Raw genomic sequence first — 72,089 nt, 5'->3', positions numbered from 1 at the left:
TAGGTCCATCTTGGAGCTCCTTGGCATTGGCTTCACTGGACATAGAACAAGCTTCTAACAGCTTCTCACAGAAGCCAACCCTATAGTCTTCCCACTTCCAAAATCTTGCCATGGAAACCCACTACAAAGACTTAAGAAAGCTATTCAGTTATCTTGTAATTTAACATTTTGCAATGCTGCTTAACATTCAACTACAGTAAGTGAAAGCCAGCACTGGCTACTGTGCTGTACTTCTTATTAAAGTTAACAGAGCAGTACAGAGGAAGATTTATGGTTACTAGCAGGGAGGGAGGGAATTTTTCCAACAAGAGGGAAAAGAAAATCATTCACAGGGCAAATACTACTTTCATTTAGTTTGTGTATACTGTGTTATTTATCTATGGTCCCAAACTCAAAATACATGATTCTGAATAAAAAGAAGCCTTTCATTAATGAAATGTACTTTCATGTAGTCAAATTAATGACACTCATTACAAATGAAGTTTTATACAACTGTCTCAAGATTGAAGACATATCCATAGATTTAAACACTAAAAGACAAAAACTGCCCTAATTACACAGATTAATTTCAATGCACTTGGTGAAGTTGCTTAGTGTTCACATCTGTATGTGGCAGATCTTTTGTTCCTATTAAATATCTATGTATGCTGTTGCGCTCTTTTGACTATTATATGATAGTCTGCTTAATTTTGGAATAAAGCACAAGGACACACAGGTTTATTTAATAATGATATTTCTTCAAGACTTTATCAAAAAGGCATAAGCACATTTATAGCATCTTTTAAGTTCCCCAGACTAAGTGTGTTGTTGGAGTGCTGCAAAAGAAATTATTTTGCTTTTGCATGACAGTAGATACAGAGGGACAATTCTTGGGTTTGTGAGCTGGAGGAAGCAAGTTGATAACGATTCCAGCCACTGTTTAGCTGGAATCTCTCCTGATTCTTCACCCTTCTGTGCCAACACAGGCTTTTGAATCCCTCTCCTTTAAAAACAGTGAGAACTGGTATATGCCTTCCACACTGAAGCAAAGATAAATAAAGTTTAATAAGATATAAGCTTTCTTTTTATGCCTCCACCTATTTATTTGCCATCAATTTCCCATTTGGTAGAGGTGATTTTCCCACATCATCTGTGTTTGGACTTGGCTTTGAAACCTGAAGAGGCGTGAAAGAAATCTGCTGTAAAAAGGCAGACTATTTCTAGTGTTTATGCATTTCAATACTGGTAGTAAGAAAGAACCTCTGAGAACAGTGACAATGAGCATTTGGGATAAGGCTGAAGAAGAATTAAGTTGTGCCATGTTCCAGAATAGGCTTGAAAATATTCTTTTAGTAACTTTTCTACTATGCTCAAAGATTTATCTTGTTGCTTTTTGACTCAAGTGCTTAGCCAGTATTCAGAGTTGTGCTCAATTAGTCTGCTGGTGAGTGAAATTGATTTTTACAATAAGGTATTTTGTTAGAAAAATTCAGTTTATTTACAAAGGAATCTACACAGTGTCCTGCTTATGTGGACTTACTAAGACCAAATATGCAGTTCACTTCCTCACATTTTCCAAGCTGTCTTTTCCAGTGACTTTCACCTTGGGAGCTGAGCATTCTCCTTCCCCACACAACTGCAGACATGGGTCTTTGGGGTGATGACTCTGCCCTCCTGTCCTTCTCTATAGCCTTGGATAAAAGATGCACATATCTGCTATCAGTCCATCTGCTGGTCCATAAGGCTTAGCTATGCTTTGGCCCTGCCATCCTGCCATCTGGCCCTGTGAATATTTGTTTCATTTTGTGCATATTATGACTAGCACCTGCAGAAACTATAAGAAAAGTATGATACTGCATGTTCCAGTAGTTTTGTTTATGGGATTTCTTCGTATATGTTCATGCTCACATTACGCTAGGCATCCCTTCAAAATGAATAGGGAGACCCTTTTCATATGTGAATTTAGAAAGGAATATGAATACCATGTTTGGGAAGAAATATGCATGTCCCAGTGTTACAGATGAAGTTTTGGTATGGACCATCACTGCTAACAGTTCCCCAGCATTCAAAATATACCAGTGTGGACTGTTTAATTTTATGCAAAAGCATTATAGATCCAGATTTTTTAAAAACACATTTAGATCACTTAAGAGAAAATATTGAAGAGTTTAAAGCAAAGGTGAATGTGAAATTTTTAGGGAAGCAAAGAGACTTCTGCTAGTCAGTATATGGGAAAACTTGAACAAGAGAATTGAAGTAAATATCTTGCTTGCTAATAACATTGATGACCTATAGTTACAAAAAAATTCTTTTATTAAGTGGTGGCATCTAACGTTTTACTGTTTATAGAAAGAAGTTAAAGAATTTAAGTTAAAATCCTAACTGTGGTATTACTTTGATGCTGTTTTAATTCTGAGGCTGTTGTCATTATGTGCATTTATAATGAATAGAAGTTTTTATAATTTGAAGAGCTATCCAAAGAAACCCAGACCTTATTTCACAACTAAAGTATCAATATTTAGTAGTAGTCAAAAGACTGAGTTATAGTTTTGATACTGAAGTTATTTATTATTTTAATATAGTAACTAAGATTTAACTGTAGCTGCCAGTTTTTTAAAATGCTGACTTTTAAAATACAGTGTATGACTGGAGGGGAGGAGATAACTCCAATAGCTCCTTTACATCTAAAATTTTCATGATGTGACTTTCCCTGCTTTCCCACACGTAAGGACACTGTTGTTTACATATTGCTGAACTTGTTTTTTTCTGCAGGGAGTGCATGACACACGAGCTGAATGTTTTCATAATTGTAACAACAAAATATGATGGTTTAATTTTCTTGCTTTTGTAATGGGACTTTTTTGATTGTTCAGCCTTGAATTCTTTTATAAAATGTTGCCTGTTACACTGGAAAAAATCACATCTGTTTTATTTGTTTTCAGATCAAGGAAGAACAGTATTTGAGGAAATGCTACATCAGATGTATAATCAGTACTCTTCAAATAAAATAGAAGATGATTGATCTGTTATTTGGGTGTTCCCTAGAGTTAGCAATATAATCTCTAAGTGCACTATTTGAACTCAATATTAATTAGAAACATGTAATTTCAGACATTGTCATTTGGATAGCATTAAACTCAAATTAAGAAATGGGCATTTTATTTTATTTTTTTATTTCCATAATTTTGTATCATCTGGTTATTGAAATTCTATCTTCTGCATTCCACCAGTGACCAACTACAGCAGCATTTCAGGTTTCTTGTTTTGTTTAGTTTTTTCCTTAATTAAGAATTATGACAGTAGATCAAATGCTAAATGGGTTATCTAACAGATGTTTTACATTTTTCAATTGACCAGTCTTTGATGATGTTTTGTTTCAAACAGTATCTTTCTGATTGAGATGCTCTGTATGATCCCTTTGTATCCTGCAGCAGTTGACTTGACTTCTTTAATTTGTCAATAATCACTCTTAAAGGACTGTTTGCTGAGCAAGCTAAATAAATGTAGATAGTATTCCACCTCCACCTTGAGGTCCTGCATGATAATCAGTATAAGCTACTCTTCTGAATTAAAAATGTACAAAGACGAAGATTCTTGGAAGTTAAGATACTTTGGACAGGATGAAATATAGGTCAGACAATTCAGCAGAAGAAAGACTGGCAGTGTAATGCCATGAAAGTGAAATGTCATTGCAAATTCCCTTACCCCTGCAGCTCCTCATTGCTAGCACTGTTCAGACCTTGGTAAAGAGCCATACAGCCAGGCTGGTGAGGGGATGTACGGACGTGGCCTTAGACCTTCAGCCTGGCAGCCTCCTGGCACCAAAGACCTCCTTTCAGTGGCCAAATCCATGTGGTAGCCACAGAGCATATGTGCCTGATATTTCATCTCCTTCATCCACATTCACTGCAGTTTTCTCATATTTGCACTGGAGTAACCTAGCAGGTTCTGTCCATTTCACCTCTGAGAAAAGCCCACCACCCAGCACACCTTCACTTCTGCCCCAAGGGAGCAGCTGAGTGGAAGATCAATTGCAGTCATCACCCTAATGCCTGCAAAATACTCAGAGACCATGGCAATAAATGGAGCATAAAAACTTTATGTTGAATTAAATAGTACAAAATATTGTCTGCCTTCCACAGGAGTTCATGAGTCTTTTGTTATTGACTTAAATTCATGTAGAATTCCACGCCTGTTTTTTAAAGCTAACTGGAAAGTTTTCTTGAAAATTTCTGTCAAATTTGGAATAAAATATTTTTTCTTTTTTTTTTTTAATGAAGGCTTTCTCTGTATTTAACTAGGTTCAGCTTGTTAGAGTATGGTGCTAGTAACAGCAAGGTTGTAGGTTCAATCCTCTTATGAGCCATTTAGTCAAGAGTTGGACTTGATCCTTGTGCGTCCCTTCCAACTCAGAATATTCCGTGAATCTGTGATCTCAAACTCATCTTGCTTTTGACTATGGAATTTCTCCTCTTTCCATAATTCCTCGAGTCCTGTCAAATTTTTCAGTTGTATCTAATAGTCTAATGAAATCCAGAACATTAATGTGCCTGTATCTTTGCATCTGTATCCTTTGAATTGTTATTAGTCCTCACTGGTGTAGATACTTATAGATGTTCTTATTTATGATCTTAATTGAATTTATGATAGTTCAAGGTATGTTCAGCAAATTGTAATTACAACTGTTTCTTTATATATAACAAAAAAAATTAGTCAGTCTATCTTTTAATTTCCAATCCCTTAGATATAATTTTTGTTCTCCTTTAACTTACAAAAATACAATTACAAGACATAGAGTAATTTTATTAGTGAATACCCTGTAGACTACAGAATGCATATCTTCTTGACTGGCTCATCCTTATATATTCTGTTTCTTCATGTATTCCCTTACCTGCCAAATCACCAGATATAGTGGCATAATCTTCATTACTTAATTATAATTATTAGTCAAGGGGTTTCTACCCCAGACATGTAGCTTTTGAGCAGTCTGTTGAACAGATTAGCAACAGGTTTAAAAATAAACCATCTGATGATGGGAATATCATCTGCTGGCCACCTAAGAACAATAGGAGAATAAATACTCCTTTAATGTTTGGAGAGTCCTATATAACAAGCAAGTACAATTACAAAATAAAGGCTGTTTGTACATCCATTGATGAAATTTATTCACTTTTGAATGCACTGCAGTTTAAGTACTTTTTCATGTAACCTATGAATTATGCATGTATATATATACATATATCAAAAATGTTTGTATATTCCTTATGTGGGCTAGGGCATTTCTTGGAGGAATTAAAATAAGTGAGAAGGGCCACTTGATATTCCAGTGAAAACTAATTCACAAGCAATTTGTAACTATAAATTTCACTCAAGAGATTTCCACATGTTTGGTTCACATCTACACACAGGAAGAATTTCCCAATAAATGAACCTTAACAGCTGCAGTAAAATGGATCAGAGGCTTTATCTTTGCATCTCTACTCTCTGTGAATTTCTACTTTTTGGATCTATCTTTTGCTTTTGTACTGTCCTTGTTCTTTTTAAAAGAAGGCAGATGAATAGGCTTTTTACTAATGAGTTATACTAAGAGGCTGCTGGATTTCCAGACATACATCATGAATTATAGTTATATTTTACAAAGACAGTTTTTCAATTCATTTTCCTAAACACACTAAAGCATGCTTAAAATCACAATCCTTGAATTATGGGCACTGTACATTTTTGCAGTGAGATATCCACCATCAAAATCTTCCCAGTGGGTAAAAAAGTATTTACCTCATTCTTTGCCTTGGAAACTCAGAAAAATCTTGGTTTTCACAAGGTCAGTGAGGATAACTGGAGCAGAGACAAGAAGTTATCTCTTGATTTAGTGCCAGTTTGTGCCAGCTTCCATAGATGTCCTGTCAGCAGCACTCCAATCTTCTATTACTCTTGGCCTTCCTTTTTTCTTTTCTGGCAAAGCCTAAATGTCACAAGTTGTCACAGAGCTAAGTAGATTTTACAGGTAGTCTGGATTATCCTATGCAGACCTGTCTGTACTGAAAGTGATACTTTAGTCTAGGTCTGTTTAATCGGCAGCTGAAGGGGTCAGCAAACTGAAATATGAAATTTCCACTTCTCTGCACTCTTCTCTTAGAGGAGCAAGAAATGAGCAACTGAGAGTCTAAAGGAAAGTTCCAGCAATATGTGGAACTTCCAGTGATTTTTCCTTTGTCAAGAACACTTCAATCCTTAGAGCAACAAGTGCCATGTATGTACTGGGCCTGGTCAGGAGAAGCCAGAATGTTGCCTACAAACAGCCCAACAGCAGCTGAATGGGAGGTTGTCTTGATAACTTTCTTGATGCCTCAGGTTGCTGGAATGAAGTTTTATGGTTCTGTCCCTCTTTTCATCAGATTTTATCTCCTCCTACTGGAAGACATTTCCAGGATTTGTTCCTTCATTTGATGTCCACATTCAGGCTACTTAAGCTAAAGTCTTCCAAGGAAGCAACCAAGGGAGTTTTATCTTCTCCTTGGTGTATACTGTAGCTTCTCTGGAAAGCTGTATCTGTTCAGGGCACTTAGAGATTAACAGCATGGCCAGAGTGTATACTGTCTCTGGACACACAAATTTATTGTGAGGAAATACTGATTTCCCCTCAATTTTTATCCTTCCAGGTCTAGATCAGTGATGAATAAGGAGGGGGAGAAGGGCACACAGGGGAGTAAAATGAGAGATGGGCGCAGCAGTGTCAGCTAGCTGGCTTTCTGTGGCACAGGCCAGTCATCAAGGACAGTGATAGAGGGTTTAGTGCTGACAGAGCCTGTGTCTTTAACCTTTGGCCCCAGACAGTCATGAATAAACAAATAATTGTGAAAAATAACAAAATGCCTTTCTGAATTTTAAGAGCCTCATGTGCTACTTCTCATGAAAACGATCCCTACTGCCAGCATTTCCAGGAGTCCCAGATATCTCCTTCAATGCAATTATGCAGGCTCAGTAGTAAACTGTTCTGCACATTTGGAGCTAAAAGACCATGTAACAAATTACTGCAGTGCACTACATTGAATGTTGCATCAAATTGCATCTTTATCCACTACTGGTGGGTTTTCTGGTGTTGAAAATCTGCCCTTCAGGATCTCGTTGTCCTCTTATTTGTCTGCTTACATCCTCCTTGATACTGCAATACCAGTGTGAGTCCGAGGTAGATTAGGAGCAGCTGTTCTGTAGCAAACAAACAAAACCCTTTGTCTATTAACCACTATCACTTTTTTCCAGTGGGGGAAAAAAGCCAGATGTCTGTTTGCAGACAAGTGAAACTTCATCAAACGCTTGATCTTTTCACAAACAGAAAATCTGCAGCTTGATCCAAGAGTGATTTCAGGCAAATCTGGTATTAGTGGAGTTTCATTCACTTTGAGGAGCAATGCTAATTCCTGCAGTTCATGATACAGCCTCTAACTCAAAAGTCTCTGAATATCGCCATGAAAATATTTCAGTGTTATTGTGGTACTGCTCACTTGGAGTGTGTCAAAGGCCTAACAGGAATATATTTTAAAAATCATGTCAATAAATAAGCAGCATAACAAAGCCAGATTGCCTGGCACAGTGTTTTACATTTACTAAAATGTAAAACAACTGAGTCTAGTCCTAAATGTATTTTTGGTATATTGAAATACTCCTCCAAATCATCATTCTAATTGTAACTCACTGATATCTGTAGCTACAGGGAAACAGGGAATATGAGGACATCTCTTATGCTGTGAATCTTCCACTGTCACTCATGGGAAATGCACTGAAAGATGCAAATGGAATTTAGACACTCAGGCTTTAATTGACTCCTGTAGCTCTAATGACTAGATGTAAAATGTACTGTTGATATGTTCTCTGAAAAATGGGTGACAGAATGTGAATGTCATAATTTTAATCTTCCTTTCACATTTTCTTGTATTTTAGTGAAAAGATGGAGAAATGCTAAAACAAAAGTGTAATGCATCTTTCTTCACCACAGGGTATCACCCCACCAGAAGGTCCAATTAAAATACTGAATGATTAAATTTAGGACATTTTATTTTAATTTATATTACTTGAATATACTAAGGTGCATCTTCAGGAATATGCACAAAGTCCTGAAAATCACTTACTCTGTCCTATGAGTGGTTTACAAGTTTGCTTTTACAAATAAGGAGAAGTTCATGCATGGGATTGCAAATTAAGGTTTTTTCCAGAGTAGACTAGAATGGTGTCCTGGTTTGAAAGACGGGTATTTGCTAAAGAAACAAATGGTCTACAAATACCTTTGTAAATGGAAACAAACTACAAAACTAAATTTGCTTGATTTCTAATTTACATGCATATTTTGTACATACTTCAGAACTAAAAAGTTTGTGTTCATCTTGGGGACATCCAGAGCTTTGTAAATCCCTGGCAGTCTTAACATATTAGCATATGGTTTATGTCTTAGTTTTACTGCATGGCCAAGTTTTGTGAGTCAAGTCATATGTAAAGTCTTATTGAGAGCCTTACAATTTTTTAATAACCATGTAATTTGGGGCATGGGAAGGTGAGAACTAGAATGACTCCTAGGATTTTTTTAAATAGGTACTATTAACATTAAACTACCTAAGTAAGAATGGAAGGTGTAACGGTGTATTTTAATGTAATACATATATATGTATATACACACACACAGAGAGGTATGTATGTGTCTGCTATAAATTTGGACTTTTGCCAGAATAACTGTCAGGTTCAAAAGTTTAGGCAGAAAAGTTTGGTACTCCTTGGAATGCTTTTGCTCAAGCCAGTAGCTGTCAATTGCTCCATCTGTATTTAACAGTTTGAGAGCAGCTCTTAGAAGACCCTCTCATCTAACCCCGGCTATCCTGTTGCTTATTTTACTGTAGTTAGATTATGTGACTCATAGTTCTCATGAACCTAAGAGCTACCATTGCTTTTGGATTTAAGAATTGTAGTTCCTCTTGCCAAATCCAAATCCAGTTCAGTCATGCATTAAGACCCAAATTATGACTTTGAAGGATAGTTTCCACTGGTTGGAACAATGGAAAGGTTGAATAAGACTGAAGTAATGTAATCCCACTCTGAACATCTGGCTCCTCCAAGGATTCCTCTCTTTGAAGTTCGCAGTTATCCTACAGAGTGCTCATAACCACCTCTACAACTTTCGACCCCATGGTTTTCTCCAAATCACAAATCACATCAATGAAAGGGCATTAGATATGGCTGAGTCAAACAAAATGTGGTAAGGATTTTAAATCAGCATCATTTCAACTGCCATCATGCAAGAAAAACAAACCACTTCATTCTTGGTCCTGGAGAATTGTAGACATAAGTTCTGGCATCCGCTAAGGAAGGAGACTGGATTAAGTCCCTGAACCATCCAACTCAGTTGGGTTGGGTTAGAAGAAACCTGAACGATCATCAAGTCCCAAGCCCCCTGCCATAGGCGAGGACATCTTCCACCAGCTTGCTCAATGGACCATCCAATCTGGCCTTGAACAAGGCCTTGGCCTTGAATGGGCCTCTGTCCCATTTCCAAGGATGGGACAGCTATAACTTCTTTGGGCAAATGGTTCCAAGTACCTCACCATCTTCACAGTAAAGAATTTCTAATACTTAATCTAAACCTGCCCTCTTTCAGTTTAAATAAATTCTATCCACCTATGTAAAAAGGCTGTCTCCTGCTTTTTTATAAGTCCCCTTATGCTACTGAAAGGTTACTCTAAGGTCTCCCTGGACCCTTCTCTTTTCCAGGCTGAACACCCTTAGTTCTGTCAGCCTGTCTTCATAGGAGAAGTGCTCCAGCCCTTGTTCATCCTCTGGACTCACTCTAACAGGTACACAGCTTTCTTTTGCTGAGGACTTCTGTGTCTGGGATCCTTCCCTCTGACTCAAAGTCTTCCACTTGGAAGTTATGGGTACACAGCAGAAACAGATGATCTGGAACTGTGACTAAATAACAGCTGCACTCAACAAGATTAAAAAATCTATTTAGGCAAAATATTAACATATTATGCTTGTTGCCTTTTCTTCCACATCTATCAACATGCAGAACATGATTACCACTATAAAACAACTTACTGTGCTTCTTCAAAATTTAATAAATTCAGTAAACTTTAAACTGCTGTACTTTAGAAGTAGTTCACTACTTCAGACTTTGTGCTGTTTATGCTTTAATGACCAGTGGAGACATAATGTGCATGTGCAGGCCAGATAAAGGAGGTTCTAATTTAACCTAATTAAAAATCAAGAATATTACCACTGTCAGTATGGAGCTTGAAAAGATAATTGCTTCAAGAATTGTATGTAAGAAAAAATAAATTTAATTTAGAAAATGAGAAAATCCACCAAAAAAAAACCAACCCCGAAACTGTATGCTTTTTAATAGTTCTTTCCACACTAACTAATTAGCCTCTTAGGTTTTGAAAAGTGTTCATGAAATGTTCTGTTAGTATTGAAGAGATTTTTTGGAGTTTTTTTGCAATCATGATGTCTTTTGTCTTGGTGGTTTGTTTTGGGTTGTTTTTTTTTGTTGTTGTTGTTTTTTTGTGGGTTTTTTTCATATTCAGGATTTTTTGCCTTTTTCTTCTCTTTTGTCTTTGGGCTTGCTCTAAAATTGAAATAATAATTTACTTCTTAATTTTATTCATGAATCAGCTGAACAGTTGTGCTCTTTATGTGATTGGATAATTGTTAAAAGATATTTGAAAGCTTTATACAAATATTTTCAGCTATAAATACATCGTTTTAACTAGACTTTAAACTCAGGCCTTCCTTATGGGTTTATTATGTGTTCTACAGTAACGTGTAAAGATCAGAGATTTCAGTGATAGAAGTTTCTTCCAGGTATCAACAAGCAGATCTGGTTCCTTAATCCTGAGAAGATAAATCCAAAGGTAAGAGAATGGCTGCAAAGAGCAGCCATAGTTCTCAAATAACTGAAGTGAAAGACTAAATCTTTTCTGGGATGCAAAGTAACTATAGATTCTGATTATCTCCTGTCTTCTGATACTATTCAACCACTTGAGATAACCACTGCCGTTTATCTAATGCACTAGAAATTTTATAGTAAAATAATGCTAATATAATGGTTCTTAAACCACTTCTGGAGCTGTTATTAAGGAAGCAGGCAAAAGAACGAAGATATCACCACACTTGTTGATCTTTGCCTGTCATCTAGGTCCACAGTAGGAGTTAAGCTGCTTTACTTAACAGTAAGGAATGAACAAAAGCAGTTTTAATACTGGTGGTGTTACCACATTGTACTTATCTAAGCAATAAGTTATGCGGTGTATTTGCAGCCTGAATTAGGTCATACTTTGTCACATGGCTTATAGCAAATTGATGTTACGTCTGTTTGATTGTCCTTTCAGGAGCAGTGAATTACTTCAATAAACGAATAAACTTCGCCAACATTTCCAGAACTGTTTAAAACTACAAAATTAGGCAATTGCTATTCATGCAGCATATGACAGAAGTGCTATTACTGTCAAAGAAACTACAGAGCTTATGACCACAACTCATGATTTATTCTGCAGTCAGTTGAACATAAACCAGTTGTAAAAATATTTAAAGCATATCTGATACATGTAAGAGAGACAGTCCAGATTTGGATGACAAGCAAAGGAAACCCCAACTACTATCAGGTTAGGGACATGAAGTACTTTTAAATGAAGCAAGAAATTTTGTAGACTGTTCTTAAAACTTGTTTGTACACAAATCCCTTTCTCCCAAGGGGGATAATACGGTTACTTTGTTTAGATTCTAGGCAAAGAGTTTACAAACTGTCTACAAATAGGTTCTCAGTCCAGAAAGCATGGAAAAAGAGCAGTGACTTACTCCAAATGCTCTGCAGTGGTTTCAAGAAATGAACATGAATCCCAGAAGCAGCTAGTGGAGCATAATGCTTAAACTAATGTGCCCTACAAAACTAGTTTGGGTGGGTGCAAGCTACAAGGATGTGGCTACACTGTCACCGTCTCTAGGCACACTTCATTTGCCGTTAGCTGAATTATATTTGGACTATTTTCACTGCGAAATGTACATCATGTCCTATGTTTGTACAGTCCTTAGCAAAATGAGACCCTGCTCTTGACTGACCTCTAGACTGCATGATGATGCTAATAATAAATACCAGGGAAATAAATGATGACTTAACACATTTGATATACTTTCTCCAGTATGGAAGAGAAATATGAATATGTACACCAGCACACTGTAAGCAGATTGTGATGTATGCTATATATTTTTAGCACAATGGCCTTGATCCAGACATTTCTGACAACATCTTCTACTGCCTTTCATCATTTTGCAGTGTAGTTATGTAGGGTACTCTAGATTCAAGGTAGCTGTGGTCTAGTGTTAAAATTAATGTTGTATAAAAATGTAGTTTAGTAGCACCCTTTAGACAACTGCTTTACAAACAACCATTCGTTAGAAAAACATGAATGACTGAATAGATGGCACAAATAATTTTTGTCCCAGTGTTCATATGTTGTGCTGCAAAATAAACATAAGTCTAGAAGAGAAATTCACTTCCTCTGCTGCCTAATTGCTCTGCTGTACTGTTTATAAATAATTGGTTTTAAAAAAAACTAATAAGAATATTTGAATTTCATTGGTGTCCCTCTTATGATAAACTTCTTCAAGAAACAGCTCAAGTAAATTCAGATGTCGTAGAGGGCTCACCAAAAAGTTAAATAATGGTAGTGATTATAGCAATATTTATTACTTAAATGGAAGTTATGGGACAGAAAATAATGAGATTGGTAAAGGAAGAATACTATTACTTTATATAGCTGAGATCTTAGCCAACATCTTAAATTTTCCTCATTCTCACTGTGTATTAATATGGTGCTGATTCTTTCCAACCAGGACTTGGCATTAGAGAGATACTAATGAGAGGTAACTAATACTAACTAGAGAGATACTAATGAGATACGTGGAGAGGGGAGGGGAGGGGAGAGGAGGGGAGGGGAGGGGAGGGGAGGGGAGGAGAGGAGAGGAGAGGAGAGGAGAGGAGAGGAGAGGAGAGGAGAGGAGAGGAGAGGAGAGGAGAGGAGAGGAGAGGAGAGGAGAGGAGAGGAGAGGAGAGGAGAGGAGAGGAGAGGAGAGGAGAGGAGAGGAGAGGAGAGGAGAGGAGAGGAGAGGAGAGGAGAGGAGAGGAGAGGAGAGGAGAGGAGAGGAGAGGAGAGGAGAGGAGAGGAGAGGAAAAAAAAAAAGAAAAGAAGACAAAAGGGAAGTGCATTTAGCAGGAAGTGAAGTGAAACTGAAGTGACTATACTCAACTGATCATTAAAAACATAACAGTGTTGCAAAGAAAAGTACAGGAGGAAAAAAAATCATATGCTGATATTGTCAGTGAGTGGCTGATAATTCTTGCTGAAGCTACGTTGGTAGGTTCATGTGCCAACCGAAAGCATCAGACAGAAGAATAACTGCCTGTAACAGCAATCTTGATTTGGTTCAAGGTGAAGCATGTGTGCTTTGAGGATGTTTTATCTTCACCTGCCTTCAAATACAAAAGAAAGATGTCAACATCTGTACCAGTGTAAAATTATTCCTAGTAATAAACTTCTATTAGTCATCTTCAGAAAAGAGTACAGAAAACAAAATCCAAACAAATAATGCAGTCATGATTGGAATTTCTTGTACATAAAGTTATGACTGTGATTTACAACATACTTCTCAGGCATAGGAGTAAAGATATTCTCCCAAAACATCAAAGAGATTAAGAAAGTTCTCAGCAGAGACCAAAAATAGTAGCAGAAAAAAATGCCAAAAAAATGAATAAGACTTTTTACTCAGGCAATTTGGCTAGGAAAGAAGTTTGTAGATCTGGTGGACTTGCTGAGGGTGTTATGTGAGTAGATATTGCTTGACATCCTGAGTGTTTTATCTGGACTGCTAACATTTTCTTCCCTGGACTTACAAGATCTGGCTCATCTCATATGCAGGCAAACTGCTCCTGCTTTTTTTTTTTTAACTTTAGATCATCACTTTGGTATCTCACCTTTAGTTTGCCAAGCTCATTTAGTACTGAGGCAAGACTCTTTTGCATATCAATCTTCACTCTGCATCTTTAAGAAGGATGTTGGAAAAAAAACCCTGATACCAGGGGTTGATGCTCTGCTCTCTGTCATGAATTATGAACCTGGGTACAAGGGTAGCCACTTGTTTGTGCAGTAGGTTGAAAGTAGTTTTAACAATAGAGATATTTGAGTTGTTTGGAATTGCATTTAATTTTAGAAGATAATTAGTGTTGTCTTTTGTTATACAACAAAAATCTATGGAAAGAGAATCATATCACACCTCTCAGTTTCAGCTGTAATTACTGTGGGAGGGTTAGAAGTCACTGTGTGTTCATAGGCTTTGTATGGTGTGTGTTCATTAAAGCTGTAATGCCTCTCTCAGTAGCTACAGACCAGACTTCCTGAGCATTCGTTCAGTGCCCTATTGTTAATAATTAAAAAAAAAAAAAGCGATAAAGTGCATGAAAAAAGGCAACCTGAGGTTTCACTAAATCAGTTAGATGTGACTAGAAAGAAATCGAAAAGACTGTTGGCCAAGCTGCTGTGAATGCTTTACTTATTTGTATAAAACTCTAGGCTGTGTATTCTTCCATGGAATGTTAATTTTGTGTGCAACCTCATGGCTTTGGAGAGATGAACACTTACAGGTTCAAATTGTGACTGGACAAATATACTGAAGACAAATCCATTGAGTACTGTTAAACTTAATGATGCCATCTCAGGGTGTTTCTGGACCACAACTCCCAGACTTGGAAAGCATTCATGCTTGGTTGGTTTACCTTCCCTCTTCCATGACAATTATTAATGCTGAATCTTCATCCTGATGGTCATCCTTAAATAAGCATCTCCTCCCTTTCAAATGGGACATTCAATATATTTCTCTTCCTTCCCAAATAGATGGGGATTTGGAAACAAATGCAGGAGAAATCACAGAACAATAAATGAAAGGAGGCAACATCAAATTGTGACAGAAAAAGCTATTGGATATTAGGAAACATTACTTCACAGAAAGGATTGTCAAGCATTTTAACAGGTAAGTAGTTGACTCACCATTCCTGGAGGTATTTAAAGGATGTGTAGATGTGGCATATGTGGACATGATTTAGTAGTGGACTTGGCAATGCTGTATTTACAGTTGGACTCAATGACTTTCAGGGTGTTTTACAACCAAAATGAGTTAATGATTCTATTAAAAAAAATGTGATGAGAAGAAATAGCATAGAATACTCTCTATAGCCATGACCATTTGTGGAGAAAGAGCTCTGATCTGTTTAAACATGTCTGCTTTCAAGGTGTAGCTACAAAGCTTTACCAACAGAATTAAACTTTTGCTTTTCTTGGGAATGATAATACTTTGTTATTCCAAACAAATTATAGTTCTAGTCAAACACTACTCAATAAACACTTCTCATGGTCTGAAACAGGCACCGAAAAATTAAAGCTGAATGTAAAACTTGCACCGTAAATCGCGCTTGCTCTTGGCAACAGATAACTGTGCTGCAGGAAAATGGGCAACCCTAATCGAACAGCAAGTGTCACAAGGAATTTCTATGGGGTCCATAATTTTGCCTCTACAGCAGTTGCGCTTTTTGTGCTCCCACGGTAATTTTTCGGTCTCACTGTTGAAATGCAGATTTGGAGGTCAGAAGCACAGCAGCCACCAGCTGCCAGAGCAGCCCCGTGCTTTATAGACCGGGTTTGGATTCGGGCAGTTTTACTCAGGGCGGAGAGCCAGGGCACTCAAACACCCACTGCGTTATCCTGTGTGGGCCGGGGATTTGGACTACTCGGCAGCCGGGACTTTCACGCTCCCTCCTCCGGCTACGGCCTCTGCGGCCACGGGTGGCTGCGGCCGCCTCCGCGGGACGGGGCGGGCCGAGACCCGGCGGCTGCAGCGGCGACGGAGTGGGAGGGGAGGGAGCAGGTGACGAAGGAGGAGCCGGAGGAGGAGCCGGAGGAGCCGGCGGGGCGGTGCAGCGCCGAGCGCGGCGGCCCGGGCCCGCCCCCGCCGTCTGGGAGCCACCGCTCCGCTCCGCCCCGCCCCGCCCCGCCCCGCTCCGCTCCGCCCCGCTCGCCGCCCGGCCCGCGGCTGCCGGGAGCGGCTCCATGCGCTCGTGCCGGCAGTGCGCAGCCGCGGCGGAGCCCAGCCGGGAGGAGGAAGCGGCGCGCGGGGAGGGAGGCCGAGGCCGGCGGCGGTGGCGGCTCATGGCTCGGCGGGCGGGCGGGCGGCCGAGGCGTGCGGGCCGCTAGCGCACCCCGAGGCGGCGGCTCCGGCGGGCGGGGGGCGAGGAGCCCGCCGGCCCCTCCTGCGGCGGCAGCTCCGGCTCCGGCTCCGTGTCGGGGGCGCGGCGGTGGCAGCTCCGGCTCCGCGCCGCCTCCCCGCGGGCGGGTGTTATGGCCCCTTGGGGGAGCGCAGAGGGCTCCCCGGCTTGGAGGTCAGCGCAACTCCTGCTCCTCGTCGTCTCCTGCTGCGGTAGGTACCGGGCAGTGACGCCGCCGGGAGGCGGCCCCGGGGAGGGGGAACAAAGCGGCCTTTCTCCCGGCCGGCCTCGGCGGGGTCCCTGGAGCCTCCCGGGATCGCCGCTAGGCCCGGCTGGTGTCCCCGTACTTCTCTGCCTCCAGCCCGGTCTCCTCCTTCGAGCTCGACTGCTCTAGAATTCGCTCCGGGGTTTTTTGTTTGTTTGTTTTGATTGGGGTTTTTATGGGTTGCTACGTTATTTATTTATTTATTTACTACTTGTGGGGGTGGACGGAAGTCTCCTCTGGGAAGTCCTTAAAACTGCGGCCGGGATTCTGGGATTTGGCCCGGCTGCCCTGGGCTTGCTCTCCCGCAGATGTGCGTTGCCGGGAACTCCGGAGTTGGCGCGGGGCCGCACAAACAAGCCAGCCCCAAATCCTCTGAGTCACGAGTAATCGCTGCCTGTGGATAATAGGGATGGATGCTTGGGAGATGTTCACGTCCGGTCGGGACGAACGAGGCCTGGTGTCGGGGCCGCGGGGTCGGGGGCTGGCACTGGTGAGGAGTTGGTGACACATCAGCACGGGCCTGGAGGACCTTCCGGGGACCTTTGCTTCTGCTCAGCCTGTCTGCAGTTCATACCCGAATAAATTTCATCGCTGGGTATAAACCCATCTTTAGAAGAGAACTGCTGATGAAAAATATTTGTGTAAATGTACTGAGGTTGGTTTTTACGGTAAAAAGGTGGCCCAGTAACTCAGGACAGATGAAAACAGATACTTGACAAAGAGAGTCGTATTATGTTTTCTCATAGAGTTGTGTTTGCTTTATGAAGTCGAGCATAGGTTGTGTCCGTGGGCCTCAAGCAGGAGAAGCAGCCTTTGGCACAGGGCTGGGCATGTGTTTGCCCTGACCAGGACAGCGACAGGGGCCCTGCTTCAGCCGTTTCTGAAGTAGGTGCCTTTGCTCTAAGCACGCAGTTGAACATAAGAAATTAGAATCTCTTTCACTGCTAAAAAAGCAAGCTTGTGTCTGGAACATCAAGATATTTCAGATTTTCCTTTGCAAAGTGTTTTGTCCAGCACGTGCCTGTGCCACAACAATCAGTCCCAACTCTAAAAACGTAGATGTACTACATAAACTTGTAGGAGCATTTCCCATGTCATATTTACATGAATAGAAAAGTAAGGATGGCCTCTTCAAAAAGAGCTACAATTATGCCAGTACCCATAACCAAATAGTTAACACTGGTAAAGTTTAATTTTTGGGTGTGTGTATTTGCATGAACAAAGTGGGACACTGACCAGTCTTTTAAATGCATATTATGTAAAGCACAGTTGCAACTGAAAAGGAGTTAGCTAATGGTGGAGCAGGAAGTGGTAGCAAAAATCTGAAGTTTGGCTATATTAAGCTGTTCTTCTGTTTGCATGCTTATGTTTTGCATACTTAATGTACTTAAAAAATTAATTTCTGTGAGAAAGTTTTTTAACTCAGTGTGCTTGTTTTATTGTACTCGTCACAGAATTGAAATTAAAAGTCAAGATTATTATTGTGATATTCCTCATTGACCTAAGTAAAACATTTTGAATCGTGATACTGTAACTTTGGTGTTACTGTCAACCTTACAAAAGCTGAAATCACAAGCATAATCTATGGTTAGAGAAAAAACAACCAAATTAAATTACTTCTGAATAACATTTTCCATAGACCTTTAATCAAGACTTCTGAAAGTTCAGCCAAGAAGGCTTCCTAAGTTTCTTCTGCCTTGCTGAGAAACACATCACCATCCGTTAGTGCCACTGCCAGGAAGGAGAAGGTGCTTCTGATTTTGATCAGCATGCTGTGTCACTTCATCCTCGTGAGGAATTAGTTTCTCTTAACAGTTTTTATTGAAAATGTCTGAAGTTCTGACCAGTTTCACTGCTTAAAGGAAAGGAAAATCCTCCCCAGTCTGTAGTATCCAAAACAAAAGCAAGCATTTACTGTGTAGTTTAGCTCTTTCTCTAGCTTTCACTTTGATTTCTCACATTTTATTTTGGGGGAAGAAAGTGAGACTGGGAACCATGTCCTGTTAAAGCATTTTACTTTCCTATACAACTGCTTTTAGCTCTTCCAAACGAAACTGATTTAGTATTGACATGAATTTGATCAGGACACTGCTGTCAGCATAGCTCTGGACTGTAATGTTGATCCTGAGCAGAGCCTTGCAGATATCATTATGTTAAGGCTTTGAATGCAGTAGGCAATACCCACGGTAAATGCATGCTTGGAAAAGCGATGGCGGATCACTTCAGTTGCCTTCCAGTGTGCATTGCACAGCTAAAATGTCTAGAATTTTCTGCTAATTAAAATACTAAATTCACCAAGGTTGTTATGTGGGCATTGAGCTCCCCAGAGAATGTTTCTCTGTTTCCCTGTAGTTGGTGAATTTTTCAAACCTTCTTTCTGATGATGACTATAATTATAAACATTTGAGAAGGAGGAATACTGATGAGTGGAATATTGGAATAGCACTGACTAACAAGAATTACAGCTTGGTAGGGCATTGGGCAACAGTATTTTTTGGTTTATATTTCCAGCCTTCCTGTTGGCTAGGAGTTTTATATCCAAGAAATAATTGGTTTTATGTGTCTCTATATATAATCCTGGCCTAGCTTTTACTGGGACAAATATTAAGACATTTCTGCTTATCTCAAAGGCCATAACAGTTATCTGAGTTTAAAACAGAACCATATGTTGTATAAGTAATTTTCTTAGGGGAAAAACTGTTGATGAGAAATCAGTCCTGTTCTTGAGGGAAGTATTTTTCAAACCAAAGGTCTGTGATTGATTATCTGGAAATTAAGTAAATCTTGGAATCACAGAATTGTCTAGGTTGGAAAAGATCTTCAAGGTCATAGAGTCCAACTGCAAGTCCAGCACTGCCAAGTCCATCATTAAGCCATGTCCCTGAATGACACATCTACACATGTTTAAAGTACCTCCAGGGATGCTGATCTTACTTCTTTTCCTGCTAAAACATGAGCTTCGGTTAGAGAACTGAATTTCTCATGTTACTGTTTTGTTTGATTTTTATTAAACTCTTGACAAGGATGATGGTTTAAATCTAATTGGTACTGTGCTGGAGCACTTTCAGGAACACTTTGTGAGGGTGTTCAGAGCAGAGGCTGAGTTATGAAAAGTCTCTAAGGTGGTATAATGCAGAAACTAGACTATATATAGACTATAACTAGAAAAACATAGTACACTTATATATGCTTTAAAACATTTAATTTTGAATTAGAACCATTCCAGGTTTCTGTAGTATAGATGCTGCTTGAAGTTATAACAGTACTGTATATATAACTAATTCACTTGGTTCTAAGGGAAGACAAGTAAAATTGTCATAAAAGTTCAGTTGTCAGGACCCGAACTTTACTCACATGTCAGTTTGTTAATGATGGTATGAGATGAGGAAGAATAAATAGTTCTTTGGCTTCATTCACGTTGTTTGAAATAATAGCCTGAATCATGTAAGCAAATAAAGTCTGCCAGCCAGTTTGTTCAATTTTCTAAAAAAGTTGGACTCTAAAGCCAGAACAGACTGTCCTAAAGGAATTGCTCGACTTAATAAATTATTGTATCTTAAACTCTTGAATGTCAGTCTTTAGTGATACTTGTGATATACTGAACAGATATATTTTGCTAAACTGTAAATAATATTATTGGCAAAACCATTGTAATTAGTTTATTGGAACAGTTTTGTAGTCCTTTAAGAGAACATGTCCTAATTTTAACACCATAGAAATGTATGTTATCTAATAAGTTAATCGTATGTCAGCTTGTCCAAGTATGTGCACATTCAGCTGACTGTTCAGCTGAATATTGCATCTATAGTCAAAATGTCTGTGAGGTCATGTGGACAATATTTAAAGCAACATTCATTCAGGGGGAGAAGAAAAAACCCCATATCCTAAACAACCTCATAGCAAAAAGTTTGAAAATTGAATATAAGGTAGTTGGTCTGATTTATTAAGCACTAAATGAGAATACTGTCAGCCAGAGAAAGAGCAGAGGAGTAGTTATAACCAGAGTCATGACTGAAGCCATCTGACTCCATTCCTGTCATCAGAGCAAAGCGTGTAATTAGCATGGCTTTTTCATCTGTTCTGTTATTGCTAGGAGAGGAAGAGCACTACTGTGTTAGTGTTGGAAGGACCCTGCAGGTGAATATGTTTGATTCCTTTACTTCAGTCACTCCTGTTTTAATATCTAGTAGATGTAAACTGTATGAGTATTGTTTTCACTTAAGCACTCAATATTTATTGTTTTGTACTTGGTCTGGCTAAAACTTAAAATCATCAGACTTGTGAACAGATCTCAAAATTTTAAACTTTGTGCCTTTGGTGTGTTAGGTACATTCCTTCTCACATTATGTACCTGTTACCAGATGCCTCAAATTTCCATGGTGTTATTTCCATACTTATTAAGTAGAATTAACTAATTTCCGTACAGGTTTTTTAAAAATTCATGAGTACTGTTTGAACTGTGTAAATAGTGTGGTTTTGTTTTCTTAGATGTCTCTGCATTTTCTAGCTTTAGTGTTCCATTTCTACTGTCCCAGATAGTTAATGTTTATGTTAAAATACCGGAACAGCTGAGATATCTAGCTAGGCAGTAATTGAGAGAGTGTGATTTGTTGACAGCCTGGGATGTTTTTAGCTTGTATGCATTACGGAATTACTAGCTGTGGTGTTTTTGCAGTACCAGTTATTACTTGAGGTGTGTGTTGGTTGGCACAGTTGACCTTCCATAGTTTACATGGTTTTAAAGAATACTGGGTACCAGTGCACTGGATACTAAAAATTTGGTTGTAGATTTGAGTTCCTGTGTTTATGCTCTCAGTAGAAATAAGTGCTCAGAGTGGTTTATAGCAGGCTGTGTGATACCATACTCTGAAGAGCTGTGTTGTTCTGACTATCTTTTTTGTTGTCTACACTTGATTTTTTGCTGCAGTTGTTACTTCACTGATGATTCATTATGCCAAGCTTTATCATTGCTTTGAAATGTATATATTGATTCTTGTATCTAAGTTAAAACTACAAAATTCAGCATAACTGACAGGTCAATGCAAACACTCCAGAAAAGCCCTAATCTAAGTTGTGATTCAGATTTGTTTCTCTGAACAGATGCTTTGAATTTAGATATACTGTAACATTTGATACATTGTTATCGAGACAGTGGTGTCTTCTTATCAAGGTTAGCATATTTAATAGCTATGTACGAGATTCCCCCCCCCCCGCTATTCTGTTAGACAATAAATTTTAGTTTATGAGGGAATTTCTGTATATCTTTCTCAGCTATTTTGTGAGGAATAATTCTTTGGAACTAGTCAGGAATTTAGCAAGCAAAAATAAGAGCCTCCCCAAAATTAAGAAAGCTTACAAGCAGAGCATGCTTTGAAAGGGGGAAGGGAGTCACACAAAACACCATTTTGTTTAGTAACCTGAGTCAAGGTGGTCTATCACTTAAGCATCTTGGTAGTTTTAGTACTTGTAGGACTTTTCCAGATACATTTATTTGGTTGTGGAATTTTTTGTTGTACAAGAAAGCTCAACATGCTCAACTTAGTAAATGATAAATTCTGCAAAGCAATGAAAGTGAAGTAGTTGTGTTTCTCTGTGAGGGGAAAGTATATTTGAACTATATATTGGATGGGAACTGCGTGTTTCACCTATCTGATTGTGTGTAATTCATGACTACCCTTTGTTTAACCTTGGAGATGTTTCCTCTGCTAAGTGGAAGCCCCTGGGACTGGCTGTGGGTAAGTAGAGCAGACATTCAAAGTCAGTTGTAGCCGTAAAACAGAGTGATCCTCTAACAAGCAGTGTGAGCACACTCTGGCATGTGGTGAAAGTCTGTAATAAAGTTGCTTGTATTTAAAAGTTAAGAAAAAATTAGTCTATTAGGGGGTCCTGTAACTCTGTTTTAGTACTCCAGCTTCGTATGCACCTATTGGGAGATACAGATAAGTCTCTCTGTAAATATAAAAGGACAGTGAATAGTTATTTTGTGGAAAAAATACGATTTTCTTCTAATTTATATCTAGTGTTACTAGAAATAAGTTTGTTCTAGTCAATGATGTCTCTTTAAAATTTAATGATTCTACACATTTAAGGAGCTGCTCCTTTAGAAAGAACTTTTCAATAACTGTAGGTAAGCAGTTTAGAATAGAAAAATGAAGTCTTGTTTGCTGTACCTTGTTGTGGGAAGGCACACACATTCACATGCTCTGACTTCTAGATTTTAGTTGTATATGAATTTTCGTAAGACTTTTCTTAATGCCTTTTTTCCTATGCTTCACAAAGGGTATTATAATACAATGAATTAAAACACCCTACCAGGGTATACTCTTTCTAAGAAACTGTATGCAGTAGCTCAAGTAAAAGCTTCTGTTAGGGATATTGTAGTAACTGGGGCTGGAATAATGAATATATCACATGTGGTAAACAAATCTATGCATATGTGCTTCTCTTATCACATAGATTAAAGTGCAGACTTTAACCTTCCGTTTCTTCATTTCCTACACAAAGTTCAGCAGAGTAATTTTCAGAGATTCATTCTAGAGTCCTAATAAAGGTGGTTTTTTTTTGTTTATAATACTGTTGTATTTACTTCAGCCTGCTCTTCATTTTACTAAAAAATTACATTTTTCTATTTGCTCTCTTCTAAAGATGTGCTCAGGGAGAGTGCACAGGGATTTAACTCAAAAACATGTGTTTTAACCACATTGAAATATTTGTAACTGGACTTGAGAGAATATATATTTCATTTTTTCCAGTTTGTAATTTTTTAAAAGTATGGAGAAAGAACATATGTCTTTTCCATGATGTAGACATCAGTTAAAATAATTTGAGATGTCTGCTCTTAAGTCAGGAAGATCAATGACATCAGACACATGACTCTTGATCACAGCAACTTGCAGCTGGAAGCACTGACTGGGATGGATTTGGGTGATTGTGTAATTAGTGGAAATAGCTTCCCATGTCAGGGCACCTCCCATTTGTTCTGTTTCCTGTCTAAAGGACTGCTACTGAAAGAGTAGTCAGTTCCATGGCTAAAGTTCAGCTGGTGTCTGGTTGGAGAGATTCATGAAGAGAGGAGAGCTGGGATGGCAAGGGAGGGAAAGATTGGGATATCTTGTTAAGGCACATTCACAGCTAAAGGTGGCAGAACTGTTCTTCAGAGTGGAATAGAAGACCAAGATGTCTGCAAGAAGAGCTGTTTTTTAAGAGGTTGGGCAAATAGAAGGGAGGAAAGCAGCTAGCCTTTTATTTTGAGGATGTTGTGGTGGCTGAGTGAGCATGTAATCAGTCTAAGAGGTTACTCTTACAGGCAAGCAAAAAAAAAAAAAAGGTTTGAATGCAGGAAGAGCTTGGAAATTGCTTGAGGTCTTGATCTCTGGCCTTCCAAGTATTCTCAGGCAGAGGCGTGTTACAGGAACATTAGATTCCTGCATTTGACCTGTACTTTAGCAAGTAAGTGAATAAACAAGTAGAGATCTTTGAACATTTTGTAGTTCAGTGAATGGCTTTTGCCAATATTTTTAAGCATCCTTTTTGGCGATCCCCTTTGTGGCTGATACTGGCATTTGGCAGTATTTCTGCACTCCAGCAGCTTTGCTGCAGGATGTGCCTGGGACCTGCATGTTTATAGAGTCCAGTTACTAATGACCTACTTCCCTGTTGTTGGTGATCCAGCTTATACTGTTTCCAGTACCTGTTTCCTAGGTGCTGTCTGGTTTGTCTCACTTCAATTCCAGTTTTTAAATTGTGTGTTGAGTCTGTCATCTATGCACGCTGTAATAAAGACTCAGTAATATCACAGTTCTCATGTAAATGACAATCCAATATACCACAGCTGAGTGATAATGTTACTAACCTCTTTTTAGGTCCACAAAGCTTTCCAGTTTTCTTCATCCATTGTGGAAATGTGGGACAGTACACAGGCCTTTTGCCTCTACACTGTAGATGACTGATTGATGATTAAAATAAAGCTGAATTTAAATTTTTGATCTGAGGTCTTGCTTCCTGACCGTACTGCATATTTGGGAGCCAATAAAATGCTTAAAGCACCTAATTTGAAATAAGCACTCAGTTTCTCAGGCGTGTTGCTCAACTAAAACAATCACATCAAATCAGTTTGTTTGAGGGAGATGAGTTACTGTGATTGCAAAGAGGTCTGAACTAGCTTTAAACTTGAATTGTTGAATGTGGTGTATAAAATACTGCTGTGAACATAAGGATCATGGTGTTAGATTTTTACTAAGCAACTCCTTCATGCCTGTATTGAAATACATTGTACTTTGATGTATTTTTGATGTGTGTTGATGATACTTTAATTTGTTTAGATAGGTAATCAGAGTTTAGTTTATGGGGTTCCATTGTCCTGGGAGTGCTTTTCTCCCTATACCTGGAAATCTGCTCTTAAACAGGAAGGGTATGTACTTAAATTAGCAATATACTTCATTATATAAAGGCAGATAAATAGGAATTTGAGCATGTAGGCATTATGTCTGACATTGATCTTGTACTTATCACCATATTGTGTCACATTTTTTGCTATTTTAAAATTCTGTGCCTCCCTTTAAAAAGGCTGTAGGAGCAAGTGCTGAATTTTGTTATCAGGTTGGCTTTTAATAGAGTGAAATGTATGTAAAATGAAAGTATTTTTTACCCTTTATTTTAGAGCTGAATTAATGTGTTGAAACCTAATATACCTGATTTCCTCTTCCAGCTACATTTCCTAAAAAGGAAAGCCATAGCAGTTGGAGCCTTGGAACCTTTTAGAATCTGAATAAAGTATCACTTGTAGCATGATCCATGATTATTTAAAAAACCCAAAACACTCATTTGTGACACCTGTGCTGTGGTGAGGACAAAGGCTGACAGAAATGCCATCTGTGTGGTTGCCTTTAGCCACAGCAAGCCTAACCAGTTACCTTCTGAACCAGCTAAAGTACTTACAGTGGATACATGAATGTCTTGAGAAATCACGTTGTCTTGGTGCCTTAACACTGATAGTGGCAGATTCCATCTAAAAGTTGTCATGTAATGTCAGTGCTGAGCTTCTGAGTAATTCTGCAGATGATCCAGAAAGGAAAAGCAAGTAAATAGTCGAGTGGATAACAAATCAGTGTGAAGTATAAACAGTGTAAGAATTTGCAAGTATGCTGTCTTCGCAGTATCTGCTTTATCACAAATAAGCCTTGCTCTTCAGTTTTGTAATCTCTATCAACTTGAAAATTCCCCCTAAGTTTAGAAAGTTGTATATATATTTACCCTCAATAAGCGATGAGGAATGAAAAACTCTGATACAATGAAATATTCCAGGCTTCCTTTATACTTCTTTCCCAGAACTGAACCTCTTCTAAAGATACCCTTTTCATTTCTCAAAGAGCCAACACAGCAAAGCCAATGCCCTTAAACTGTGATTTACTGTTATTATTCATTAGATAAAGTTACTGGTAAGGGATTGTAAGGGATTTAATCTGCTTTCATCAATACAAAAGTGTAACACTGCTTTTCATGTGTGTTGAAAAGAAGCTACACCCAAAGGAATACAACTACTGGTCAAGTTTGGTGAATGGTATTAACATAAGAAAGTAATGTATTTTTCACTTAGCTCTTTTTACAAGGCATTTTTAATCTCTTTCTTAAAAAAAAAAATTTTTTTTTTTTTGAGTGTCCCAACAAATGGCTGTTATTTCTTTCCCTAATTGGCTGTTAAGTTCACATGTCATGTCTCTTTATAAAAGAGCATGTATATACCTAGTGGTGACTTGCTGGTATTGGGCTTTCTTTTTAAAAATCTGCTTACTCCAAAAGTGTTTTATAAACCTGACTTGCATCTTAATTTACTGTGCTCCATGATGTGACATGGTTGGTAACAAACCTTCAATAAATGTTCTTGTTTTAATATATTCTTTGCATAGTCTCCTTAAAGCTCTTTATTATATGAGGTTTAATTATTAAGTTAGACTAATACTGACAGTATTCCTGTAAAGTATGTTGAGCAAGGTAGAAGCTGAAGCACAGAAAGTAAGTAACTGTTTCATGGTTGTGCATGCCTAGAGTTTGTTACTCCACATTTCTGATGCTGTACTGATTATGTGTGAGTGAAGTGGGAAGTCTTGGTTTGGTGTCATTTCAGGCAGTCTGTGTGGGAAAAGGGAGGCATATTAAAGGAATTTGAGGCAGCAGGAGCGTAACTTAATGATCTGAACTCCTCTTCAGAGAAGTCTCAGTTCTCAGTGTAGGCAGATTAGTCTGGCCTTCAGAGGGAAGATAGAGAATGAGGAGTCGTCCTAAATTATTCAAATGCCAACAGCATCCTTCTGGGAAATACCCAGTTGCTGAGTTTTTGTTGTGGAACAGGAAGTAGGCTACTTTCAGAGCAGTGTCTTCTTCTTTATTTAAAACTCCAGCTCCTCTCCTTGTCTAGTTTTACAGATGTTAGTACCAACTGATTACCTCTCATCTGCTCCTTAGAAACACAGTCTATTGTATATTTCAGCTGTGTTTAAGTGAGTGGATGCACAGTGCTTTAAGAGGTTTAGTGATGATCTGCTGCTGCCACTAAAGAGCTCCTTCAGTCAGACCAGAACATTCTTTAACATGGATTACTGTGTTCTGTGTGGAATCTGTTACACTTCATAACAAATCTACAATGAAACCTCTATGTTGGAGTACATATAGAAATGTAAGGGGTTTTTTTTCTTTAAATTTTTATTAACTGGATTTTTGGTACTGTTACTCTTTTGCCAGATGCAAAAATAGTCCAAAGCATTTGGAAGTTGTGGGGAGTGTGCAGATGTGCACAACTGTGTGATCCACAGGAAGTGAAGCTGCATCGATTGTTACATTGTTGGGTAACAGTGAATATGCTCAAGTTAAACAACCTGAGTGGCTTTTGTAGGATGAGGTTGAACTGGATGGACAAAGGAGAGGGCATCAGTCATCTGATGTTAATCAAAATTATTCTTGTCAGGATTTTCCACAGAGAAAGGAATTTTTATATATATATATATTATATGTTTTAATAAATATTTTTAGGAAGCTGGATTGCAGAAAGAAAAAGTTGTTTAAAAATATCCTTAGGAACTTAATGCTTTGTGTAAACAAGTAGTGAAGATCAGAAGAGCTTGTGTTAAAGAAATGAGATGTACTAGGGATAGCATACTGGAAGGTAATTACAAGTATGAATGTAAGGGTTTACAGTGATAAGGATTTTGGAAATACCTGTTAGATGGCATTCTCTTCTCCAAGGTGTTCATTTGTCTTACTATGTTTAAACCTCTCTTCTTGTTAGTGCTTTTGTCATTTGGAAGCCTGTCCTAGATCAAGTGTGTGTGTGTCTATGTTTACTTGTGGCTGCCTGCTTTTCCCTCCCTGGGGAACTGATGGTTTGGTACAGTTTTCCAGAGCACTGCAGTGTGATGCTCTTCAGTTTTCTCAGTGCACATCCCCGGGATGCAAATTTCTTTGATCCTCCTTTCCTGGTTCTGTTGGCGAGACTGGCATGTGGGTGAGCATGACAACAGGAGTATTAAAAATGGGCAGCCTGATGCTGGCCATGTTGAAACTGAGGGAGGTGGTATGGTTCCAAGTATGGCTGTGTTTCAGTGAAAGGAGGAAGCTTATTTCTTCGTCATTCATCTCCATAGGCTTCTTCCTTCAGTTGATAACATTAAGGGGGAGCAGGCCAACTCACACCTCTGTTAAATGCACCTATTTCAACCACCTAACTTCCTGGAAACCTCTTTGCTCTTCTGAATTGAAGTGAAATTGCATCTAAAACATGATGATTCAGAGTGCAAGGTACCACCACATTTCAGTTAATTTGACCCTGAGATAAACATGTATCACGAATTTTAAAGATGTTTCCAATTCCTTGCAAAGCACTTTGATAAAAATTATAGTTCTGCTGCCCAGGACTACATGGATGTAGTTGACAGACAGGAGTATCTGTGCAGATTTAAGAAGGAAATTGGATGTAGTTCAATTCTCATATTGCATAAAGGAACTAAAGTTTCTTGAATGCTTGGAGCTACTGTAATATAATAAAATTTGGGATTTTGTGACCTATAAAATGTGAGACTTGTTCTTAACAACTACTGAGAGTAGGCACAGAAGGTGCATTTAGGGTCATACAAACAAGCCTTCATTTGTAAACAATGGTATCTGTGAGTAGTTGTGATACTTTAGTTTCTGTGACATACTTGCTGTGTAAAAAGCCAAAACCAGAATCCATATAGCAAATTACTTGTGTCTGCTTTACCCATTTAAAGGTTTTCAGGGGTAATTTGTGAGTCTCAGGGATGTAGTTTGATAGTGGGAAATTGCATACTTAAGTGTTTTGAAACAGACTTCATTGTGTTCTCTTCAACCAGTGTTACATGCTACTCTGGCCTTCTTGAGGTTGTGCTGTACTCTGCTGAACTGCAGCTGCCTAAACTGTCTGATCTAGTCAAATGTTTATCTAGCTCTGCAGAAAGGATTTTATTTTTCTTTATTTTGCAGTTATGGAGTCATAGTACCATTCAACAGTCACATTTGTAGTCCCTGATTATAGAAGTTTGTGTTTATCTTTTCTAACTACTTGGAACCCCCATGGCAAGAGGCTGTATTTCCCTACAGTCCTGTGCAATGAGGAATATTATTCTGGGTGTCAGAAGTGCACTTGTTTCCAGTGGTAAGGTGTGGTAATGTTAACTGTCCTTATCTTAAAATTACTGTATTAAAAGTGTTGTCACATAATCTTGCTTGTCTCTGCTACTACCTCCAGGACAATCAGTGTAATTTAGGCTTTCCAAATGTTTCATGAAAGTGACAAGCCTTTCCCTTTGGTGCTCAGAATTTTGTACTTTTTTCTCAGTGACTTGAGGGAGAGAGGGAAGGTGAAGGAGAATGAGGAGTTAGTTGTTAGCACAGGATAGCTGTGTGTCAGAGTTCTGTTTCACTGGGTTTTACTCTCGTGTTGTTCTGCTGTGTTTGTTTAGTACTGATAGCTTTATCACTTAGCAATATTACTCAAGCCTAGCCATTCTTTCCTCTGTGCTTCCCACCACCTGGGTAGTTCTGTCCATGGGAAGCACAGAGTCATCATATGCACTTTCTTTAACCCCACCTGTCGTGGCTGTGCTTCCTGTAAAGCACTGCCATTTGATTTATGTTTTGGAACATGGTGGGCCAAGATTTCCAATTGTTTTATATATTGTGTGTTGGTTTTGTTGTCCTTTCCTTTATCTGATAAAAATATATCATACCCAGTTTTTACAAAGCAACGAGTTCTGTGGGATGAGTTGTTTTTCTTGTTTGTACGGTTCCTGACACAATAAAGCTATAATAACAAGAAAAGCTTATTTGTACTGCTACAAGAAAAAGAGCCATACAGTGGTAGGTTACTGTATCATAAGCCTACTAAAGAAGACTCCAAATTTATCACAAATTTATTTTGAAAATTTGTTTCTAAGATACTCCATAGTGTTTGAAATAAAACAGTTGTACTCATGTTAATGTGTGAGGTACAGCACCAGCTTTATTTTTGTGGGACAAGAATCACAGGATTTATAGCAGATAACATGAAAGGGAAGGAGGGAAAAAGGAAAAAGAGCTTTTCAAGGAGAGGGAGAGAATCTGGGTCTTGGCAATATGCACCTACTTCTCTATTGATTTTGAATTTTTTTTAAATGCATATAGACGGCTTCTAGACTTTTTTCAAACATCCATGAAGCTCTCTGGAATTTCCTGTTTGGAATCAATGACTTGAATTGATGCAGAAGCTGTAGTGGAGTTTTTTCAAAGAAGAATATAGGTCTTGCATAAAACACTGGAGACAAAATAATTTTACTAAATTATAAATTTTATTGGCTATTTCCCTTAACATGTTTGCTTTGATGAATCAAGTCTGTTGAACAAAAGAATCTAAAAATATCAAGGCTGCCATGCACAGAATTCTTTCATGAGTGCCGAGTGTACCCATGCAAATATGTGCACACATGTTAATATGAGGAGCATTTAGCAATTTCAAGATCTGATTCTTATGTCAAGAAGTTACTAATCTGAGTAAAATAATTTTCATGGCTTGCAGGCAATCTGTTTTCTATTAATGTCTTGTCATTTTTGCCTTGTTGCGATTCACAGTACATTTTGAGGAATGCAGTATGTTATGACCAGCAAGTTACAGCAAGTTCATCTCTTACTCTTCCTAACTCCTGAGGAAATTTAATAATCAGCATTGTTTAGACAATTCTAGAAAGTTAGTGTAGCTAATTAATAATGTTTCCTATCATAGCAATTGAAATTTCCCAGCTGACAATAGTTAGAGCAGGAACTGTGTCAATTCCAAGTCTTTTTCACTTGGGAGAATAGAAGCACCTACATGTTGTGGTTGCCTTGAAACTTGGTGACATCTCCACTTCTGTCTGCTGTAACTAGAGTAGATCAAATACTTAGTAATAAACAATGAAATTAATTTTGCACAAGATTGTTTGCATGAGATAAACACAAAACATTATTTCACAGATGTGGAAGGGACAGGCAAAGTAAGTGCATTGCCTTAGGAGCTCTTTCCCCCTTTGGCTGTGCTTTTCACTTCGTTGTTGCAATCCTTGTGAATGGGTGCAGGGTTACACCGTGCAAGGTTACTTGTACACTTTCATTAGTTCAGTGAAGCATTAACAAGGGATCAAGATTATGTCTTATGTTACTGGAAGGTAGCTGGGCAGACAGCATGACATTTGGTTTAAGTTCATTTTCAGTGTGAATAGGTGCATGGGGTCTAAAAACTTCACACTGGGCATAAACAAGTCTGCACAAGTCTTTGCAAGGTCTGTAGTTTCTGTGAACTTTTCTCATACATTAAAGGAAACAAGTTTTCTGGGGAACTCTACAGTGCTTTTTAATTCTATGAGAAAGAAAACAAAACCCATTAAAAAAATATAAAAAAGTTGTCAAAATCAAAATTGTATTTCTAGTAATAGGTAGCAAGAAGAAAACAGTTTTAGCTTTCAAATGAGGATATTTTTCCTAGATGCAATAAATGTGCAGTGTTTTTATGATTATTATATTTGATATATGTGTAAAATATGCTGTAAATACACTGTTGCTTCGCTGCCCTTCCCACTAAACTGCTTGCTTTCAAGTCACTTATGTCACTACAGTGAATTCAGCTGAGATGTGTTGCTGTTAATTCTAATTTATTCTTTCTCTCATAAAGGTGGAATTGAAGCTCAGCAGCGCTATACCACTCACTCCAGTATTCCCTGGTTTGCTCAGGCTGATGTTCCAAAAAAAAAAAAATAAAGCAGATCTGGAAATTACAGTTTCATTTCTCAATCCCCTATTTTTGCTTCAATCAGACCATGAAATTTCCTCTTTGATCTCTGTCTAGATTGTGACATTTTAGCCCTTCTGCTGAATAAAGACTTAAAATAAATAGATGTTGTAACTTTATTTTATGAATCCAGTTTAGCTTTATGGATTTTGAAACACTTATTCTCTGGATGTATTTTTGGCCTTTTTTTTTTTTTTTCTGGGTCACATGAGATGTAGGCTCACTAATAAAGGTGCTGCAGTAGAGCAGTGTTTTCCTTCTTTTCAAAAACCCTCGTGATTCTCCCCTACCCTCCAATATCAAGTACTCCTACACTATTTCATTCTGTTTTTGGAAAAAAAAAAAATCAGTTGTAAATATGAGTCATATGGAACCAGAAGCTTGGATGTTTTGTGGGTTCCTGGTAGAGATTCATGTAATAGCAGTAATATTAATAGCAGATTATATTTTCATTTCTTCAACCTTATAACAGGTTTTGGATGGTTGCAGTTATTTATGAATGATGATTTAATTTCTTCTCTTACCACTTTTTCAGGATGACACAGGTCCAGCTCATGAGAGGAAAAGAGGATAACCAAAAGTAATATATTTTAAGAATATATGACCTGATGAAGTCCTGTTGTTACCATCTACTTGTGACAGAGTAGTAAAATTTTCTGTTTGTTTGTAGATGGTTATGGGGTTTTGATTTTAATTTTTTTTTAAATACAGTACACCAACTCTACGTAGATTGTTGTGTGCTAACATTTATTCCTGTACTTGCAAAGAATTAAGATGAGAAATAATTTAGCATGGTGAAGAAACAAAACAATTTTTTTTTTACTGTAGCAGTAATTTAAAGAAACCAGTAGGTAAAAGTGCAAAGCGTGTGAAGAGAGTGAATCAAATTTGCAGTGTTCTTTCCTCTACTATATAAGTGCTGTGCAGCCCACGCATCAAAATTTTCCCCTAGTCTGGCACTTCTCACATGTGATGTAGTTTAAATTCTGAAATGGGGTTTCAGAAAAGGATAGTTACTGCAGTCGAACATAAACAAATGGGCTAAGCATTTCATTCATTAAAAAACCTGAGTTTTAGTACTTTAAACAACTTTTTAAAATAGCTAGAAACTTGAGGTTTTTCTAGTTTTTTTTTTTAAATAATACAGCAGTGGAAATTTCCAAATTGGAGGGCAAAGTGTTAGGTTGAAGTTAATGGTAGGGTCTAATCAGTTAAGAGTAAGCTTCTAAGCCTCATAATGGACATAGCTCATTTAAGGATGGGTAGGCAGTATAGTCTCTCTTCCCCTGCTAGTTTCAGATCTACTTCCTTTTCCTCTGATTTACTCAGTCTTTTTTGTTGAGGTTTAGTTGTGACTGAACTCACTGTTTGAATTGTTTAATTTTAGTTTAGTAATCTCCTTTTTTTTTCTACTCTCTGTCTAATGCAAAATGCTATGTTAGATTATCAGCCAAGAAGATGTACAACCTCAGGCATTGGTCAGTCAGGTAACCTCCTTCATACTTGACAGAGCAGAAGTCAGGTAGGGTGTGACATGAATAGAACTACTTATGTGCTTAAAATCAGGAATCTTGTTGAAGCTGAGCCAGTGTGTCTGCTAGATTTCCAATTTCCATTGCTTGCTGCCAAGTATATTAAAGCTGTCTATAAATAGTTCGTGGAATTTTTGACTGAGAATAAAAAATAATGTCAGGTTCGTTTCTGTTCCTGTCTTTTAAAACAACAACTGAGAAGCTTTAACATTTTTTTTTGTTGTTCTGAAACTTTCTGACAAAAATCCTTGAGTCAAATTATTTAAGCTGCTATTTTAAAATTCTGTATTTTAATGACAGCAGTCTCAAAATTCAAGGAAGATTGGAAAGTGACAGGGAAGCCACACTTGTGGTGCAGGAATGTGAATCATTTGTAGACTGCAGCATCTTCCAAACATTTGCTTGATGTTTCCTGATGGTGCTGTGGGCTGTTTTATGACTTCAGCATCATCTGGCTGGCAGCATCTATGTCAAATTTGTATTATGCTAACATCTCAGATGATAGGGAATTTTATACATGTTCTTAAGTGTGTTGTAATGGCATTCACAATTGGTGTAATATTAGTGAATAACGTATGCAATGCCTAATGAATCCAGAATGGCTGGATTTACACTGAATGGCTACAGAGGCTGAGCTTATTCCTGAAATTGAGGTGGAGCCTCTCTGGAGCTGTGGTGAGTAGAGGACATGCTTGGGGTGTGTGTTGGTACATCCCACAGCCTGGCAAGAGGGGGTTTTTGGAGCAAAGCAAATGCTGAAGACACAAGTTTGTGCTATGTGTATTTCTAAAGGGTTTTTCTTGGAAGAGGTCTAGTGTGGCCTAGAAAATTCAGTACCCATTACAAGTAGGAGCATATAGTCTAAAAGAAATCCCATTTGCTGTTTCTGAGGCCCCAGTGTAATATGTGTGAGAGCACAGGAAGTGGAGCAGATCAGGAGATGCAGAAACATGCCCCTTACCTGAAAGAAAATCCTAATGTAGACAAATCCCAAGTTCACACTATAAAACTATCAGGAATAAGGAATGTATCATGTTTTGGTAGAGAAGCTAATAGATTTGAAATTTGTAAATTCAAAGCATTCACTGATGTAGTGAACTTAGATTTTTAGAATATACATTGTAATAGTCAATTTTTGAAGAAAGAATGAAGACTTTTTTTAGGTGTTTCTGGTGTTTTAGGAGATAATTGCAATGCTAAGAAATGTAAAAGTAGTAAGATACTTGTCTTTGGAGATTTTTAATTCAGTGTTACAAGATTATAAAGTCATATCATCATAGGGTGGGCTGTGCTATTCAAGGACTGTCTGCTTCATCTGCTGTAGGCAGGGGACCTTCCACAGACCAGGCTGCTCTAAGCCCCATCCAACATGACCCTGAACACTTCCAGGGATGGGGCATTTCTATGGGGAGAAAACTTCACAGTTTCTCACAGTAAAGAATTTGTTCTTGGTCTCCAAATTAAATGTGTTCACTTTCAGTGTAGTCATTACCCTTGTCCTGACACTACAGGCCCTGTCCAGAGCTCCTGTAGGTCCCCTTTAGGCACTGGACTAACCACAGCTGGATAATCCCAGTTCTCAGCCTTTCCTCATAGCAGAGGTGTTCCAGCCCTCTGATCACCTTTGTCTCCCTACTTATGGCAGTAAAGGTAGGTGTGATGTTCATGCAGGTACTGATTAACTTCTGAATTTAGGCTTTTTAGAGCAAATGTGGGAAGCCTCATGACTGTTTTACTCAGCAAGAAATGAAACACTTGTTTTTCAAAAGTGTCATGCAACTACATATTGTACACAAAGTCCCTCTGGGAGAAGGAAAAAGAAGACAATGTTAGACAAGTTTTGAATATACAGTGCAGACTTCCAGCAGCACCATACCCATTACTTTATACCCAAGAATAATTGTCTAAGCACAAAATGGTAGATACTGGTTTCTGGTAAAAAAAAAAAGAAAACCTACATAAAATTATTCCATTGCAGAATCAATTCTTTAGTTTTTGTCTTAGTTTACTAAATAAAGTTACATTGCAGTTGGTCTAAACTAAAAATGGTGCCACATAAAATAACAGCATTGAGTATTGTAAACAAATCTTGTGCTTTTTCTGCTCTTACAGTGAAATTTTATGCGGTGATTTCTAGCTTTTGTGTTATTAAACATTTAAATAAGCCACTATTTCAGTATAGTTTCATCTGTTAGTCACTTTTATTCTGAATTAAAGAAATTGCTTATGCCATTGTAGTGTTTGCATATACAACACTTTCTCATTTTTCTGAATATTGCATTTCACTGTTTGAAATTGAAATTTTAGATATATTAACTGTATCCTCTTTGTATCAGATGTTGTTCTGGAATTTGAAATAAAGGTTGCCGCTGTTGCTGTGATTTGCTGTAGTAGAAAATTCTGACTAATGCCTGTACGTCATTTCGGCTTTCTTTCAGTGTTTTCGGTGTTTTGCATGTGTAATTTTCTATTAAAATAAATGGTTGTTTAATCCATCTCTCACAAAAAGGATAATTTGCATCTTGCTGCACATTTTAAATCCGATTTACAAATGATTACCTGAAATTCTGATTACTTCAATACTTAACCCTAAGGAAATAAGGAAGAAAAAAGTGAACTTAACTAGTTAATGCCAAACTGTTGATTTAAAAATAAATAATACAAAATTTGTCAATAACTCTTCTAGAGATTCTGCAGCTACACTGAGATTATTGATCAGTTAATGCCTAAAAGTCAGTATCATCCATTCTCATGATGCTTTTAAAATTGCTTTTTGTCATGAGTTGCCCTTTGTCAAGGAAGTAAGCAGCAGTTGGGTGTAGGATAAAAACTAGTGATCAAAGTGCAATACATTATGTAAAAAAAGTCAGTGAAGACAGGAAAATATGAGGCTACTGTGGTTTGTGACTCTTACTCTGAGTAGTTGATCCAAATACATATTGGGGCACAAATTAACTTTATTTCATGCATATCTCTAATAGAAGGGATGTAGTGATTGCAAACTAAGCGGTCAGAAGGCAGAAAATGGTAAAATGGTGCTACCTCTAAAGGCCAGGACTGGTATTGTAGAAGTCTGGGAATGATACTGCTGCTTTGCTTTTTTGCTGGATATGAAGATACTCAAATGGTTGCCTGGCTTCAGTGGACTGTATGTTCTGAGCTCTGCCACACCTCAGTTAGAAGCATTCCCTGTAGCAATAACTCCCTGTTTCACAGACTGTTCTGGGAGGGTAAGTTTCAAGCTGCTCTTATTTTTTTTTTTCATTTTGTTCCACTGTTCTTTTCACTTTCAGTTCCTTCAGTCATGTAATTTGAAGTGTACATGCAGGTCTTCCTGTCTTCTGAGGAAGAGAAAATTTGAATTTCTGTAGTTTGGTGTAGCAGTGGCTGGAGAACACACGGTGCACAGATAGAAAAGAAACTACAGGAGAAACCATAATTTTAGAGACTCTGGGTTATAAATGAGGAAAAAACACATCTAGTCCTTTTTGCATGCTCATGTCCATCTGAGATTATGGAAAGTGTTTCTTTCAGTTGGTACTCTCAGTATACTGAATACTGATCCTTGTGCAGTGCAGAAGACCTTGGCAGCAGTATGGCCATATACCTATGCATGTGTAGCTCTTGGCTGTGGTTACAGCTTTAAATTCCTGCAGCTAATACATTTTATTCTAAATGCACATTAGTTTAACAAATGTTAGGAAAGTGTTCAAGAGATGAGATTGTAAATGATGAATCAAAAGACTGAGAAGACTCCTGACTTTTTTTTTTTTTTTCCTTTGCTCATGAACTGCAAGTGGCCCACAAATAAATAATTCAATGTAGTATTTTGGGTTGCATACTGAACTAATGCTTTTGTCATAGAATGATGTGTGTTGGAAGGAACCATTATAATCACCTAGTTTATCTGAAGAAGAATAGTAGTACTTGTTTTTCTGTTGGTCTCCCACATGCCCTGCTCTGAGCTGTAACATCATAACTATGGATTAACCGTAGGTGTGGTAGGCAGGCAGTGGCCTTTGCACTTTTCTCCCGTAGGCTTGGCAGAGGAGCCTGACTGTGGTTCAGCAGGACACATGGCATCTTCAGTGGAAACTTGCTTCTGCTCAGCTGTGCTTATGTGTTTGCAGGAAGTGGGCCTCTAGCTGGGACTGTCACAAAATGTGGTATCAAAAAGGGTCATTTCCAAGAAGTCTGGTGGAATATTGCAGTCATCATGGATTTTTCTAGCTCCCATATCTGTAGAGGAAGAAGGTTATTTTTATTTTTGAAATCAGTAGTCAAAGTACTATGGGTAAGTGACTTTTTAGTGAGGTAATACAGAAAGCAGCACCAATTCATTCATGAAAGCATATAGTACCCTTATTTTGGTCAGTTAGAAGCAAGACTCGGTGGAGAATAATGTATGGTAACTTCAGGACAAGAGGCAGCTTTGTAAGGTACAGGGTGGAAGGAATTTTAGGAGTAGGATGAATAAAGTATGTTTGGTCATGAAATACATTGTCTAAAGTAAAGCAAGTTGAACACTTATCACAATAAAGGGTGTTTAGAAATGCATTGTAATACAGGAACTGTTGGTTTCTTGCCCTTGATAATTGCGGTTCAAGAAAAATATCGTGTTCAGTGTGCTTATGTAGGATTCATTATTCACCACAATACCTTTTAGCTCAAGGTAGTTTAGAAAAAGCTCTCTCTTCATAGCCATTCAGTTACAGCACTTCTTCAACTTATACAGTTTTATTTATGGGGATTGTAATTTGGCTGCTGAGGATAATGGCACAGGCTTAATCTTGATACAGAAGAATTTAGCTTCAATGGAGATAGGTGTGTGTGATTTTTCTCTGTGGATGTTAACTACTTAGCGTAACAGCAGAAGTAAAGGTGACTTAAATAGCCTTTGCTACTATGATATTTTTTCTTTTAATTTTTTCATTTCAGCCATCAGTTTTTCTGTAAAACACAATCTGGATTTAATTGAGTCTCAAGATACATGATGTTCTAACTGAAGTTACAGAGTTTGATTCTGTGATCACAGTGGACAAAATTGCATATACCAGATCTTCGTGTGTGCTTTTGCAGTATTTATCATTTTAGTGTATTAGATTAGTATTGCTAATTTTAGTCAATTTGAAATCAAAGTGGCTTCATTTAAGAGTCATTATTTGCTGTTTCAAATATATCAGCATTTGGGTAAACTTGTTCTTTGTCTGAAGCCTTCAAGTTCATATGTGTATATATATATTTATATTTATTTATATATCTTGAGAGCAGAAGGTTATCTTATTTAATCTGACTATTTTGACTAAGGGATATTTAATTATAGGGGGATAGAGGTAAGCGGGGGGTCTGTTTGGTTCTGCTTTTGTAAATGCATGAAAAATCAAAGGAGTAGCTCATATCAGGACTGTAGGCTTAATTTTATGCTCTGAAGTTATATGCACATAATGGTTTGCATCTGATACTCATCCCATTTTGAGAGAGCTATGCTGTGTAGGCTATGGAGAAGGATTGATGTAGGGGTGTAACATCCTAAAATGAAGGCTGCTGCATTGTGGTTGGCCTCCACATGGAGGCTCAGCATCACTGCTGCTGTCTGGGTTTCAAATATGTAGGACTTGGCAGGTAATTTTTCCAAACATGTCATGTTTTTCAAGTGTGAAAGCATTCTTTTCCTTTGCTCTTTAGTTGTTTGCTGCTGCCACATTTTCTTTGTTGCCAGACCACTCCCCTGGCCTGGCCTGTATTTAATTTCCTATCTATGATGAAATTCAGAAGTAGTTAGTGAGTCAAATACCTTCCAATGCTATGGGTTTGATCTTTTGTCTAGTTTTGTTCACCTTTCCAGACTATATATAGGAGTCTTGGACCAGGATATTGGGAACTGATGTTGTGACAGTGTCAGTATTTTCTGGGTGGGGTATGGGATATTTCAGATAGTTTCACATGGATTTACAGGGGAAAAATTCTCCAACTGCTGGAAAACCTGAAGGCAGACCTGTGGTCGGTCAGCTGTGATCCATGAATCAAAAGGATTCAAATGTGTCTGTGGAACTACCTGGCTCTCTCTGCCTGTTCCTTAGATGAGGTGGCATTGCAGCCCAGAGGATTTGAGTGGGACAGTAAAATGTGGTGGAGGTCAAAAGGTCTGGCTTTGTGCTGTGAAAGTAAAATCAAATTGTATGGATACATCTGTAAGAATGGGTGAACAACTTTGAGAGATTTTTTGAATGTGTTGAAGACATAAAGGTGCCTCAAACGTTGGAGGTTGTTCCATGCTGTAAAACATTCTGTCAAGAGTCAAACTCACTTAGTAACCAGTTGGGTGAGTTTTTCTATATTGCAGTCAATCTTTAGAGATACTACCATGAATGGTGGCAACAAACTCACATGCAACTCCGTAGAAAGCCATTAAAAGCACTTTCCATACTTTTGCTTAACCTATAGGTTGCCAGTAGTTTAAAATCTTTTATTCTGTTTTTGACTTTGTTTTGTTTAGAAAAAGCATATTAAATGCTTGATTTTTATCTTGACGCTTTTCCATTTTTTTAACTTACATGTAGTTGCTTACCATATCTTATGCTGCAGGGCTAAAGTCGACATGTATTTGTTTTGTATTTGTACTAAATGTTTGTAAAAGGATGTGAAGAAGATGGGTATAGTCCTGGTTACACAAGTGATTTCTTTTAAGAAGTCTTCAGAAAAAAATAATGATGGAGATGTCGGTTTAAAAAAACACAATCCTGGTTTCTCACAGGCAGCACAGAAAGCAGGAGCTTCTTAGTGTGTAGCTTCCAGTGCTGTGCTGTCACACTCCTGTAACAAACCTAGTGCTATGTTTTAATGTGACACCTGTTTCAGTTTAAAACTTCAGGTGGAAATGGGAATAAAAAGTAAATATATCTTAGGACATAAAGAAATACAAAAACGTACTGGTGACCTAAGAAATCTCATTTTACATTTTCATATTCTGCTATGTTAAATAGACTAGCAGGAATTTCAAAGATAATTATGTTCCCATATCTTAATGGAAATTACTTATTCGTTATCTGATATATTGGTCTTCTGGTAGTCTAACTTTATATGTGATTATTTGTTGAGATCATATCAGGATCATTGCCTAAAATTTTCATAAAGGTGTTAGCAGTTAATAACACTTAAATGGCATCTGAACACAGTGTGTTGCGTCGACAGTTTTCAATAAAAGAGGAAGTAATAATCTGAGAGATCTCTTATCTTTAATATAATGAAAGTTTATTGGGAGTTTATTTTTAAAAAAGACCTTATTTTGATATTGTAGTACTTGGATCTGAATTTAGGCTTCATCATCATGCATTAGTGCCACTTCTGACTAATAACTGAAGTTAGTTTGACAATAAATCTGACATCACTTTATCTTGAGATATTAATTGTTAGATTGTAAAGCATATTTAGATGGAAAGTATTCAAGTGTTCTCTCTTCAGGTATTGGCCTAAGTTTTCTTAACCCATTAATTCTGAGTCAACACATATGGGATTTGGATGCAAGTTCCCTTTTTAGTATGCTTCTCACTATTCCTGATATATAGGTTTTGTCAGTCTTTGATATATATGTATATATATGTGTGTGTGTACATGGCTTTGTTTTCCATCACTTCAGTGTTATGTCAGTCTTTTCATGTTTTGCTGTATTTTCATCAGGACTAATTTAATTAGTATTCTGGGTTTTTTGTTTTACTGGTCTTTATGTACAGGTGGCTTGTCAGGAATTCAGATTCTGGGAGCATCAACAGAGTGCTCAGATACTGACTGTCTTCATTGTACTTGCTTCTGGGTTTTTCGTATTTCTAGGTGTTTGTGAATTCCTTCTTTTTTTGTCATGATGTTCATTTTCAGTGTTCAACAACTACTGATACAGCTGTATGTGCTAATGCCCCTCTTTGCAAGTAAAAAAGTGAATAATCCATGGTGTATTTGAAGGATGAGATGTCAGTAAGTAACTTTTAGGTTAGACCAGAGGTCTTGAAATGTGTTAATGTTTTCTTTATGCTGATGGAAATAATGGAAAACAAAACAATCAGAAATGTGCTTCTGTGGAATTAGTTACAAGTAAAATCATTTTCCAGCAAAGATGTTTATTTTGTAAATTGTACACGCAGAATTAGAGTGGCAACATCCCTTAGCATGTCAGTGATATGCAAAGTGGAGAAATTATTTGGAAAGCAGTTTTTTAAAACCTAGATGTATATTTTACTTTGAAAATAGTTTAATTGAAAAATAGTTGCTCAGTAACACAGTATTTGAAATAGCTTTTGTTTTAAAAATACTTCAGTGTTTTGAACATTGAGGAGAATTATTGCGGTGTGGAATTTTTTTAACAGCTGAGACAAAGCAACTTGGTATGTAAATATGTGCAGTGAAATTAGTACTTTGAAAAAGGGACAGGAAACATGTTCACTTTGTAGAGCCAAGGAATGTAGTTTTAAAAAATAAATGAATTAAACTTGTTATTTTTCTACAAATTCTGATCAGGTTTCTAACTGTATTGTGTCTTCAAGAAGCTAAAAATTGTGGCTTTCTGTATTTGGTGTCAGCCCTGGGAGCAATTTCTGAATCATCTTCTGTGTAATCATTGTGCCGGAGGAGCACTGAGGCGCTGTCTTAGGTATATGGTGACTTCTTATATGGCAAGTTCTGTAGAAGATAATAAATGTTTTTACAAATATGTCAATGGTAAAAGGAGGGGTAGGTCCAGCCTTTGTTCCTTATAGGATGAGGGAGGAAAATTAGTAACTTCGGATGAGGAGAAGGCAGAAGTGCTTAACGCCTTCTTAGCCTTAGGACAACTGTCCTCCTGGGTTGGCACATGGTGCCAGGAAGTAGAATGGTCCCCCTGCTATCCAGGAGGAGGCAGTCAGAGAACTGCTGAGCAGCTTAGACGTTTATAAACCTATGGGCCCAGATGGGATCCATCCCAGGGTGATGAGGGAGCTGGCAGATGAGCTTGCAAAGCTTCTCTCCATCATTTACCAGCAGTCGTGGGACACTAGTGAGGTTCTGGATGACTGGAAGCTGGCCAATGTGACACCCATTCATAAAAAGGGTGGCAGGGAGAATCCTGGTAACTATAGGCCAGTTAGCTTGACCACAATACCTGGTAAGATAATGGAACAGTTTATACTGAGTGCCATCATGCAGCACTTAGAGGATGGCCAGAGTATCATACCAAGCCAGCATGGGTTTAGGAGGGGAAGGTCATGTTTGACCAACCTGATCTCCTTTTATGACCAAGTGACCCACCTGGTGGATGCAGGAAAGGCTGTGGATGTTGTGTACCTGGATTCCAGCAAGGCCTTTGACACTGTCTCCCACAGCAAACTCCTAGAAAAGCTGGCAGCCTATGGGTTGGACAGGAGCACTCTTTGCTGGGTTAAGAACTGGCTGGATGGCCGGGCCCAGAGAGTGGTGGTGAATGGTGCTGCATCCAGCTGGGGATCAGTCACCAGTGGTGTCGCCCAGGGGTCTGTGCTGGGGCCAGTCCTGTTCAGTAATTTTCATTGATGATATGGATGAGGGTATTGAGTCCTTCATTAGTAAATTTGAGATGACACTAAGCTGGGAGCATGTGTCCATCTGTTGGAAGGTAGGGGGGCTCTGCAGAGGGACTTGTACCAGTTGGATGGATGGGCAGAGCCCAGTTAGATGAAGTTTAATAAGTCCAAGTGTTGAGTCCTGCATTTTGGCCACAATAACCCCCTGCAACGTTACGGGCTGGGGACAGTGTGGTTAGACTGTGCCCAGGCAGAAAGGGACCTGGGGGTACTGGTTGACAACCGACTGAACATGAGCCAGCAGTGTGCCCTGGTGGCCAAGAAGGCCACTGGCATCCTGGACTGGATCAGGAACAGTGTGGCCAGCAGGAGCAGGGAGGTCATTCTTCCCCTGTACTCAGCACTGGTGAGGCCACACCTTGAGTACAGTGTCCAGTTCTGTCCCCTCAGTTTGGGAAGGACATTGAGACATTTGAGCACATCCAGAGAGGGGAACAAGGCTGGTGAGCAGCTTGGAACACAAACCCTGTGAGGAACGGCTGAGGCAGCTGGGGTTGTTTAGCCTGGAGAAAAGGAGACTCAGGGGTGACCTTATCACTCTCTACAACTTCCTGAAAGGTGGCTGTACTCAGGTGGGGGCTGGTCTCTTCCATCAGGCAGCAACCAACAGAACAAGAGGACACAGTCTCAAGCTGCACCAGGGAAGATACAGGTTGGATATTAGGAAAAAGTTTTTCACAGAAAGAGTGATAAAATGCTGGAATGATCTGCCTGGGGAGGTGGTGGAGTCACCGTCCCTGGATGTGTTTAAAAAAAGACTGGATGTGGCACTTGGTGCCATGGTCTAGTTGAGGTGTTGAGGCATGGGTTGGACTTGACCATCTTCCAACCTAGTCATTCTGTGAATATATACTATGTTCTTGGCCAACTTAAAACAGTCTTTAAATTGGTATAAAAAGAATTTGTGTTTTCTTCGTATATTTAAGATTCTCATTACCTGGACATAGTATACTGACATTGCAGTGCTGATAGAGCAACTGATATCACATATTTAGAGATCTGTGTGAAACTGAAAATCTTCAATATTAAAAAACTTTGAAGGATTGAGAGTTGTGGTTTTAAGATCTGCTTAGTAAAGTATTTTACATTTTAGATTCACTGCCTGTCTTCAAAGGAGCTCTTTGCTCCTGAAATTTCTAAAAGGTTTTAGTAAAAAAAAATTGTTGTAAAGGTTAAAAGAAAAGATGATGGATAAAGGAGAGGAGAAATGCACACAAATACGATTTGATGTGTCACATCATGTATCAGGACTGCCACCTGCCAGCAAGCATGTTCACTTTAGCAGACTTCTTTTACTTTGGAGAGTACAAACATGGGGATTGGAGGGATAACTTTTTTGGTCTCTTACTCCTGATGGCCACATGGGCCTTGTTCATCTTTGCAAGTCTACTTTGTTTTAATGAACATTGGTGGAGTGTTACTCTTGAAGGTAGCTGGTTCCCTGCTGTATCAGAGCCATCTTTCTGGACAAAGGGTATAGGCTGTGATTTTTATAAAGTGGGTGGGTATAGTCCCCTGGGTGTCTTCATTTGCTTAGCATTCACTTAAAAATCTTGCTCTTGAAGGAGATGGGGAAGATGCATTGAAACAGACCTTTCTTGAAAATAAAATAGTACTTGATGCACAGTACAAAGTCTGCCATCTAACATGCATAAAGTTTCTCAAAACTGACAGTATCAGTCTCTGCTTGTTCCTTAACTTTCTAGTCTATCTAATTGTTCCTAGTAAACCAACAATGCTTGGGTGGGGGGTATTTTTATTGTGTGGTAACTTTCTCTAGTTTTTCTCTTTAATTTATGATAAAACTTATGTAGGACCTTTCATGTTTAATATTAATTAAAATAACTTCAGGTTTGTTCATTCTGTTCTGTGAAAAGGTATCTGAAGAATTTTTACAAATTTTATCTTGGAAATTAGCTTATTCATTATGTTTAATTTTAGGAAATGGTGCTCTTGCAGAACATTCTGAAAATGTGCATATTTCAGGAGTGTCAACGGGTAAGTCATTTTTTGTAATGTTTAAATTTCATGCATGACTTAAATAGTAAATATTGAAAGCCACCTGGTATCTTATGAAGAGATATTTGGCTATAAAAATTATTACTGCCTTTTGCAGCATGTAATAAGGAATGAAGCAACTGGAACATGGAAAAATTCTCATAAGATAAAACTGATACCTGCATGCTCATGAACAGATTATGCCTTTCTAAGTGGACTGCTTAATTATTTTTCCATACAAACATTGAACTAAGAGAAAAGTTGGTTTAAGTTGAATTGATATTTTCTTTCCACAGTAAAGCTTTTGTGAAATGACATTTACTGAAAGGTAATTTTGGACACTGCTACTATCAAATAACATAAATCCAGGAGCTACGCGTTTCACTGATTAGATTTAACTGAAACGACTGTGCACTTGACTACACAGTTTCCTTAATACAAGAAAAAAATTTAGAACTCATGAAACTGAGAAACTGGTGAGATTCTGGGAGAATATGGGGTATAAAAGCAGCACACACTGCTCGAAGGTTTGTGTGTTCTCTTCCAATAAGTCAGTTTTAAGACTCTTCTGGGCAGCAGCCCCAGTCGGGTCTGTTGTTAGTGATGGGACTGTGTGGCCATTGAGACACTGGTGTGCAGTCTTTGTTCTTCAGATGCTGTGCAGTGTCAGCAGCTGCTGGGCGTGGTTTATCTTACAGATACCCGGAATATGTGCAAACGGGGAGATAAAGGCTCCTCAGCATGTAGCAGGATACAAGCCTGATTCTTTCCCTAGGAAAGCTGCCTCTAATCCCTAGAATTCAAACTGATTTTCACACCCACTTCTCCTAAAATATGAGTCAAAATGCAAAGTTGTCCTTTTTGAGATCAGCTTTTACATCTCACTGTAGTTATCCTTGCAGTATTGTTTTAAACATTACGTTGCTACTTGTATGGTTGAGTTTTTGAATAAATTTACAGTCAGTGGATGGTCTCTGTGACAGCTACTGCTTTCTATTTCCCTTTTGTTGTTTGCCATTCAAAGACTGTTAAAAGTCCATTTATAGAAGATCTTTCTTACCCATTCCTGTGCTTCGTCATGAAAAATGCTGTTGCTTTTCACCAGTACTGGTGCACCAAGTATCAGGTACTCTACGTTTGTGGCGCAGTGTAAATAATAAATATCAACATAGCTACTTGCCCCTCTTGGAACAGTTATTGCTGGAATTGGAATGGATGAGAGACACTTAAGTCAACTAAAATCTCACTATGCAGCTTTCGAGGTATGTTACAATAGCCCCTCGTGCCTTTGTTTACTGCAATGGTTGTGTCACAGGTCACAATACAGGCAGAAAAGCATCTGCTGGGCAAGAGGTGAATGGAATTTTTGACTGCTTCCAGTACTTTGGCCAGCATGCTTGAATAGGCAGTGCCAGGAAGAGCAGAACACAACGTACTTGGTACACAAGATAACAGCAGCTGGTAGATAGAACTTTAACTACTGAGAAAAAAGATCTATTTAGAAATAAATAGTATTAACAACCACAAAAAAGGTATCTCTGATGTTCTTATGTTTTTAAATAGCTTTCCAGATTAAAAAAAAATACTGTACTGCTAAGTTTCTTTTTTAATCCAGAGTGCAAGTTCTTCACTGGGGAATTTCAAGGTAATGGGGAAGGGGTTCTCTGTTAAGGACAACCTGAAGAAAGCATATAGACTGACCCAGTAACAGTTTCCTCACTGTTCTTTGTATGTACGTCTTAAACTTTAAGTACATAACCCAAGTATAAAAGATGGTGATGAATTAAATTATTTCATAGTTCCTTTTAAATAAATTGGGTCCCCCAAACATATTTTCTAACTTGCAGGTTATATGTTTCATCAAGCATACCTGGACAGCTTTATATTTAGCAGAACAATTTTAAGCAGAGTTTCTGCAAAATAGAACCAAAGATGTCTGGCCTTTAATCCTTCTAAATCCAACTTTCACTTGGTGTTGAAACCAAACAAGTGATTTTCTTGGACAGTTTTACAGAGACAGGATTTAAAATGAAATTTTTGTCTTGATGGTAGATTTCCTGTCATGCTGCTGCTGTAAGACTTCATGACCTACCTTACTAAATTATGTTTTAATAGCACAGACCTCTGTGGCCTTTGGTATTTTTGCTTCTGCTGTATATTATTTTGCCAAGTTACAGGTACTCCTCTAATATGTGAACATGCTTTTCCTGCCAGCAGCAATTAATGGAGTGCTGTCTCTGCATATAAGCTATCACTGCAGAACAAGTGTTTATGCCTTTAAAATCTGAAGAGTTCAGAAAGATTTTCAGGTCTGTCTTTGAGGTATGTCGAGCCATAATTGTCACAATTGCAAAACCAATTTCCAAACTCCCCAACCCCTCACTCTGCATTTTAAAGAACTGCAGCACTGTTTTATATATATATAAATATTTCTTTTTACTGAATATGTCTCTGTATTGCAGAGCAAAGGGCATTTCAAATTAAAGCCTTTTGGCTTGACCTGGAGGCAGAGATTCCTATGCCTTCTTCCCTGTAGTTCTCCTCATAAGACTTTCAGTTGCTCCTGAGAGTTACAATGCAATAATTATCCTCCCTGTTCACGGTTTAGACTTTATCACAACATTATTCTCTTTTTACTCTAAGCTGTTTTAAACACCTTCAGATCATTTATCCCGCTGCATTCATGTCCTTACCATGTCCAATATAATGCATACCTTATCATCCTGTGGTTCACATTGAAAGCTAATTCTTTTATCTTTTCAACTAATCTCCTGGCATTACTGTGAAGATAAATCCCTAATCTCCCTCTCCCTGCTTTTCTGAAGTGACTTTTTTCCTTGACATGTTGTTCACTCTTACTACAGGTACTTTACTTCTGTAGATCTCACTACAAAATATTTGCATAGTTTTCTTAATTATTTTCTTGTTACAGCTTGCTAGTTGAATTTAGTACAGTAAACTTTTAACTGGCTCTCTTCTGTTTACCAGTCAACATCCTGTAGTTTACCATAATGTTCTGTAATGTGGGATGGTAAACAAATTTCAGGGAGAAGGAAATAAGAAAAACTGTTGTCTGTTTTTAAAAAGTCTATTATACACCAGAAAATTATGTTCAAGCTCTTTCGACCATTATTTTCCACTCTAATATATGTAACATTCTCAGTCCTAATTACAGTATTGCAATTTACGGAACAGTTATATCAGAGTAACAAACTGAATTGCAAATAGAGTAATACAATAAAGGTTATCAAAGGGAAGAGTTTGAAACAGGTAGGAGATGGATGAGCAGAATTGTGCCATAGAATACAAGAGCATTGAAGGGAATGTAAGCAGACACAGCACTGATATAGAAATGGTTGTGCAAGAGAAATTTGTTCCCCCCTCCAAATATTACAGCCACCAGCATGAGATTTGAGAACATCTTGGGCATGCATCACTGGGTGTCTTTGCTTCTCTACAATGCAACCTTCTCAAGTTTCTTTCATGCTTCTGCCTTGGTTGCAGACTCATTTCCATTCATCCTGACTCAACTAATTTTCATTCTGTTGTTCTCTTATGTATTTTTAATACTTTAAATAAATTATTCTAAACCTAATCAGTTTTCCTGTAATTTTAAGTTGTCATAGAGACAGCTGACCTGTATGACAAATGCTTGTAGGGCTGCTAGCAATTGAGATTAAAATTTTCCTCAACTTAAAGTAAGGACATTTGCCTCTATTGATGCATTTCTGTTTTGCATGCTGATAGTTGGATTTTTTTAATCCCATATCCTTTGTGATGTTGCTTACATTCTGCATGTTCATAAATACGTGAATAAAATGTTTGTTACATTATAGTCTATAAAGGTGTAGGAGAAACATCCTAGTTAAGCAGAGGGTCAGGAACTGGTTTTAAAGGCTTGCTATTGTCTTTATAAAGTATATTCCCTTTAAAGCTGTTCTATTTCAAAAGGTTATCCTTGATTTTTAAAATCTCTCTGAGAAATTATTCTCTCTCAGAAAGACAGCACTTTGGAAATTCAGCTTCTGCACAGGTTGATCTTGACCTTTATACACTTTTTAAGCAAACAGGAGATTTCTGTTGTCTCCTGACTTAAAAGTTTAGATACATGAATATGTATCAAGTATGCAAGTGTGTTTAGCTTGTCTAGTCAACTTGAAGTTAAGAAAGCTGTAATCCAAAATCCATTCCCTTTTTTTTGAAGCCCTCACTTTGTCACATGAATGCTTTCGTCAGTGTTTCTCTTCTACATCAGTTGTACAGTTTTGTTCACCCTGTATTATTGTGCCTGTGGTCATTCTTGCTTCTTTGTGCCCTCCATAGTCTGCTTCTCTCTCCTCATATTGGATGCTGTTGCAAATGATCATCTTTTGCTCTCAGCTTGGTAGTGTGAGCTTTACTGGAAACAGAGAGAAAGACATCTTAATAAAAGATTGTAGAAATTACAGGGATAAGGTTGGTTCTGCAATTATAAAAAAATCCCAAGTTGGAGCAAAACTGGAGGCTTGAATGTGCTCTGAAAGCAACTACCTATGTTACACAGGATTTTCACATGGAATTTCTTCAATCATAATTGTGTACAAATATGTTACTGTTTGTACTGCTGTTGGGTTTAGCATATTAACGTTTTTGGAGGTGAATCCTGTAAAACTGTATGAAACCATGTTGAATAATTGTTTTTTGTGTATTTTAGTGCAAAGTTTCCTTTGTCAGGTAAACTGAAAAGCTTCTTTAGAGGTTCTCAGTGCCAAAATTTTGTCTGTCAGTTTGGTAATATCTGATAGCAGGTGTATGTTGTAGTGTAAATTTCATGGCAACTTTTTTGAAGCTGGGGACTATTTCAGCAGTAACCATATGGAAATGTTGCCAGCATTTGCAAGCTTGGTACAAAATGTCTTATACATTCTTCTATTTTTTGCATCTTTTTGTTCTGTATGTTTTTTTGGTTTTTGTTAAAACTGCTATTTTACTTTAACGATGGAATAACTGGCTTTTCTTTCAAGTCCTTACATTTATTGCCTGAACAAATGTTAAGTATCAAAAGATCACTTACACAGGAGCTGTGTTCTAAATAATCATGGTGTTAGAGCACCACCTATAGGGTTTGCTCAAAAATTAAAAAGAAAGTGAGGGATTGCATAATCAAATGAAATACTTTTCCGTATTTTGAGACATTCATCCTGACCTATTAGGGCACCTCCTATGTCCTACAGTTGAGGTACATTAATACTTGAATGTGAAGCATGAATAAAGCTGCAAAAAAGGAACATGTGAAAAACTATTTAAAGCATTATTCTCTTACACATATACTGAAAAACAGAAAATTTCCTGATTTTTTTTTTCTTTTGCCGTGGTTTTTAAGTTAATATAGAAAATTCAGACATACATCAGCATTTCTGACTTTTAGTCCTTCTGAAATATATTTTAAAGTGTATTTGTTATGCCATACAGAAATACTTTAAAGTAATAATAATTCAAGATTATAACTTTTTTAAATTTCAGGTAGTATTGCAAAATTATTTTAAAAGCTTGATTGTGTGTAAAAATAGAAAAAAAAAAACCTGTCCACAAATTACATTATTGCAAATGTTACAAATGCAGTTCATTTTTCTTGTTTCTTTATTTATCAGTTCTGTTTGACTATTCTAATCAAATAGGAATTTTTAAAACTTCTGATGATGAGACAGTAATGAAAGTGCTTCCTTATTTGTAATACCTCTTGTGTTCAAACTAACGTGTGTAGCTGGGCTACCAGTAACTTTGACAGCTTGGCAAATTTTGGACTATCAGTGATAAAATTGAAAAATAAAACTACATAAAGCAGTTGTTTTTAATGTGTTTTCTCGACACTGAGACTTCCTCATAATTTGAAGTTCTGCAGTGAGTGTAGTGTAGCCTTTCTGTTTATGTGAAGGCTGTGTATATGCTGTGGGACAGGTGTTGGATATAAGGCTGCTAAAAGGGGGTAAAAACAGGAAAACAAAATGCACAAAGCGTAAGTACATTGCTTCGAATAAAATCAGAAGAATTGAGAACACTTGAACTGTGGAAGGAACAGCAGCTGAGTTTAGGCCAATGCAGAAAGCTACACCTAAAATAAAGAGCAGAAATGATTGAGTTACTTCAGTAACTTCAGTGCATATAATTAGACCTATAAATATCAGCTCTCTAGTCTATTATCAGAAATGTAGTTATGCAGGTCTCTCTGCTGCAGTAAGTGCTCTTTTCCTTTCAAGCATTTGGAATTGTGTGTGGAGAACATTTCCATGCCAAGAAGTGGAAAGGGCAAGGTATTTAAATGATGGTCAAACACCGGGTCTAACTAAGACTGCAAATTTCAGCTGCTTGGTTATTTTGCTTTAATTTGTTTTTCACCTTCTAATTCACTTGTCAGCATAACGTGTTAATGCATGGTCAAATTGAACTGAATCTTTGTAAAGACTAAAAATAAAATTGAAAAATAAAAAATCTTGAACCTAATAAAGTTGTCAAAGTCCACATAGAATATTCTTTTTTAATAGTAATTGACTTAAATGAAGACTGCTGCACTGGCAGTGTTTGAAAACATCTTTTGGCTGACATGCTCCATGACAAGCTCCTTTAAAAGTTGTGGGTTTTTTAATTGGTATGTCATCTAACTCACTGATACTCTCCCCGATTAGGTGCTGATTGATTGGGTGGGGGATTTTGTCCTATTGGCCTTTAAAAAAACTTGAATTAAACAAGTTGATTTCAATATATATGTATTTTTTAGCTTGTGGAGATATTCCAGAACAAATTCGATCACCAAGTGGGACAATCACAAGTCCAGGGTGGCCCTCTGAGTATCCTGCCCGAATCAACTGCAGCTGGTACATCCATGCAAACCCAGGGGAGATCATTACTATAAGGTAAGCATTATCCTGTATTATCCATGTGGATCGAAGAAGTACCAGGCATTTTTAACTGCCAGTTGTGCACATGCCAGTTTTCTCTTCGTTCTTGTAAGTGAAGGATTTCAGTGCTGTCTGTTTTTAGCTGGAGAACTGGTGACTAGAAAAAAATCTAAGTGTGCTCATGTCCTGGTTTGAAAGACAGGTGTTTGCTAAGAAAAGTAGAAGCTTCCCTTTGGACTGAAAAAAAAATGTGATTCTTCCGATTATTATAATTTTGGAATTAAGAGAGCTCTCAGGCAAAGATATGGGGGTAGGAGTAACAGTTCTTTACTAGTATATCTAACACAACAAACAAGAACAACAACAGCTATGAAATTACCCACAAACAGAACAGTAACTCAGTCCCAGTGTTTTTTGGCTGCAGGCACCTTTTCCCTGAGCTGCAGTTCCCGGTGCTGGGGGCGGGCGGGTCCCGCAGAGCCGCAGGAGGGCTGGGGGTGATGGCAGAGCTGTCCCAGGGGGAGAGAGAGATGGAGAGAGAGAGAGCCCTCCGCTCACGGTGTCGGTCCTGGTGATCAGTAGAGTGCTGGATGGTGGTAGTTCACAGCGAGAAGACAGCCGGGCAGGGTCCGATGGTGGTTTCCCGACGCTGGGATGGCAGGGATGGGACACAGGCAGCGATCGTCCTTCTCGTCCGAACTCCGCGGGGGAAATGGGCCGAGGCCCAGCCTTCCGCTTCCTCTTCTGGCTGTTTGAATCTCGCGGGGTTTCTCTCTTCCCTCCCGTCCCCTCCCCCTTGTCACCAGGGCCCAGTCAACAGGTATCTTAGCATGACAATGGGGAAAATTCCACAGAGGGAAAAGGGAGAGAACCAACCCCCAACAGCTCATTTATTTGATGTTTTTTTAATGTGTTCAAAACATAAGATTTTTTCATTAAAAAGTGTGCAGACTAAACTCTGTAATGCTTCATTGCTGTGAGGTCTCTTGGTGTGCTTAAAAATGTCAAGGACAAATAGTGAGATTGACACATAGACACAGACATGACTGCAGTTTAGGAAAGGTGCTTCACAGTTTCACATATCTTGTAGCTTTTCTAAAGTAGTAAGGTAAAAAAACCGTGGATTCAAGTTCTCATCAGTTCTTTTCTGATTACTGATTTCTTTTAGCATCAACATAGAAGTTAATACTGCTTCATAGACTTGAAAATGAAACTGCATTATGTGCAGATTTTCTTCAGCTTCCAGTTCAGACTTGCTGACCCAAGAAACTGCTCTTCATTATGGAGTATTTGCTTTGACATCAGTTATTTGTTTAAATTCTGCTTTTTAATTTAATCAATCTTTCTACTAAACATTTAACAGGCATAAATGCAATGTAAAGTAGGTAAAACTGATCAGCTACTAGAATGTTTTCTAAACTTTTCATACTGTTCATTTTTAATGAAACTCCTTTTTTTTTCATGTTGTTTTCTTCCACTCATACATACCACATTTAATTTCTGACAGTGCTCTGTTTGTACAGACCTGTTCTACACAGTCTACCCCTCACATGTCATTACCATTGTCTTGACCGAGTGCAGCCATACCATGGCAGTCCATGACATAATGCTTGGGTAACTGAGTAGTGCAACTGGGAGAAAATCTTATCTGAAAACATACTTTTGAACAATTTAGATGGATTTGTAATGTCAAATCATATTATTGCCATAAGTGTACCATTAGCTATAATTGTGGTGAAAATTGAGTTAAAATAATTTAGTAGTGTATGAAAGTCATTAAATGAGACACATAAGAACAATTTCATCACCATAATTATAGATTAAGACAGTGCATGTTTTTGTAGCAAAATTGCATTCCTTGCAGTTCCATAAAAGTGGTGGATGCAATATTTTATTTCACAGAATGGATCCTTGCTGTCCTCATAGTATAAAATAACAGTACAGTGTTAAACCCTATTTCTACATGGGTAGAGAAGCTACTCTCTTATTTCAGAAGAAGGAAGTATTTCTTTATTTCAAAAAAAAGAACTTCAAGGTAATTTTCATGTGTAGTAATTCAGCAGCTTAATTGTGTAGTATTGAGTTCAGTAGGAACTTTGACCTTTTCTCTTTTTCAGCTTTCAAGATTTTGATGTTCAGGGATCTCGACGATGCAGCTCAGATTGGTTAACAATTGGAAGCTACAAGAACATTGAAGGCTACAGAGCATGTGGCTCTTCCATTCCTTCACCATACATCTCTTCACAGGATCATGTTTGGATAAGGTTTCATTCAGATGATAGCATCTCCAGAAAAGGCTTCAGATTAGCCTACTTTGCTGGTATGTTTCAGATGATGCTAGTATAATTTTATGGTTTTAGTTTTTGTTTCCTGTCTCCAGAATGACTTCCTTCTGACAGGGTACAGTACTGACTCTGGGCCTTCCCTGTAGTCACCTCAAGGTCTATTGAAATCAGAGTAAATATAGATTCAGTAATGTATTTTGATCCCGTGAACAATTTGAATATTCAAAGTGGGAGTAACTATTGCAGATTGAATGATATTTGGGAAGAAAAGGTTAGCCAGTAGTAGTAGGCACCTGGAAGTTCTTTTAGCATAGTAAGATTTGAAACGTTTTCATCAGGCTAAAATAAACTTGTTAAAGTAGTTGGGTAGGTAGACTTTTGTGTATTTTAAGTACCATGAGAGAGGAAAGAAATGGCAGGATATTTTTCTTATATTTCTCACAGAATTTTCATCATTTTTCCCATCTCCAGAAGGCATACTATCTTTTAAAAAAAATAGATCTTAAAAAACCCTCCACATTAATATGATAGATTAGTCCAGCCAAGTGCAGACATGGTTCTGTACATGCAAAACTTTTCTTATGTAATGACAGGATGTGATAAAAAGCTAGTTACCAATAGTAATAGTTTGAGACTGTTTGGTGAGCCATTCTTGGGTTCTATTAGAGGTTGCCAGGAGGGAGGACGAAGCCAGCAATGAGTCAAGACTAGTTCCAAACTTTTCTTGTCTTTAAGAGGTATTACCCTTTTATGTAATAGCATGATTATGGTGTTCTACATAATGATTATCCTAAATACTGGATTAGATTTTTCTTGGTTTTCATGATTTCATGTTACTTTGCTCCTTCCAAGTGTGCCTGTAGCCACTCACTGGCCTGCTCCAGATCTCTATGCACACCAACTTCTCACACCTCCATAGAACAATTCATACTTGTAAACATATCCAATGCTGCCCACCTTCAAAAGTGTTCCAACAAGATTCAGTAAAACTACCCCTGATCTCCTTTAGTCTAAGTTGTATTTAGTCCCAGTTTGTACTCTGCACTCTTCTTACCTAGTAACTTCCTCCTCTGTGTCAGTCTCTCACAAGTTTCCAAGCAGGCTTATCCTTCCTCTATCACCTGTTCTCCAGTTTACAAAAACCTCCTTCTGTGCCTCAGCTCCTAGCACTTTAGCAGATCTTGGGGAAGCACGCAGCCTTGCATTTGTGATGCTGGCCCAATTTCCAGGGCAGTGGGCCACCTGGGTTTTGTTTGCTGTCTTACCAAAAAATGTCAGGGAGCAGGGAAGAAGTCACTGGCTAATCAGTCATCCTGTGCTGCTGTTTCTTTCAGTGGACCGGGTGAACACTGTTACCCTGTGTCAGGCATCAGCTTTTGCCCTTTTCACCTCCTTCTCAAAGCAGGTGCAGAGGAAAGGCAGCATTCCTTCCTGAGGGGTTTTGAGAAGGAAGGATACCTTGGATAAGAGTTTGGAATGGGGTAGGGTAGGTAAGCCATAGGCTTTGTAAAATTATTCTGAAAATGCTTTCTTCTCTTTTTCTCTGATCTTGAGACAATTTCATTATGTAACCCCTCTTGGAAGAATCTGTAATATTTTCAATAATAGGTAGTTTTTTCTGCAAGTTGATTTCTTCTATTTTTTGTTGTTGATTAGAGTGCTTAAGACTTTATGATTTACAATTATAAATGTCTTTTTAAAAATAAATTTTATTTTGGGGAGGTTTGTTTGTGTTTTAACAAACAAGCCTTACTGAAGCTTTAGCTTGAGTTTTCTCCCTATGTTTGATACAGTACTTAGGAAGTATTTCACAATTAAGGTGAAATCAGTGTTTCAGTGATCAGAGTGGTCTTTAATGTTTTAAACTAACCTGTATATAGAAGAGTTGACTTGGCTTTAATAATCATCTACCTTTTCTGTCTTTGAGTGTCAGAATAGGCTCCTGAAATACTGATGCTTGCTGTGCATTCAACTGTGCCATTATGTTTGGTTTCTTCTCATAAGCAGATTAACACCTCAATAGACTATCTAATTCAGTGTTTATAAGGCTACTCTAAAAGTTGGCAAGTCATTGTAGAAGAAGGGGAAAAAACAGTAATACCTGAGTTACTTGGATGCAAGTTAGGCTTATCTGTGCTGGAATGATAGAAACACTAGAGTTTCCAAGTGCAAAAGTGACCATCAGGGAGCCCCATGTTTAATAGCTGATGTGGAAGATAGGTCATGGGAATTGTTTGGATTAATCCTTGTTTAAAGAAAATAATATGTAAATATTTAACTTAAACCAGTAATAGAAAAACACATTACATGTAGGAAAGGTTCTGGACTACAAAGTAAATGTGCTGCTTTTACTTGTCTTTCTTCCCTCTTCCTCCCACTACTTAGCATTTATTAGCCTTTTTAGTTATGGGAGTTGAAATGGGACAGAGTTTACTAATGGTGATGTAGAGAGGAAAACAAAAACTATCAAAAGCACAGAGGTCAATGGCCTCTAACACAAGTGTTAGCCCTTTGGCTGCAACTATATATGGGTGCTGCTAATGATCTTGTGCTGTCCTGAAGTCTTCTGTGGTACAGCTCCCAAAGTTAATCTTGTTTAGTACATATCTTATCATTTTAAGACTCTAAGTTTTGATTCATAGGCAAATTTTCTTCATGTAAGGATTGTAGGATTGGTGATTAAAAATGCTAAATCAGGATCAAGTATCCCAGCTCTTTTCTGGGATGTTTAAATGCTTGTGGAAGGAAGAGCTTGGGTTGAAATTGTATCTTGTTTTGTTACTGCAATATTCCCATCTATATTTATAACTCCATGTTACAGCTTTCTTCTCAACCTGTTCCAGGTTCTGCAATGCAGAAGGACAGAGCTAGATTATAAGCAGTACTTGAACAGGTTCAGTGATGCATATTCTACTACTTCCTACCTACTATTCTATTACCTCCACCTATGGAGCATAGTCATTCAATTTAGGTTGGACTAGTCTAGCAATTCAGTTTTACAGGTTTTAGATTCAAGGCCAAGGTTCCAACTTTGCTGTACTAATATTGTGAACCATATGTTTGTGTGTGAGTGTACTATATATATAAATACTTGTAGATCTGTAACAGAACAAGAAGATGGTATCATTTATACTGCATCTGTTCTTCAGAGTTTTTTTAGTGAAATAAACATGTTCTGACAATTAGTCACTGGCAGCACATACATTTTGCTCTCCTTTCATTCTTCAGTCTCTGAAAGTAAATTTGCAGACTTAAACATTCTTCAGCAGTGTTTATAATAGTTATCACTCTTGATGATATAATTTTTTCCTGTATCCACTTTTTAAAAGCTTTAGCATTTGTGAAATGTAAAAACTGTGTTACACTTTTCTAAAGAAAAATTATTTTAAGTTAGAGTATTTATTTTTAATACTTTCTAAGAGGTATTAAAGTAGAAAAAAAAAGGGGAAGTATGATATGACTTGACCTATCACACAGCAGATTAGCTCCTGCAAGAAAAATTCAAGCTAGCTGTGAAAACTTTTATCATCTCGTATAGTAAAGCACCTGAACTTTAAAAATACTTGGTTGGAGCAGGCCCTGAAGAGCCTATTCAAACGCCAGTTGGTCTTGTTTTGAGCAAAAAAATTTATTAGATGCCCTCCATTCCAATCTGAATTGTTCTCTTTTAAAAATAAACCATAACATGCTTCTCCTGGAAACATTAGGATTTTGGTGTGTTCATCATGCTGTCTTTCCTTTTTCCTTATTGAAACCTTTAGTATAGGGCTCCTCAGAATGAATGTATATTTGTCTAGTTTATTTTCTGAATTACTGCTTGTAGGACCATCTGCATTGCAGACTTGTTTTAAATATTGAGACCATGACAATTTGTTTTATAGCAAATTTTGCAGTCTGTACTGTGGTTTATAGAAATAACTGATTAAAAGTGATACAGCAGTGTTTGACTCGGCTAAATTGTTGCAGAGCTGAAATAACTTGGATCCCAGGTATGCTTCTGTGTTCAGCATGGCTGGAACTTTCAGAAGTAAATGCAAGCATGCATTTTTGCATTTGCTGCACTCCCATCTTACAGCAAACAGTGGGAAAAGGAGAGGACAGAGGTTTCTTTCTTTGGTTGGTGATAATATGTAATCTTCAGCTGTCAGCTTCTCTCTTGCCTTAGATCCTTTGTTTGAAAGTAGGAACCTCCAAAAGCAGAAGAGAGTCTGACTGCTTTTCTGGGAAGGAATCTGAGGAGATAAGCAGTACTGCAGCACAAAATGTTCCTGTATTTTGAGTGATAGATGAGTGTTTTTCTAACTTACTTTTAGCATATTGGAAGTCAGAATTCTCAATAGCTATAAATGAGCATTGTTTTCTTGCTTGGGTTAAAGTTATTTGACTGAAATCAGCTAAGAATAAGGTTCGTGCTGATGTGTTGATGGAATTTTGACTTGAAAAAAATGTTTTGTCTTGAAATTTGCTGAAAGTTGCCATGGTTTAAAGACACTTTTTGCTTTGCCCTTCTGAAGTACCTGGTGCAGCAAATAAATATGCAACACAAACCATAAGGTGCTAAACTCTTAAGAAAATTATTTTTTTTTACTTTCAGGGAAATCTGATGAACCAAGTTGTGATTGTGACCAGTTTCATTGTGCTAATGGGAAGTGTATTCCAGAAAGTTGGAAGTGTAACAATATGGATGAATGTGGGGACAACTCAGATGAAGAAATCTGTGCCAAAGCTAATCCTCCAACAGCTTCTTCCTTTCAGCCTTGTGCAAACAATCAGTTTCAGTGTCTTTCCCGCTTTACCAAGCTTTACACTTGCCTTCCAGAATCTTTAAAATGTGATGGTAACATTGACTGTCTTGACCTGGGAGATGAAATAGACTGTGATGTGCCAACATGTGGGCAGTGGTTGAAATACTTCTATGGTACTTTCAGTTCTCCCAACTATCCTGACTTCTATCCACCTGGCAGCAACTGCACCTGGCTGATAGACACTGGTGATCATCGCAAAGTAATCTTGAGATTCACTGATTTTAAACTTGATGGTACAGGTTATGGAGACTATGTCAAAATATATGATGGATTAGAGGAGAATCCACGGAGGCTGTTGCGGGTACTGACAGCATTTGATTCTCATGCTCCTCTCACAGTTGTTTCATCCTCAGGACAGATAAGAGTGCATTTTTGTGCTGACAAAGTGAATGCTGCAAGAGGGTTCAATGCAACCTATCAAGTTGATGGCTTCTGTTTGCCCTGGGAAATCCCATGTGGTGGAAATTGGGGGTGCTACACAGAGCAGCAACGCTGCGATGGCTACTGGCACTGTCCAAATGGAAGGGATGAAACCAACTGCACCATGTGCCAAAGAGATGAGTTTCCCTGCTCTCGAAATGGTGTTTGCTACCCTCGTTCAGATCGCTGCAACTACCAGAACCATTGCCCTAATGGTTCGGATGAAAAGAATTGTTTCTTCTGTCAGCCAGGCAATTTCCACTGTAAAAATAACCGCTGTGTGTTTGAGAGCTGGGTTTGTGATTCTCAAGATGACTGTGGCGATGGCAGTGACGAAGAGAATTGCCCAGTCATTGTGCCCACTAGAGTGATAACTGCAGCTGTCATTGGGAGTCTTATCTGCGGATTGCTGCTTGTCATTGCACTGGGATGTACTTGCAAATTATACTCACTCAGGATGTTTGAGCGAAGGTAAGTAGAACTCAACTTTATTAAATGTTTGGTGTCTTCTGTTGTTTGTACTTGAAGTAGTTTTATTGTCGTATGGATATTGTTGCACATGATTTGTGAAGACATTGCTCCTTTTTCTTTGATAGTGAAAAGAGGGTAGTTACTCATAGAGTTTATCAGGTTGGAAGGGACCATAAGGAATATCAAGTCTTAATTCCCTGCTTTTTGCAGGACATCAAAAGCTAAACCTTGCTAGAACCTATGGCTGAGCATTGTCCAGATGTACCTTGAACTCTGGAGGCTGCATGCCATGACCCAGTTTCCTGGGGAGCCTGTTCTAGGCACTGACTACTCTCCCAGTGAAGAAAAGAGGATAGAAGTATCCTGATCACTTCACTATAGAGGGTTAAAGCTTTCAGATGGTGTTACCAAGAAAGAAGTGTGGGAAAACTGCAGTTAATTAACTTGCAATTTATATCACAGTTCTGTATATAACAGTATGTTTCTTCTCTTGTAGACTAGTTTATACCATGTCCTTAAGTCTTTTACAATTTTTGCTCTCGTTTCAGCTGGACAGACACACAGGAATTACTTTATATTCTTTGCCAATTAAGTCTCAAATTTGCAAAACTTCATCTTCTGAAGTTTTTATTTCAGATTACAATAGTCTGATGTACTTTCATTCTTATATATATATATACATACACACGCACATATAAATCAGTGTCTTACATATTCTGAAATTTCTTTTCTCTTTGAAAGATCATTTGAAACTCATTTGTCAAGGGTTGAGGCTGAACTGTTAAGAAGAGAAGCTCCTCCATCCTATGGCCAATTAATTGCCCAGGGTTTAATTCCACCAGTTGAAGATTTCCCTGTTTGTTCCCCAAATCAGGTAAGATTTCAAAATAACAGGCAGACCCCTTAAATTTTAAAGGAGACTGAAATAAAGATATTATTAATATCTTTAAATAATAATTTTGATTTGCTTCCTTTTCCTCTACAGCATTTCCTTTTTGTCCTTTCATGTCGATAGTGTTATACAAATTTCTATCCCTTGAACAAAATCGTGATATAGTAACACCATAGTTTCTTTTGCAGGCTTTCTTTTGTTGATAATGCCAGTAATGCACTGTAGAACTCACTTTTGCAGGAAAAATAATAGCTTGGTAGATCTAATTGTATGTTCTGAGTTACTGTTGTGAAAGTAAGGACTGCAAGATGGCACATTGTGATTTGGGAAAGAAGACCTAAACTTCTAATGCAGAATGGTAGTTCACATGCACAGTGTGTAGGTGCATTCATGCCTGCTGTGTATAATAAGATGATGGAGAAGGGCAGGGTGTAATACCAATTATTGTGAATGAGTAACAAAGCAAAGCTAGTAAATGGCAGTTGATAGTTTCTAGTCGTCCAGATTCAGAGGTGGATGGTTGGGGCATTTCTTGGTTCATAAATGAATTTCTGTCAAAAAAACTTTTTAAGTAGTTAAAATGTCTTTTGGTTATAAAGGTCTTGCGAGAATTAGAAGAAAAAGTAAAGCTGTGCTCTGTTAGAGTTGGCATTAATTATATTGTGTTGCAGTTGATACAGCAAAGTTATGGTAAGAAAATTACATGACTGTCACATGTTCTTTCATGCTCACATGTTCACCAGCAGCTGGGAGCTATCACAAAAGATTTTGCAGAGGAAAAGAGGAAAATAAATTGCAGTTTGAATGAGAGGCTTTATAAAAACATTGTAAAGATTTTTTTTGATAGCTAAATTAGCACTGAACGTCATCAGTGGATTTAATAAATGTCTATAATGAACACTGTAGAATCCCTTGTTCTTTTTCAGTGAGTTACAGTGGTTATCATAAAGATCAGTATGTTTCTGTTTCAAACCAGTTCTGTACTTTTACAAATTTGGCTTGCTGTCCTCTTTTCCAGAAAAATTAACCATCACCAGTTTAGGATGGATCTGTGTTCGCAAGTCTCTTGAGGTAGGGTTAGCTCAAAAAGTCTCTGGAGGCAATGCAGTTGTCATGGCCAGCTCTACTATAGGTAACTTGGAACAAATCAGTGTTTCCTGCAGATGACTACCTTGTGTGAAGCACTTCAGGTTTGGTGTACATGAATATGTGTAGGAGCACACAGAAAAACTAGCTTGCTCAGACCCCTTTTTCATCTTGAAATCCCATAAAGGTGATGTAAAGATCTTGGGTTTTATTAAAATGAAATCTCATAGAGAGGACAGTTCTAAAAAACCTCAGACTGCAATCAGAGACTGCTACTGAAGCTTTTAAAAATCTGTAATTACTGAAATTTTCTTTACTCTTCAGTTTGACTTGAATTAACCACTGTTTCTTTGGATACATTTTAAGTTCATTTCAGAATATGTTGGAATTATATGGCAAACTTTTGTAACTAAACATAATAAGATGTAGTTGCTTCATCGTTTTTCTATGTAATCATGATTTTACACTCCATCAAATATCAATGCATGTACAATAGTTTCAAACAGTGAGAGTGTTACTGAATTCCCATTATGAACACCAGTGTACCAACAAGACTTGTGGCCTTGAAAACTGAAGTAACTACACTGAGCAATTAACTAGCATAGAAACAAGAAATAGTAGTGAGCAGGCCATCAAAAGTAATGAAAATGTCATTCTAGAACATTGATGCTTCCATGATAAAAGCTTTACTCATATTTAACGAGTGAAGTTGCATTGTTTAAAACCTTTGTTCTTCAGAGGAAACTTTAGTAAAATCTCAAGGCAATGTAGATTGAATTCTATAAATTACAAAACTCGATTTTTAATATGGTAAAGCGTTGGGACAAGGGAGTCAGTATTAAGTCAAGGTGTGTTAAAATTTGTTTTCAGCAAAATACTCATTTTAAGATTGCAAATCTGTCTAGGACTGGAGATAGTTATTCAAGATTTGCTAGAAGTCTCAAGGTGTAGGAATGTTGGATGCTCCAATTTCAGCGTAGTGCTTTCTGCCTAAAACCGATACACGCTTTCAGAACTGGATTTTCAAAGATGAGTAGCAGTCTCTTCAGTAGCTTTTAAAAGTAAGGCTGATGTACACATGTACTGCATGCTTGAATTCAGTCATCCTATGGAACTAAGGGAACAGAAGAGGTAGGTTGTGCATGAAGTATTGTTTGGATATTCTGCTGTGTTGTCTGGAGGAAGGTGGAAGGGAGATGAAGGTGACAGCATGAGAACACTAAATTTCAGGTTTTATAAATGAAGGGAAATACATGCATATATGTTAAGGGTTTAATAATGAAATGGCTCTTCTGAAGAATATTCTACTTTTTGCCATAATCTTCATGAAAAGTTGTGAATATGGGCTTTATCCTCTAATTAAAACCACCTGTGAATATTTTTAGAATGATGGGCATCTGGAAGATCTTCTACCCTATTTGAGAATTGGGCTACTTAGCTAAGGCAATGCTTTCTCTAAGTTTGAGTTCAGGATCCCCAAGACAAAGGAGTTTGTGTTCTTATGTTTGTGTTACCTTACAGTTGAAAAGTTCTGCAGGATTTTAAAAAGGAAAATGAAGGAATGCATTCTTCTGTATCTAGATAACTGGAAAATGTATACTGAATTTGGCAAATTTATAGTTTAGAACACATAAGATAATTTTATTTGAACAGAAGCATTCAAGCATTTTGAATCTGGAATTAACTGATTATACCAGAAAGGGGGGAAAAAACCCAAACTATAACCCTCTGCTGGAGAAGTTACTTAATTTAGTGCCTTTGAGGCAGCCCTATGATTGTGGATAAAGAAGGCAGCCACCTTTGTTAAATATTTTCAGAAAGACGTTTACAAATCCTAAGCTTTTTGAGACATGTTTCTGTGTGCTGTACTCTAAAATCCACAGTGACTACCTTTTTGATAAGACTGTTAGTAACAGATTTTGTATGCCTGTTCTACTGGCTCTGTAGTTATACTTTTCTTTGATCAGTGTTCCATATCCAGACTATAGTGCCTATAATGCTTTTGACATTGTCTTTATTTAGAGGTCCTTGATTAGGGCAGAAATATACCTTGTATAGAAGTCATTGCTCTTTTATTGCCTTTACATATGTATTTCCACTTAATTTGCCTGTTTATAATTTTTTTTCCTCTAGAGCATCTAGACTTTTGTCATGCCCACTTTTTTTTTTAAAATAGCCTATTGCTCCATATACCAGATCCTTATTAAGAAAGATGCAACATTTTCTAATATTTATGATTCTACATTTAACTTTGTTAAATGCTGTTTTGCACAATAGTCAGCATTCTTTCTTTGCTAGAACAGTACCAGCAGACTGTCAGTGTTTGACTGTTCCTTGTCTTCTTATTTAGGCTTCAGTTCTTGAAAACCTGAGGCTGGCAGTACGATCTCAGCTTGGATTTACCTCAATCAGACTTCCTATTGCTGGCAGATCAAGTAACATTTGGAATCGAATTTTTAATTTTGCGAGGTCACGTCATTCTGGATCGTTGGCATTGGTCTCAGCAGATGGAGATGATGTTGCCAGCCAAAGTACTAGTAGAGAAGCTGAAAGAAATAATACTCACAGAGGTTTGTTTTCAGTTGAATCTGATGATACAGACACAGAAAATGAAAGAAGAGACACAGCAGGAGCAGTTGGTGGTGTTGCTGCCACCTTGCCTCAAAAAGTCCCTCCTGCAACAGCAATAGAAGCAGCAGTGGGAGCGTGTGGGAGTTCCTCTGCTCAGAGCAGCAGCTGCAGTACCACGGATGGTGGAAGAGAAGTGACAAGTGTAGAGCCCCCAAGCACAAGCCCTGCACGCCACCAGCTCTCGAGCGCATTAAGCCGTATGACTCAAGGCTTACGCTGGGTACGCTTTACTTTAGGGAGATCAAGCTCAGTGAATCAGAACCAAAGTCCTTTGAGACAGCTTGATAATGGGGTAAGTGGAAGAGAAGAGGATGATGATGTTGAAATGTTAATTCCAGTCTCTGATGTAGCATCAGACTTTGACATGAATGACTGTTCAAGACCTCTACTTGATCTCAGCTCAGATCAAGGACCAGGGCTTAGACAGCCTTGCAGTGCAACACATCACAGTGTGAGGTCATGCAGTCGAGATGGCCCCTGTGAGAGCTGTGGCATCGTACACACTGCCCAGATACCTGACACTTGCCTAGAGGCAACAGTGAAAAATGAAACTAGTGACGATGAGGCATTATTACTCTGCTAGGTACGGATTGTTTAGGAAAGATTGTGTACAAGTTGGAGCAATATCTGTCATTGTTTTGTACTTCACAGTTAAAATTAGTTTTTAGTTTTAAAAATCCAGAACAGCATTATGTTAAAGCTATTTTAGCCTGTGTGGTTGATTAAACTTGTTATACTGGATGACATTATGGAACTGTAAGAGAAAACATTTTAATGGCTCTGAATACACAATGTGTGTATCCAGTATAATCAGATTACTCGTTAAACTGAAGTTTTCCCCCTTAGTTTCAAATTTAGTTTATCCTGGTACTATAGTTCAAACCTGACACATGGCTGCTCAAGACTTACTGGCTGCCTGTTTAACCCCATATTAACAGGTAAATTTGTACAGAATTATTTTCCTTTAGGAATTGACTCTGTTGTATTACTGCCAACATACTTGTAACTTAATATACTAAATACTGGTAAGGATTGTTAATGTAAAATATGTACTTTTCTTTGAGTTTATTCAACACTTTGTCTAAATATTTTTGAATTTCATCATAATGTGAACATACTTAAAGGGAGGAGAAACTTTCTGCAGGAGCATTCTTTTTCTTTCAGAAGTACAAAATACAATGATACGTGAAATTTAGGCATAGTAGATAAACTGATGGCAAAAGCTTTTTTAGCACTGACTAAACTGCAATCTAATATGGTACAAGCCAAATAGTATGTAAAATCCCCAGTCATTAGTCTTTTTGATTTGAAGTAATAAAGGGCCGAAGATATTACAATGTGTTAGTTCTTTAAATATCCAATATGTACAAATACACTACAGAGTAAGTTCCAACTGGTAATAGATCTTTCCCTAATACTGTAGGGTATAAAGCTTGTTTGGACTCAAGGGATTTGCACTAAAATCATATTAAGGTCTCTAATGAGCTTAGTGCACAAGCACTATCACTTTAAGTACTATTATTGTCTAATATTGCAATGGCTATATATTTCCATGGCTCTTTTCTTGGGGTGTTGCGTTTTTGTTGCAATTGAATTTGCTTTACTAATTCCCTATTTATTCATTGTATTTAAAAGGTTTACTCGGTCGCAGACTGGTTGTTTAAAAGAAACCAAAAGAAAACCCTTTTAGTGTATTTTTTTATGATACTACATGTTGGAGCAAAACAGATCAGTGAGGAAAAAAGCTCCTAACTTCCAATTTTGTGATAAACAGGTTAGTATGTGGCTAATAGTGTGACAACAAGAAATTACACCTTTAAAAACAAAACTGTCAACTACTGTTTTATTTATTCTTTGCCAGTCTGTTTTTAGTAGGCTTAAAGATCCAGTATGAAATGTATTTGTGTGTGATTGTATGCTATTTATTAAATTTTAAATACTTTGTTGAATGTCATTTTAAAGCATGTTTAAAGTCTTGTGCATTTCTGTCGTGTTATGCTGTCAGGCAGAACTGACTAAAATTTTAATATGTATCAAAATTAAATTGAATTTTTGTTATGTTTTTGAGGTACTTTTAACGATAAATCCAAGGTCTGTCTGGCTTTTTATTTTTTTAAATCCTCATCTCTGAAGTACAAATCACATGCAGAAGAAACAAACAATTGAATGGATTCCAAAGTGTATATATCTTCTCCCTCTTCTCTTCATTCACAGACACTGGGATGAGAAAAATAAATTATTTTGCCATCCGGTTGATTTTTTTTTTTCATGAGAGCAGGTAGATTCTGAGTTCAGGATGAAAAAATACAGATTTGTGCTTTTGAGGAACCTTATGTGCAATACATTTGTAAAAGATTTTATTATAACCCATGCGGTTTCAAGTTTCAGAACAGATCACATCACACTGGTACCAGATCAGGTACAAGTTTGGCCCATAATTACACATACTCAAGTAAAAGTCATCAATGGCCATTTTTATTCACATTGAATAATATCTAAATCTGTGGGTAATCTTTAGTCTGATTTCAGTAGCATTGCTTATAGAGCAGGCAGCTTTGCAATAGGAACATGGTAACACACCCTGAAGTATATGTGAACAGTATGTCCTGGTATAAAATACTGGGTTTTTAAACCTTCCTAATTAATTGTCATTAAAAAGTGGTTGTAGAAATGCTTGTCCCTGAGGCAGATAAATTTTAAAGGAAGAGTCTTCACAGAATACCTTTGGTGTTTTAACACACATAGTGATCTAAATTTGTTCCATTAGATGCCCCAAATAGCATGTACCTATGGACTCCATATTGCAGATGTAAAAAGAACACAGTGTTCAATTTGTTTTAAAGGACATTTAATTGAGAAGTTGGATTTGATTGATAATTTGGAAAATTGTAAATAAAATTCATATTTGTATGAGGTGAATTTGTTGCAGTGATTTTCTTTTCTTAGCGATAATAAATGGAGTGATTGATTTTTCTTTTGAGTAATGTATGAGTGGTTGGTTGCATTTGTTTAGTTTGGTTTTATTGAGGTTTCTGATAAGACATTACTACCCTGTTTCTTTTTATGCTGGAGAGCTTGAATTAGTGTCTTGTTTAATCGTTTCTTGATTTAGCTGTGCTACAATATTAGAGCATTTTAAAAAAAAAAAGTCAGAATTATTTACTGTGGAATTATCTTGTTTTCTGTAATAAATGACTTTCATCTGCCAGCTTTGAAGAATCTAGCTCATTGTGAGGCAAGTTTTTTTCTCATGTAAAGTTATTTAAACATGGAAAAAGTTTGTCATCATTCTTTTTTTTTTTGTCATTTGATTTGCACTGAAACATTAGGAGGTGGCTGACTGAGCTTCAGATGGTGCAAGGGCTTGTTTTGTTTCCAAAGTTCATTTTCAGTACAAGTTCAGCAAGTGTGGCTGATAACTCTTCTTTCAAAACAGGTTGCTGGAGCGGATGCTGGAATTAGTTACTATATTATGTGTTCTACTTTTTATCTGAATGCCAAAACATGAATTTGTGCCAAAGCTTCGATTCAGTCCGGGGAAATCAAGTTCAGGTTGGGACACAAACAATGTTTCAGTGAAGTTTATATATTAAATACTCACAGCAGATGTGATCATAGCTTTTCCTGTTTGGATGAGGTTTTGCTTCCTTTCTGAAAAGTGAGTGTTTATTCTCCTACATACATCTCCAGATATTCAACAGTGACAGTGGTTCTGAAGAAGTGCTGCACATTTCCCTTAAATCTTGGTTTAAGTCAAAAGTTTTAATCTTCCTTCAGTTGTAATTAAGCTTTTTGTGAAGTGTTTTGACAACTTGTGGATTTTTTTTTTTTTACTGTGTCTCTTTTTCTTCCTCCCTTCTGAGTTTCTGAAAATAAGCAGGTAACTTTTAACTTGGTAATTTAATTCCTCCAGGATATCAGCTACAACTCAGTTGCCCAAAAGGGGGTGTGTAATGACCAAAAGTACGTAGAGGTAAGCAGATTGATTGATAGTTAAAATTTTTCCCCTTCTGTCATCCACTTGGGATTTCATTGTTGTAGTTAGCTTTTCCTTCAAGTAAATTAAGGTCCATAATTACTGGACTTGATACAGAGAAGTTTTATAGCATAACATTCATGTCAGTATGTCTAGTTGAGGTTTCTCTTCATATGCAGTACCCACTATCTGGTGAGCAGTAACTTGGGGAAAAAGAGTGTAGTATTCACTAAACTGAATTAATAGTAACTGTAGCGATAACTGTATTGTCTAAGAATTCAGGTGGACAAGACTTCCCTTATCATTGACGGAGGAAATAGATGTCTCTCTGAGCAGTGTCAGTTAATGATTCCTAATCACATTTTGAGAAAGGGCATTTACAGTAAACAAAATTTAGCTAATCTTTGTGAATATCCAAGCATGAATTAGTGTTTGTGATATTTTTACATACGCACTGAAATCTAGCAGAAGAGTTTAGCTTCCAGTATTAATTTCTCCTTATGACCAAATTGCATCCTGTTGTCAAAGAAAAGCCTCAAATGCAAGTGAAGTTTTTCAGGTTGAGATTTTTTTCAGATCACAGTTACCCTGTATGCTGCTTGTAGAGGAAAGAATTGGGTGGAACACACAAGAAGAAAAAAAATAATTGAATTTTGGAAAGGTAATAAAACAGACTAGAAATTCTAAAGGAATATAATTGTATTACATTGTACAAGAGATTTTTCTTTTTTTTTTTTTTTTGGGACAAACAATTGCAGGAGACCTTCCCAAAAGTAAGTCATAATGAGTAGGATATGTCAAATCAGGAATATGTAAGAGAAAGAAAGGAGTTACAGTTCTGTCTGGACTTTCTAACAAATAACATACAGGACAAAGAAAAAAACTTGTTTTGAAGAATAAGGACATGATCCCTGAAATAAGCTTACATTGTGCATGCTATCTAACAGAGGCAGCTGTCTGAATTCAGAACAGAAATCTCAGATTTCATCACAGCACTCTTGATTTGTGGTGTTATAGAGGTTTTTAGTAGAATTGCATTTTGTACCTTTGCAATGAAATAATCATGCATCTGAAGGCATGCCAACAGAAATGAAGAAATAGGTTTATCTGCTTCTCCAGGTGTACAAAATTGAGGAAAAACAACTGGTAAAATTTACTGGTTTAAATCTGTAGTCTTTCCTGTAGTAGTTAAGAACCACCTTGAACAGCCACAGTTGAAGAAGTTGTGGTGCACCAGAGGAAAAACGAGCAATATACAGGATAGTAGGAAATGGCATGAACTGATGTCGTATTTCTGCAGTGGTATGGCAAGAAACAATGATACTCAGTTTTGCTTTTTCTCACCTACTCTGTTGACCAGCAGTTATAGTTCTGACTTTGTGCTCCTTCAATAGATGTTGAGCTTGAGAGTCAGAGAACATTTTGCAGTGTTTTTTTTTTGTTGTTGTTTTTTGTTTGTTTTTTTTTTTAGGTAATGCATTTGTAAAAATAACAGTTTCCAAAGATAGTTAATCCTTGTGGTTATGTTTCTTGGAGTTTGAAAAAATCCCACCTAAGAACTTAGTTTCTTTGACTGAGATTATACACCAGGAAGTAACTGACAGGTATGATGAGCTTGTTTTTTTTTTGTTTTGTTTTTTTTTTTTTTTTTGTTGTTTTTTTTAAGAGCATTGCAGAGACTTAGAACTTCAGTGCTTGAATTGAACTGTCTCACATATTAAGAATGTGGACATTTTATTTGACCTTTATTGAGCCAAAGAGCAAAGAGGGTTTGAGAGTTTCTTAGTTGCTCCTCTGCTGAATTCCTGGTCATTCTTTTTTCTTTATTGGTTGTCCTGTGTGCTGTTCACCATTTATGTTGATCGAAGAGGAGGGGGCGCTTGGCCTTACGAAAATGAAAGAACAGTCACTACTTATTGTTGCTCTAAAAACTAGAATGGTCTTCGGCACACACACACACCTTTGGCTGCCTTCCTTTGTGTCACAAGGCTGGGTGGTAATGGACTTTATCACTGCTAATGTATTTGGAGAAAGACTGGCACTAGGGTCTTGCATGTAGCCCAGTACTTAGAAGAGCATATTTATAATAGTTCAGGTGATGTGGAACTAGAGGATTCAACTCCTTTCTTAACATTCTTTAGCCTTGTTTTATTATAGAAAACCATGGGGCATGCTTGCTAGTTTTGGAAAACTTTTACTGCTGAAGGAGGCTTTAGAGATTAGGTTTTGAAACCTCACCACTTACTTGTGTCTGAAAATCCATCTCATGAAAGTACACAGTAGACTCCTCTGAAAACTTGTGAGGTTTTGATAAGGGCACCTGACTTGTCTCACAATTTTGAAGATTTTACAGGTGCAATTATGTTTAAACCATTTGTTTTAATGAATCATTGCGGAGAAGAGTGTGAAAGTAAATCCCAGGTGAACAGGCATTATGGATTTTTTTTTATAGGAGTTGCAAAGAAATGGCCAATCGAGTGCTCTGATTTTCTGAATATGGGAAAATATAACCTTTCTGTAAAATAATCCTCAGTACACCTCAAACTCACCAATTCTCCAAAACCTAGTGCTTTATCCATCATTACTTAAAGTTGTTGGTACCATTTTTGTTAATTTTCTCATGTTGCAAATGTGATTCATGATCTAGTCTTTCTTCCTTGGAGGAAAGTTGTCAAAAATAAATAATACATTAATCGTACATCTTCCTTAGCTAAGCTTCCTGCTGGTCATTATCATCCTCTAGTTTTCTTCACAAAGTGTCTCTGTTCAATAGCCTATTTGTCTGCTGGTCCTGCATTTTGAGATACATTTCAGTTTCACCAACTTTAATTTGAAGGTTAATGCCAGTAAGAGTCCTGGAGTTAAGAAAAAGCTGAAGACTGTGTGATAATAGAAGAGCTTTACAACACTAGGGTATGGTTAGAAGAATATGGAAATGGAAGCAAAGGGAGAGTAAGGGTACGGTGTGATAATTAGTGGGGAAGTTAAAAATTAATAGTATTTTATGTGGGGACATAGCAGTTAAAATTTCCAAGATGAGGCGGGTGAGAAGTATGTGTGTCTCAGAAGACTTTAAAATTATGGTGTCTGCATTATAATTACTTTTAGAAGATGTCCTCAAGGTCTGCTGGATGTTCCAAACTTCCGTCCTCTGTTTCTTGCAAACTTTTTCCTAAATTTGCGAAATTATTTTCATTTGTTAAATCATAGGTATGGATTGCATTTCCTTCAAGGTTGTTCAAATGGAATCAGTTAATCATTAGGCTACTCAGAAACCTCCTATGATTGAACTTCTCTGATAGCTACACTAAACAAGACACTATGTTTAGATTACTAGGATTATTTGCTTTGCTGGACGTAATAAAAGCATTACCATATGATTAGACTTCAGATTTGTGAGCTTGGGAAGACTTTCTGCCATGGCTCTCAAATCGTTGAGCTATTATGTAATGTTTTAGGATCAGTAAATGTTTTGTAACATGAAACTTCTCTGCAGGGTTGTGGTCTAAGCCCAGATGGTATTTGATAACTGCACAGCCATTCACTCAATTGATTTGGAAGGGTGATAGTGTGAAAACTAATGTGTTTGAGATAATGACAGTTTAATAGGTAAAGCAAAAGCTGCACTTATGAGCGAAGCAAAGCAAAGGAATTCATTCCTCCCTTCCCAGGGGCAGGTGGATGTTCTG

The 72,089-nt window shown here is 37.6% G+C and overlaps 1 protein-coding gene across 1 annotated transcript; it reads left to right on the top strand.

The window, feature by feature from the left end:
- Positions 1-16,379: 16,379 nt before the first annotated feature.
- Positions 16,380-67,577, top strand: LRP12 (LDL receptor related protein 12). Its single transcript, XM_062491202.1, has 7 exons — positions 16,380-16,482; positions 44,903-44,959; positions 51,714-51,849; positions 53,952-54,154; positions 58,714-59,815; positions 60,557-60,689; positions 64,144-67,577. Exons 1-7 carry the CDS (start codon positions 16,404-16,406, stop codon positions 65,005-65,007), a joined length of 2,574 nt encoding a protein of 857 aa, XP_062347186.1. The 5' UTR covers positions 16,380-16,403; the 3' UTR covers positions 65,008-67,577.
- Positions 67,578-72,089: the final 4,512 nt, after the last annotated feature.

Source organism: Cinclus cinclus, chromosome 1 (genome assembly GCF_963662255.1).
Source record: "Cinclus cinclus chromosome 1, bCinCin1.1, whole genome shotgun sequence".
In the NCBI taxonomy this organism is placed as follows: domain Eukaryota; kingdom Metazoa; phylum Chordata; class Aves; order Passeriformes; family Cinclidae; genus Cinclus; species Cinclus cinclus.
The sequence above is the reverse complement of the archived record's forward strand: the minus strand, read 5'-3'. Positions and strand labels throughout refer to the sequence as shown.

Coding starts and splice junctions, on each gene's coding strand:
- LRP12 (XM_062491202.1), top strand. CDS start 16,404: ATGGCCCCTTGGGGGAGCGCAGAGGGCTCCCCGGCTTGGAGGTCAGCG. Junction 44,960..51,713: donor TATTTCAGGAGTGTCAACGG/GTAAGTCATTTT, acceptor TGTATTTTTTAG/CTTGTGGAGATATTCCAGAA. Junction 51,850..53,951: donor GGGGAGATCATTACTATAAG/GTAAGCATTATC, acceptor TCTCTTTTTCAG/CTTTCAAGATTTTGATGTTC.